The 72,089-nt window shown below is 33.7% G+C and overlaps 1 protein-coding gene across 1 annotated transcript; it reads left to right on the top strand.

The window, feature by feature from the left end:
- Window positions 1-36,492: 36,492 nt before the first annotated feature.
- On the top strand, window positions 36,493-53,592 carry LOC133091774 (CCR4-NOT transcription complex subunit 2-like). The gene is given in 2 exon segments (XM_061191000.1): window positions 36,493-36,544; window positions 52,589-53,592. Coding segments are annotated over 2 exon segments (1,056 nt in total).
- Window positions 53,593-72,089: the final 18,497 nt, after the last annotated feature.

Here is a 72,089-nt window from a genome sequence, read left to right as displayed (position 1 = left end):
GGATACCTATTAAATGTCAATATTGCTTTTTTGCCCTTGGAAAGGTAAGCACAGCAAAAACATTTGGCTTCAAGAGTAATATTCTGGGATCACTCACTGAGACCGTTAAATGGCAACAGAGAAAAATGAATATTTTGGGGTATTGCAGAGCAAGTGTTTAGATTTTTTTAAATGGTACGTTATAACCAAACCCTTTCTTGAAATGTCACCAATGATCACCCACCGCTTTAAATTTGTTTTCTCATTGTTGTGAACTTGTTATCCTCACCCAGCTGTACTGACAGATGGTTGGTGACTTCCTTATTATTATACCTTGAGTTACTGCCAAGTATAACTCCAAGGGATTTGGGGTATTCATAAATACCACTGTGATGTACTAGCATTAATGTAGCATTAGTGAGGTTTTTGAGTCCTTAGTGCATAGTATATTGAGCTTAATATCCTTATCGACATACTTGGAAAATATAGTTTAGATTATATAGCCATTATGTCAGCAGGCAACTGACTAAATTGTAATCAGAAAGCAATAAACAGGGGTCAGTCTGGAGGCAGGGGTTATAACAACTGGTGTCCTATAGGATTAATCTTAAATTCAGGGTTTTATGTTTTCATCACTGTCCAGAATGATGGACTGGAAAGTATAAAATTTCTGTCTTTAGATCTTGCCACATTAAGGAGGCTAGGTTTCACCTTGAATAAGATGATTAGAATTCAGCATCCATTATAAATAGAAGAAAAAAGGTATGACTAACAAAGTGAAGGCCAATATAATAACACTTGCAGGGAAGAAACAATTTACCAAATTCAAGAAGGACAATTGTTGGTTCTGTGATATTATAAAAGAAAAGAAACACATCATGAGTACAGTGAAAAGTCTATTATGGTTATTAAAGACACAAAAATTCTGAATAAAGCTGATAATATACTTGAAAGTAAAATTAGTCTTGTTTATTATTGAGTCTATTCTTTACAGAGGTCTTCTTTTGACCAGAAAACATATTAAAATAATGTTATTTTAAAGGATTAAAATGCAGATTTAAACAAAGAACAAATGAAATAGAGAAGGCACACTGAACACATATGGCTATCTCCCCCTTCCATTTTAAAACTCTAAAAATTCAGGAGAGATATATATTTTAAATATATACTAGATTATTACCTTATATATTATATAAATATAATATATAATCCGTCCCTGCTTGAATGAAAAACTATGGTTATTCCATGAAAGATGGCAATTGGAGGAAATCATGCTTAAGAAGAAATTGGAACCTAAAATGTGCATGGACATGGACTGAAGATTTTTTTAAAAAGTCATAATTCCAGAGTCACAGAGGTAGGTGATAGATACTGATGGCCAAAGGGAACATTTACAGGAACTTGTTGAGATAACATATCTACATATTACTTTACTTATTTTTACTTATCATATCTGTCTACCTGAGTGATGCATAGAAAACAGCTCGTTCTTTTCTCCAGGTAGGACCATGAATATGGTAGCTGAATCATAGAGAAAATAACCAAATGGCTGTATCCGAGGAGGGAGGAATGAGGAGCAACAGGAAACTAGGCAAGTGCCGAACACCAGTTCCAATGCCACCTCATAAGAGATACCATCCTTGAACACCCAATCTAATATAAACCACCACCTATAATTGTCTACTATATAACATAATTTTAACTTCATCTTAGCACTTATCAGCTGAAATCATCTAATTTATTTATTTACACCAGAAACACACACACTCACACACACACACTTGTTTTAAAAATATTTGGAAAGTAGTAAACATGGTACTTAGAGGGACTGTTGTAACTTTAAATGATTATGAAAGATCAAAAAACTAAAATTTAATGAGTTAATTATTCAAATTTAGAGGTTAAAAAATAATAATTATAACTCCACTGCTCCCAAAGCAGTAAATAGATAATAAAGACAATTATCAGGAGACAGAAACCACACAGCAAGTGTTATAAGTTATACTATAAAGAGTTATTAACTATTCACAAGGAATTCATTATACTCAGGGAGTAGAAAGAGAACTATGAGAATACGTAAGGGCTGTGGGAGCAAAGCCAAGGAAGGAACAAGCTTGAAAGAGGGTTCCTCTGCAAGGCTAGAATTCAGACTTGGCTGGAGAGGGTGTGGTTGGAGCCATCTCGGGATGGCAGGGAAGTTTGATGGTTTCCTCCTGGCTAGAATTGGCCCACAGGGTATGGGCCTATTCCTGGGGGTCAGGGTGCCAGGGGATAGGGCTGCCCAATGAAACTCATCAGGAAGCTGAAGGTGAAAGGGACCTTTTGAAATTGTTAGAAAGCCACCTGTGTAAATGGTGAAGTGGGGTGAGGTAGGGTAAGGGGTGTGCTGCTGAACTTACTGTTGAGAAGCCAGATGGAGCACTTATGGAACTTGCTTTGAAGCCACACACTTGTGGGTGTCTAGATTCACTGAGTGTCTCACACACCAACAAAGCACTGCAGGAGCCAGAAAAAAGAAAAGCAGAGAATTTGGGAAAGAGTCCTCTTCTACCTGAATTGTCCCCCCTGTGCCCTCTGCTCACACAGCTTAACATTGAGCAAGCTGGAAAGAGAGAGATAGTCCAGTATCACAAGCAGGGGGAGGAAGAGTGGACTTGGAGCTGAGAGGCGATAGATGGATAACTGGCACAAATAAGAACAAAAATCAATGGAATAGAGAACAAAGATAGAATAGAGAAAATAAACAGAACTAATAGCTGCGTGTCTGAAAAATGTTAACAAAATGATAAATTTCTGACAAGATTGAGTCAGACAAATGAGAAAAGACAAAGATAAATACAAATGAAAATATTTACAGAAATAGAAGTGATAAAAGCATGAAAGAACTTCATGGAAAAAGTTATGCCAATACATATGAAAGCATAGATGAAATGTTTAAATAATAAACAATAAAATGAAAAAAACTGACTCAAGAAGAAAGAAATTGAAGAAATTGAAGTACTAGTTTAAGAAATTCTAATAAATAAAATACTAGATATTAATAGATAGGCACATTCTACCAAAATCTCAAGAAATGAACAATGCTCTTGTTAAATCTTCTAGGCAACTGATAAATAGGGTGCATATTATCAAACTCATCTAATAAAGTGATTTTAAGCTCATAACAAACCAGTAGAACTTAGTGTAACTGTACAGTTTTGTTAAAATAAAACTGCAGCTCTACCCCAGTCATAAAAAATACAAACTTCATGATCCTTAAAATATTAATAATCAGAATCCAGAAATATTTTTAAAATAAATATTTAAAAATATTGAATATATCATGACTAAATTGAGATTATAAAAGAAATTCAAGAGTTCTATCACATGAGAAATGTATAAAAATGCATTTACCACATTAATAACCTAGGAGAAAAAGATATGATCATTTCATAGATATAAAGAAATTATTTGATAAAATTCAACACATTTCATGATAATAAAGTAAACCTTTATCAAATGTGATAAATAGTATCTACTAAAAACTAGTAGAGAACATCATTTTTGAGAATCTATGGGAATAATTCATTTAAAACAGGGAATATGACACAGGTAACTTTATCACACATTCTATTCTACATTGTAGTCAAGTCCTAGCCAAAGGACTATGACAAGGGAAAGAAAGCAAAGCAAAGAATCATAGAGAGGAAGAAATAAAGCTATCATTCTAAAACAAAATTCAAAAGACATATATGCTCATGATTTGAATGAGAATTTATCAATGTGACTAGTTATAAAATTGCATCTCAAAATGCACCACTTAAAAACAACTGCAGATACTATTAGAAATAAATACAAAAATAAGCATGACTACTAATATAATTAGTAAATAGCAATACAACTAGTAAAATGTTATTAAACATTAAAGATACTTATAGCATTAAAAATGAGAAACTTAATCCATATTCTTGGGAAAAGAGCATTTTAGCACTGTATATACAGCAATTCTTTTCAAATTGAGCAAAAGATTTAATGCAAATTTAATTAACATCCAAGAGGGTTTGTCGTGAAACTTGGGCAAACTGGTTTTCAAACTGGTTTCAAACTTTGAAAGACTAGTTTCCAAAACAGCTAAAATTCTTCCAAAAAGCAATTTGAGGACTCTTTATACAAAGGTATGATATGTAAAAGTGTGGTAATGAAACTGAGGTACACAAATTAACCAATCAGATGTAACATAAAACTAGGATATGATTTTACTGGATTCTTTCACTAAATCAAATTGGCAGAGAAAGTAAAGATTAGCATCCACTAAATGATGCTAGGACAATACATTACCTATTCCCTATTATAGCCCATATATACATATAAATTCCAGATGGATTAAGAACTTAAATTTTAAAGAAAACCTTAAAAACTTTGGAAGAAAATATAGGAGACGAGAAAATTTTCTGATATTGTGGTGGGGAAGCATTTCTTACACACGATAAAAAATGCTGAACCTATAAGAAAATACAGATAAATTTACGTTAAAATTAAAACTCTATTTAAACAGAAGATATTCTAATATCGTAAGATGTTAAAAATCAAAATGTAAATTAGAGATGAACGTCACAATGGAACTGACAAAGAGTTAGTATAAAATATAAAAACTACAAATCATTAAGAAAAGACAAACTTTAAATTAAAATGAGCAAATTCAGAAATATATTTTACCATGGAAGAAATACATATAACTGATACATTTTAAAAATATTATTTAGCCTCATTAATAATCAAGAAAACAAAAATGTGTATACCTAATCATAATACAGAGTAAATCAAAAACTCTGGACAGTGCCTACTGCTTATGTAGAAAAGGATGGAATAAAGGAAGAGTATATAGGGAGATGCAAATGATTTATAATGTGTAGTGGGTCCCAATATGTTTTTTGTACTTAATATATGTATATAAATATATGTTTAAATTATATATATTTTTAAATATATGTGTTTGAATTATGTATATTTATATGTGATTATATAACTATGTTAGAAATTGATATACAGTCGTCCCTTTGTATCCAGCATCCTAAAGGAATTGATTCCAAGACCCTCATGGATACCAAAATCCATGGATGCTCAAGTCCCATATATAAAATAGCATACTACTGTTGGCCCTCCATATCAGCACGTTCCACATCCATGGATTCAACCAACTGTGTATTCCATAGGAGTTTGATTGAATCTGTGAATGCAGAACCCACTGATTCAGAGGGCCAACTGTACTCTTTTGAAATATTCAAATATTACATATAATAAAGAACATTTAAAATTCTTGCTCGAATTACACAATAATATTGTGCTCACTGTTACAAATTAAACAACACAGAATTATCTATCCAAATAATTCATCCAAAAAAGTGTTTTTCCAATATTTTCTAAAACTACATCTGATGTTATCACTGTTACCACTCTTGCCTCCTTCAGTCTTTCTGTTGTTGTTGTTATTTAAACTCACATAGAAAAATATAAAATGTTTTGTAGTTTTTAAACAAAAAATGTAATCTTGCTTCACATATATAATGATTATTATACTATAATAATTATTGGTTCCTTTTGTTGTTTTTTCTCTTATTGTTATTTTTTTGTAAAACCCTATATATTCCACAATCCACTGTTTTCATTTTGTATTTAAATAGTCACTAGTTTTTCAAATAAATGTATAAATATATATGTGCACATGTATGTGTATTTGTATGTTCGTGTACGTGTTTGTGTGTATAAAAAATTTTAAAAGATATTTCCTTATATTTACCTACATTTGTATCCCTTCTAGGGTTTTCATCCCTTTTTTCCAGAATTGGATTTCATTTATGTTTTCATTTCTCTTAAGCCTAAAACGTTTCTTTTAGTATATTTTGTTTTAATAGTCTGCTGGAGACAAACTTCAGACTGTGGAAATATCTTTATTTCACCTTTCTCATGGAGAAGTATTTTGCTGGATATCAAATATTTTTCTTTCTATTGAGCATTTTAAAGATGTTATTTCACACTACCAAATGTAAAATAGATAGATAGTGGGAAGCAGCCACATAGCACAGGGAGATCAGCTCGGTGCTTTGTGGCCACCTAGAGGGGTAGGATAGGGAGGGTGGGAGGGACACGCAAGAGGGAGGAGATATGGGGATATATGTATATGTAGAGCTAATTCACTTTGTTATAAAGCAGAAACTAACACACCATTGTAAAGCAATTATACTCCAATAAAGATGTTAAAACAAAATAAAGATGTTATTTCATTTTATTCTGGTATTTATTGTTTCTAATATGAGATCAGCTATCCTTCTTAGCATCATTCCTTTGTCTATAATGTTTATCTCCCATCCCCCATCCTTGACTGCTTTCAGGGTCTTCACTGTTAGGTTTCAACATTTTGACTATGGTTTTTCTAGAGGTCATGTTCTTTTTCTTCATTCTTTCTGTTATATGTTGAGATTCTTGGATCTATGGTTTGATATCTTCTATCAATTTTGGAAAATGATTGGACATTACTTTTCCAAATATTTTTTTGTCCCATTCTCTTTCTCTACTCCTCATACACCAAATATACATATATCATATGTCAGACTATTTGCTATTGTTCCATAGAACAATGGATTATGTCTTGATCTTTTTTGTTTGTTTTGTTTTACTTTTTAAGATATTAATAATTTTTATTGCTCTGTCAAGTTCACTAATTCTTTCTTCTGATGGGTCTAATTGCTGATAAATTCATCACCGGAAATCTCCATTTTTATTTTTCATTTTAGCATTACCATTTGTGTCTCTTGATAGTTTTCATCTTTCTAATTTATTCCCATCTATCCCATTTGCTCACAGCTATTGTACATCTTTTTACTAGGTTCTTTATAGATTCTTTAACTGTTTTTTTAAATGAACATGTGTCAAGGTTTTATTGAACCCATTTATTTTTTTCTTCCAGTTTTATTGTGATATCATTGGCATACAGCACTGTATAAGTTTAAGGTGTACGGCATAATGATTTACCTTACATATATCATGAAATGATTACCACAATAAGTTTAGTGAACATCTACCATCTCATATAGTTATAAAATAAAAGAAAAAATGTTTAAAGATTTTTCCTTGTGATGAGAACTCTTAGGGTTTACCTCTAACAGCTTCCATATATAACATTCAGCAGTGTTAATTATATTAATCATGTTATACATTACATCCCTAGTATTTGTTTATCTTATAACTGGAAGTTGGTATCTTTTCACCACCTTCATCCAATTCCCCATTCCCTCACCTCCACCCCAACTCTGGTAACCCAAACTCTGTTCTCCTTTTCTATGAGTTTGTTTATTTGTTTTTTAAGTATAATTGACCTGCAACACTGTTAGTTCCTGGTACACAACACAGTGATTTGGTATTTCTATATATTACAAAAAGACAACCATGATAAGTCTAGTTACCATCTGTCACCATTCAAAGATATTACATTATTATTGACCATATTCTCCATATGGTATATCTCATCCCTGTGACTCATATATTTTGTAACTAGAAGTCTGTACCTCTCAGTTTCCCTTGCCTATTAACATCCCTTATCCTCATCCCTTTAATATTTTAATAGTAGCTTCATTAAAGATGCTGTCTAATAATTCCAATGTCTATGCCACATCTTGTTCTATTGACTAATTCTGTCTTGAAGATGGGTCTTATTGCCATACTTCTATGTGTATCTCATAATTTATAATTTAACATTAGATATTATGTGTAAAGCAATAGTAGAGAAGGAATAACTGATATTTATGCCCTGAAGAGGGCAGCTCCCTTCTTTTTTCAGGCTACCAGTGTTCATATATTCTGTAGATGAGCTGTATTTTGGCTTTGTTGTTACTCTAGTTAAATTCAGCTCATCACACATTTTAAATGAATTAAGTGTGGAATTAGAAACTATCCTTTAATTAGATTTGGGACCTGAGTGTCTACAGAGTTGCTCCATTCTCCTGTTCTGCTTTTGATCTTTATAGATAGTATATACCTGTGTCTCAGAAGGGCCTCTCTTTGCTTTTATGACTCTCCTAGTCACAGAAAGTTAGTTCCTAGAGGTTTTCTTTCAGTTTTCTCACTCCATCCTCAGATTTTAGCAGGCTTCATTACTTGTACCTCAATCTGGGGGTGAGGTTTCTTTCAGCAATGTGTCTGCAATCTCAACCCCAGACAGCTTCTGCTTCATGCTCATTGAAAGACCCTGCGACTCACTCAGTTCTTCTGCCCTTCCCCGGGTCAGATAGTTATTGCTTCAAGCTCAATGAGAAGTTTAGAATACCTGTAGGTTTCTTTGTTTTTCTAGCTTCCTGTCACACTCTAGGGGCAGGCAGTAAGCCTTCTTAGAGTTCCTGCTGGCTGCAGCAGCCCCTGTCTTACATCATGATGATCTGGACAGCCCAAAGTGTTCTCTCAGTTCTCCTGACCTGATATTGGGAACCTAGGTGCTCACACACACAATTAATACCCCATGGGAAATAATTAGTGGGTTAGTATCGACTCTCTTTGTATCTGGGCTTTGAGGTAATATAAACCATTATGCAAACTCACACTTGTCTTCAAAATTTGGATATGTGTTATCTTTTTGCCTTCATCTATAGCATCTTTCCTTTGCTCCTGCTGTTCTGTCAGAGATAAAAGGAGACCAAGGATTCTTTTCCCTCATGAGGGCCTCATCAATTTGGAATGCTTGGCTCTCTGAGAGGCTTAAAAACATGATTTTTGTAGGTATTATGACTCTGCTCATTCTTATGTCAGAATAAAGTCATCTTGAGACTTTCGATATCGAATGTAGAAGCAGCTGAAGTCCTGGTTTGTGGCCTCAGGCACACACTCGGCAAATTAACCTCATTAACTAGTTTTCTCTCATGATTTCCATTTCCCTGTATTATTATTTTATATTGTTCTACTGAGAAGAACAACTAGCAGCTTAAATTAGCCTATGGCCAAGTAGAGTCAGCATAATACAGTGTAAAACATAGAGAAAATTTATTATAGGTTATGACATCCATTTGTAACAATATTTCCAAACTGCAACAGTTAAACATTCATATATTCCACCTACCATGTAAACTCTGAGGTTAAGTATTGCTGGAAACAGTCCCCCTCCTGGCTTAATTTATTTTCTGGATGCACATTTGAAGTATATCGTATTGAAATAATATGTACACATGATTTTTTTCTTGCATCAGACTATAATCCCATCAAGATTAAGGGTTATTATTTTGTTCATCTCTCTGTGGTCATTGCCTATCATGAGAATTAGCATTGATGATGGAATGTAATTATAAGATAGTGGGCAAATATTGATACATGTATAAATCACTATGTCTAGAATTTTTCCCAAGATCATTTTAAATAACCTTTAAGAGTCCATGTATTAACATGGATATATATTTTTAAAGGACATTTTAAGTGAACTGGGTAATTCACTATTAAGAAAAAGCATACTGAAAAGGCTTTTACTACTTGAATAATCCATTTGTAAAATGAAAATACATTCCATAAATAAACACATATTGTGTTTAAACTTTTACACATAAATATATTTAAATGTGTTTATGCACATAATAGCATTTTAAAACAATTAAAAAAATTTTTCTTTTTGTTTGCAGAAAGCAAACTGTGTACTACCACCAATACCCTGACTTTAGAAAATAACAAAGTTGTTGTTATAGTTACTAACTGAAAGTGTCAGTCTTCTTCTCTTAAGCTCTTGGAATCTCTAAAGTCTCTGTCTTGATCACTATCTATCTCTCTATATATACATACGTATATATTCCTTCTCAAAGGCAACCTGCTTTCAAATGTATTAAAAGTTAGATACCTTTCTCTGAAAGAGAGAAAATACTTACTAGGACTAATAGAGAATTGAATTGAAAGGAATTGTCAGGAACTTTGAAGGGGTTTCTTCAGTTCAGCTGTCCATTCTTCTATTACTCTAAAATGTCTTGCTGAAAAGAGGTGCACTTATATTACTATTTGTGAAAGTTGTTGAGGGCTTTGGATTACAGGAAAGTTCTGGGTGAGATTGTAGCTGACCTGTTTAGTTTATTCCTACTCCAGGAAAAATCTTCATAGATTTGTCTTTCTAAATATTAGAGAAGAACACAAAACTTCTAAATGCCTCCATAGGTGAAAAAGGGACTACCAAACACCCCTACCATTATGTCTAGCCAATATAGAATTGTCTTGAAATTCAGGACAATAATATTACATGATTTAAAAGGTAGTGATTCTAGAAAGAATGGCTTTTTTGCTTTCTTCCTATTTTAAAACATAGAGTAACCAATCTTCCCTCTCTATTATCTCTGAATCCAAATGTATAATCTGAATGCATTATATTTATCATACATTCAATTAACCATCTCTTGAAATGCACATGAAAAGCTCCATAGAATCACAGGAGACAAAACCATCTCTTTGACCTATGTTCTGAGATAATTAGTTTAAAAAATTGAGGAATATATGGTTACATCTTTTATCCTACCACTGTACTCTGTTTAGATCTTTACCCAGCTTTACCGTACTTTATTAAAATTCTTTGCTTATATATATATTTCTCCTGCTAGACCATGAGCTCCTTCATTTTGAAAACAGTGTCTTACTCATCTTTGAAAGTATGCCATATGTATCAGGCATTGTGTGAGCCCTGGAGACAGAATGATGAAAGGAGCCTGACTTCAAGAAAATAACCCTGGGGAGATAAACCTTTTACCAAAAAAGTCCTGATCATTACTATATTCTGATTTCAAGCGTAATTTAAAAATAAACTTTGGATTGATTTTCCTTTTTAAATGCATATGAAGAATTGATACTCATTACTGGGGGAAAACAATATAATAAATACAAAGTCTACGTAAATTTAATCTTTACTGTAGCACTCAATTCTGAATTACTTATGTGAATGTTCAACATGTATGTACCATTTAAATTTTTTATTTATAAATTTGATTCCAACGATATGACCTATTTCATTTCAGACATATACGAATTCAACATCAGAGCTTACTCTAAATCTTATTTTTCAAATCTTTAAACTATTTTCAGATAGTCCCATATAAAGTCTTTTTAACTGTGGATATAACAAGTAGTGTGGGAAATATTGCCATGATTTCATGTCACCTCAGAAATGCCTTCTATCAGCTCTCAAATCTGAGTGACACTAAACATTAGTCTTTTGGTAATAAGAGTTATAGGCATGTCACTCACAAAAACGGAAAATAGTTTTATGCAGAAGGCCTAAGATTTATAAACAAACTTTTCCGGTTTATACTTGGGTATCTTCATTCACGGAAGTAATTAGGATTAATTAACTTGTATTACAAACAAAAACATAAACTTACCTATTTTCTCAAATGCAAAGGCTATGAGTTTTATTTTTAAAAATTAAAAATACAACAGAAACTAACACAGTATTGTGAAGCAATTATACTCCAATAAAGATCTATTTTAAAAAAAGCAAAAACAAAAACAAACACAAACAAAAAACAACAGAACAAAAAAAATATGTGGGAGTAAGCTATTGCATAAATACTTAAATTTGAGAAGAAGATTTCATCCACATTTTTAACTAAAAAATAGCATTTTCTTCAATAAATTCTGTAAATAAAATGTAGAGTTCCCTGTGCTATACAGTAGGTTCTTATTAGTTACATATAAGTCCCTTAGTCCACTCCATGTCTAAGACATATTTACCTTCTTTCTCACTGTGTTTGGATTTTCCTGTTTTCCTTTATGAACAGAATTCAATATGGTGCTGCTTACAAGGCCATTATGCACAAAATTCAATATAGTGCTGTTTACAAGGTCATTATGCCAATTCCTAATAACCTGATATTACAATAAATTTACGGTTCTTACTCTCGTCTTACTCTCAAATTTGCTTTTAGAACAACTTGTTCAAATAACAGAAGATTGAGAATATTAACTCAATGTATCTGGGTATTCTATAGACATAAACCTCTTTTAATGTCTCCACGTTTCCATACAATGAAACTGTTCTTATATTTAACAGTAGATACTACAGAATAAATACATACTATATAATTTCAACACTCAAACACTCTAATATCTGGGATCTCTTCAAATAATTGCTCACAGATCATGCAGTATATCCTATTGACTTACTCAAATGTCTTTTTTTCTACAAATTAACATATTTTGGGGGCCAGAAGGAATGATGCGTAATCTGCAGTCTATAATTTTATAACAGAGACCACTTGTCAGGTACGACACACACAGAATAAACTGACATGTGTGTAAATGTTTTTAAATTAATTTAAAATATATGCAGTGCTAACTTTTCATGATTTTAAAACGAATGATGCAAGTTGATTTTTTATTTTTTAAATTAATTTTTATTGGAGTATAGTTGATTTACAATGTTGTGTTAGTTTCTGCTGTACAGCAAAGTGAATCCATTATACATATACATATATCCACTGTTTTTTAGATTCTATTCCCATATAGGTCATTATAGAGTATTGAGTAGAGTTCCCTGTGCTATACAGTAGGTTCTTATTAGTTATCTATTTTATATATAGTAGTATGTATATGTCAATCCCAATCTCCCAATTTATCCCTCCCCCTGCCTTGGTAACCATAAGTTTGCTTTCTACATCTGTGACTCTATTTCTGTTTTGTAAATAGGTTCATTTGTACCATTTTTTAGATTCCACATATAAGCAGTATCATATGACATTTGTCTTTCTCTTTCTGACTTACTTCACTCAGTATGACAATCTCTAGGTCCATCCATGCAGGCAAATGGCATTATTTCATTCTTTTTTATGGCTGAGTAATATTCCATTATATATATATATACCACTTCTTCTTTATCCATTCCTCCATCAGTATACATTTAGGTTTCTTCCATGTCCATGTTCTATTGTAAATAGTGTTACAATGAACATTGTGGTACATGACTCTTTTTGAATTATGGTTTTCTCAGGGTATATGCCCAGTAGTGGGATTGCTGGGTCATATGGTAGTTCTATTTTTAGTTTTTTAAGGAACCTCCATACTGTTCTCCATAGTGGCTATACCAATTTACATTCCCACCAACAGTGTAAGAGGGTTTTATTTTCTCCACACCCTCTCCAGCATTTACTGTTTGTAGATTTTTTGATGGTGGCCATTCTGACTGGTGTGAGGTGATACCTCATTGTAGTTTTGATTTGCATTTCTCTAATAATTAGTGAAGTTGAGCATCTTCTGTCTCTTGGCCATCTGTATGTCTTTGGAGAAATGTCTATTTAGATCTTCCATCCATTTTTTTGATTGGGTTGTTTGTTGTTTTGATATTGAGCTGCATGAGCTGTTTGTATATTTTGGAGATGAATCCCTTGTTGGTCACTTCATTTGCAAATATTTTCCACCATTCTGTGGGTTGTCTTTTTATTTTGTTCACAATTTCCTTTGCTACGCAAAAGATTTTAAGTTTAATTAGGTCCCTTTTTTTTTTTTTTTTTAATTTTCATTTAGGAAGCGAATCAAAAAAGATCTTGCTGCGATTTGTCAGAGAGTGTTCTATGTTTTCCTCTAAGAGTTTAATAGTGTCCGGTCTTACGCTTAGGTCTTTAATCCATTTTGAGTTTATTTTTATGTATCATCTTAGAGGATGTTCTAATTTCATTCTTTTACATGTAGCTGTCCAGTTTTCCCAGTACCACTTATTGAAGAGACTGTCTTTTCTCCATTGTATATTCTTGCCTACTTTGTCATAGATTAGGTGACCACAGGTGTGTGGGTTTATCTCTGGACTTTCTATCCTGCTCCACTGATCAATATTTCTGTTTTTGTGCCAGTAACATACTGTTTTGATTACTGTAGCTTTGTAGTATAGTCTGAAGTCTAGTTGATTTAGAGCATACATGTAATAGTTGGTATCTTTATAGTCTTTCTTTAATAGGAAAGCCTTCTGGAAACATTGTAGAATGCCATTAATCCTTACTTATTAAAAAGGTTTGGGATTTAGATTTATTTATAATTAGCTAATGTAAACCTTAAATATAAATAAATCGAGATTAAAGTTGTTTTATCAAGTGATTCCAAAAAGTGAATTATAAATGTAACACAAAACATTTCAGTTTAGTTTCACAAAATTGGCTTTAAACCATTTTTAAAAATCAACCTAACATGTTTACAAGTAAATTTCAATAACTTATTTATTGATATTTTATCATATATTTTTATACTAGTCATATTACTTAATATCAGATAATTAAATGACAGAAACCAATAAATAAGTGGGCATATCACACAAATGGTTGATGCATGTCTAAAACTGAATTTTAAAACTGTATATAAAGAATAAGCATGAATTTGGTGTCAGGAATGGGTTGGAATACTGATTCCTGGAAAATACTGAAAATAATGTATAAAGTTCCTACACAATATTTAGCATAATAAATAAATGAACAAACAAATGAATAAATATATAATAAACATTTTTATATACTAGTGATAATAATGAAAAATACTATATGCAGAAACATTTTAAAACTCAGCCTCAATGGATTACAGTAAGTTGACAACAAACTATTACTCTAAATTATATAAAAACATTTACGTCTCAGAATCAAAATTACTCTAACTGTGCAGAGCCCAAGAAATTGAAAACCATGAGTCAACATGATCATTTGTTAATAACACAATAATGGAGAAAGAATAGATTTAATAAGGTAAATTAAACAAAAATTAATACTGTTAAAATAATCATAAAAATAACTGTACAAATGTGACTTTAGTTGGACCATTGTCTCTAATTTTTATAAACAAGCATTATTTTTTAATGTTTCTTGCCACCTGACTATGATTGTTGTAGCACAATTTCCCGAACCGAACCTCAGACCAGATCCACTTTCAGAATTAAGGAGCCTTGGAATATGAATTTTGACTAGCTTCCAAGACGAATGTTAAATTCACTAAAATATGAAAACATTTGCTTTATTTTTTTGCCCACTGACATGTGTGTATACATATATATATACACATATATATAATTTATATAGTGTACATATAATTTATATATATATATATATAATTTATTTTACCTATTTAACTTTATCTCAGCAAAAAATTATAGGGATCAAATAAAGGAAGAGTCTGCCACATAGGCAATGGTTATTTCAGGATCCGAAATATTGTCTATTGTCTCTCAAATCCCTATATCCTTTATCATTTTCTGAGATAGTTTTGCTTGGACAGCTCAAATTCCATTATCCTTACAACTTTTGAAACAAAAATTCCTGATTTTTGTAGTCTCTGTCCTTTTTAACTATGTCCTATCTTAACTTTCTTCTCATTACACTTCTATATTTTTGCTCTATCATGACCCAAAATATAGAATCTTGCCCCTTTTCTTTGATTCTCTATATGTACTCCCATAAGACTTGAGTGTGTGATGTGCTTCACTCACTCTCTAGAGTTTTTATGACCTAAACCTAAAGTCTATATATACTACATTAAGAATAGCATATAGTCTGTTCTTGAAATTCTTTTACTCAGCTTTCTCCTGGGTCTGATAACAAGTTCCAACTTCCAATGATGTTGTTTTGTGTCATTACTTGCTTAAGACTCTGCTCATTCTCCTTTCTAACCTCAGGCTCCCGGGCGATTCAATTGTTTGTATTATTATCTTTTATTATTATGCAGAGCAAATTAATTCCATTTCTATTCCACATCCTGGGTTCTATATGTGCATTATGAAATCCTAATTTGATTGTTACAGCTATGCAAAAAAAAAAAAAAAAAAAAAAAACGCACATAAAATACAGTCATAACAGACTTCCATCCTATAAAAGAAGAAATTAGCAGTGATTGACAATGACTTTAAAATTTCAGTTATTTTTTTCCATTCTAGTATCAGCAGAGGAAGCATTATGGAGATTTAGTTTTACACTTAAATATTTATGCCACCCTTCAGAAAAGCAGAACTAGCTATAGTCCAACTGGCTTTAATTTATTTTGACACACACACACACACACACACACACACACACAGAGTCAAACTGAAGAAACACAGTGTGTACTGGATTGACTGAAACATTTGAATGGAGTGAAAGATAAAATAATTCAATGTAATCTAGTGAAAATATAGCTCTCAATCTACAGACTGTTTGAAATTACCATTTACTTTTCTGAATTTCAGGTTCCTCATCTCACAAATGTAAGTAACACGTGCCTTGTATAATAAGTACTTAGCAGAGTTCCTGGAGTACAGCAACAGTCACCACAATGTAGCTATTGTATTACAGAATTCAGAATTAAAAGGGACCTTAAACCTCATCAGATATAAACCCATCTTTATATATATAAGGACATAGACCAAGATGTATTCATTTGATCAAAAACACTTATGAGAAGAATGAAGGGGAAGAGTATTCCAGACATTAAGAACTGAAAGTGGAAAAACCCTGGGTGAAGACAAAGCATAACACACTGAGAAAATGCATGCAGTTGAGATGGCTGTATTGTGATTGTGACACCACTGCACATAATCACTTCTGAGGCAAATGCACAACTAGAATGAATAAACCCAAAAACCACTCCGATTATCTGAACTCATTTAAACACTTCATTTATTTTCTCCTTTGAAACTAAACTAATCTGTAGTGAGGGAATTGAGAATTTGATGGTTTAAAAGGAAAGGGTAGTGACAGCTTAATAGGGAGACATTTCAGGAAAAGGTAGCCTTCAGTGGGATTCTGAATAGCTGATGGAATAAGTAGAAGAGGAATAGTCAGATATAGCCAAAGACAAAATATTTTGTTTTCTTAAAGTCTTAACTAAGTTTAATGCTCAGGATTTGATTTTGACTCAAAAATATAATTTATAGTTCAGTAAGTTGATTGTTTTTCTGTTCACCAAAATCTTTGTTGATTGAAAGTGGTCTTTCATTCAACTTGTTTTGTTATTCTGGAATCACTGAGAATTTTTAAGCACCTGTTGCAAATCTGACACTTGCAAGCACTAACAACTTAACAGTAGACATTCAAGAAACAACTTAAAATCAAGATAAGAAACTAAACTATAATACAAGGTAACAGGAAATCAGGTGGTAGATTGACTGGTATTGTTTCAAGATCTATAAGCATTCAGAAAAGGTAGATCACAGGGACTGATAATTTCAGAAACTACTCATAGGGAGGAAGAAATTAAGGTCCCCATAAAAAGTGTAGAATTTAGATTGATGTATGGAATAGGGCAGGGCTTTTCAGGAAGAGAAGTACTATAAAGTCAACACTGAGAAAGAAACACGAGTATAATACATGTCTTTTGTATAGAAATTGTTTTTAAATTTGTTTGCTTTGTTCAATTCCTTTCCACGATCTTCACTTCTTAGCCAAATTAATATTTTCCTTAGTTATTTGCTCTCTCGCTTTCTCTCTTTTTGGGTTAAGGACAGGTGATGATTTCAATTATCTGTAAAATATCTCATTGTTTTGTAGGAAGAATAAGTAGATTACAAGTAAACAAATAAATGTGCAAGTCATGTAAAAATAAAAAGTATATGGATACTCCTACATAAAAAAACTATATGAAAAAATATAGAATGAAAAATTGCAAGACAATTAAAGAAGCTAAAACAATTAGTTCCTTTATTCATTTTCATGATGGTGTTTTGTTAGTATAAAAAGATGATAAATGGACCCTGACACGGATATTACAGAGAAGAAAGGGGGGAAGATGTACAGATATAAAGATAATGAGGATTAATTTATGTAGACATCCTGTCTGTCTGGGTATTTTCCATATTTTAAAGTAAAATTTATTTTCCTTATTTTAAAATAATACAAGTTTATTTTAAAATTTTGTAAATTATCAGACAATTAGGGGAAAAAAGTCTCACTCCTTCTATTCAAGAACAACCATTATAAACATGACACTAACTTTTTCCAGCTTTGTGTATTTATGTTTTGTTTTACTCTTTTCCATTAATTGGAATCTTACTGCATATGTGATTATCTTCTCCTTTTCATAAACTGTCATATCATAAGAACACTTCACTTTTATATAAAATCAATAAAATTAGGTGGATGTGTCATCATTGTTATCATCACCACCATTTTCATTATCCTAATGGTATGTACTACATGCCTAGTCATAGACCAAAGATTTTTACTTCAAAAGAAAATTTGCTTAATTCTCCCAATAATAATGATTATTATGAAACCACAGAGGAAATAGAGGTAAAGAGGTTAAGTAACTTCCTTAAATCATGAAATAATTGAAATAGGATTAAAAGAAAGGTGTGTTGGACCAACTTTGATTTACCTAATAGTATATGTCAGGCCCTTCACCAGGATTTTGTGTAAATTGTCTTCCCTATTTTTAATATTATCTGTTTCTTAGTGAATTGTAATATATCACTTATATTTTCAACAAATGATATGAGTAAAATACATTCTATCAAACCTTCTCAAGCTTTGTAAAGCTTAAAATCTTTCACAAGAACTCCAGCTTAAATCAACAGAAACTATCGAATGCAAAACTTTCCTCTCTGAATCCCTCTAGATATTTATTAATACCTTTTATTGAATATTTCAGAGAAGACTGTAATTTCCATTGGAGTGTTTTATACTTTGAATAATTTTAGGGATTTAAAAAGTTTACTCATATAATTCAAATGCTTGAAAGTCTGTGAATGGGAGTCTTTTAATTGCCTTATGCCCGGAATAAAATTAAACATTTTGTTTTACATTTTGTTTGTTGGTACTATTTGGTACTATTTTTAATTTATAAAATTTATTTTTAGAATTTATCTAATATTGCTTTATTCCCTAGTTTGATGAACTTTGGTAAGAAGAAACTTTTTCATACATAATAATTATATTAATGCAATTGTATATTAATGCAATTGTGTATATATATTTAAATTTTCTTCACAATTTAAAGATTTAACAATATATTAAGCATATTTCCTATTAATTAATAAAATTTTATTGATGATTACCAGATTAAAAGTATTTACAGGAGATTGGGTGACATATTCAAAACTATAAATTTCATTTATTATTTGAAAATAATTCTCTAAATATATTTATGGAAGTATTTTATGATTATATCCTTGTTTCTTAATGCTAAATGTAAAGAAAATAGGAAAAAACTTTGAAAATGTAGCCAATGCTATACTGATTCCCCATTGTGTTACATACTTCTTCCTCTTTCTTTCATCTCTTTATTCAGTTTAACAGGGTTGTGAGTCAGAGATCAGGGTTTGGGACTGCCGTAGGGGCTTGTAGGACAGGAAATAAATCTCTTAAAGATACTATTCAAAGAAGAGTGAACCAGAAATTCTGCATTCATATTCCTCTCTAGCCTTTGCTGATTCCTAAAGGTTCATGCAAAAGGTGAGACTTGAAAAAAAATGATAGAAAGCAGTGATGGAAGCCTAAGGATTTATGTAGAAATTTCAATAAGTGTACATTGTTAGAGAGACAGAATTTGGAGTTTGAGACTTGCTTATTAAAGTCATAATATTTTCTGAATTCAAATATCTAAAAATTAAGGTGATTATCTAGTAACTTGCAAGTGATTAAAAACATATTATTCATCAAAAGAAGACAAGAGAATCCAGAATCAATTCAACTCATCATTTCTATTGTTACATCATGTGAAAAAAGAGAAACAATGAAGCAGGAAAATAAGAAAAAATAAACAATTTGAAAAAACATAGATAACCTATGTTGGAAAATGTTGGAATTGGCATACAGGTACTTAAATTAATAATTGTTATGAATAAGGTAATGAATCTAGAGCAAAATATGAAATTGATAGACATAGCACCCAGATCTTGATTTCTAATACCATTGTCCAATAAAACAAACCAAGGATCCTTGGAGAAACAGTTACTTCTAGGACTAGGCCTGGAAATCTGTAAGATCGGCCTGGAGCATCTTATAGTGTCAGAAAGTAAGGACGAGGTCAAAAAACAAAACAAAACAAATATGTACACACATACACATATAAACACACAAACAATTACAGGGTTAGGTCAAAGGGACCCTCACTGGGAGCTCAGTTAAAAGAGATCCCCATGGCCAAAGCTGGAACAATTTGAGGAACACAATAAAGAAAGCAGTATTAGATTATAATCAAAAGTATAAAATAAATATTCATAAATCCACATTGATATAAATAAATGCTTATAAAAATAGGAAAATAGGGGGAAAGAGACAAATCCTCTATGTAAATAGATTCCAAATAATTTATGTAAATATTCTGCCCTCAAGGAGGTGCAGCATAACTCACCAAACTGCATATAGTGATTGCCTTTCAATGAGTACAATATGTAAAGGAGAACAAAAAGAGTAATTTTATAATAAAAAAAATCTGACAAACATCATCTCAGCTAGGTGATTTAGGTTAACACCAACAGTGGTGTCACAGTGAAGTGTGCTTGAAATGATTAAACATATAATCAAGTAACTTATCTGCCTAACCAAACCACATCAAAGCAAACAAACAAAAAGTATTCAATACTCCAAAGGACACCAAAATCCAGAAATTTAAATATGCAATGGCCAGCATCCATCCAAATATTACTATACAGGTGAAAAAAGCATGAACATGTCATCCCTACTCAGAACAAAAATCAGACAGAAATAAAGAAATGAAAAAGATGATGCATTTAGAAGACAAGGATGTTGAAAGATCTTATAAATATATTCAAGAATTTAAATGAAAATATGTAGATGACATAAACAGGAAATCAACAGAACATCTAGAGCTGAACAATACTGTATCTGATATGAAAAATATCTTTGGATCAATTTAACAACCGATTAGGAATTACAGAGACAAGGATTAGTGAATTATAAAATTATATCAATAGAAACTATCCAAAATAAACCAAAGGATTTCTGATTTCATTGTATGGAATAATTGTTATTCGATTTGACCTGCTCCTCTAAACAATTACAAAATGGACAATAGTCAATACAGAATGATGATACTGGAAAGAAGAGTAGATGAATCCTACAATAGCCCCACTTTCTGCCTGGAGGCACTTTTTGGCTACGGTAGAGGAGGAGGAACCCAAGAACAGTATGGGGATATCAGTGATTACAGAGATAAATTACAGAATTTGAGGAGGTTTAGCTGATTAAACGTGTGGAGCATATTTATTAGAGAGCGACCTGTGCCAACAAAGATATTGCCTCTACTCTATCTGGGGTTATTATGTTTTGTTCTCTTTTACTTAAGTGCAATGTATGAGGGTAAATATATTGGGTGAGCCAAAAAGTGTCTTCAGTTTTTTAAGTAAATATAAAAGACACATTTTTCATTTTTACGAAGAACTTTATTGAACAATGTATTCACCCTTTTGTTCCACTACCTTCTGTCATTTTTCATTCAACTTCATAATGACATCTTCCCAAAACTTTTTATCTTTTTGACTAAAGAACTGTTCCAGGTGCATTTTACAATTTTCCAGGGAATGGAAATTTTTTCCATTAAGAAACTTTTGTAAAGACCGAAATAAATGGAAATCCAAAGGTGCAATGTCTGGTGAATACAGCGGATGAATCAGAACTTCCCAGCCAAGCTGTAACAGTTTTTGCCTGGTCATCAAAGAAACATGCAGTCTTGTGTTATCCTGATGGAAGATTATGCATTTTCCGATGACTAATTCTGGATGCTTTTCATTGAGGGCCGCTTTCACTTGGTCTAATTGGGAGCAGCACTTGTTGGAATTAATCGTTTGGTTTTCGGAAGGAGCTCATAATAGATGACTCCATTCCAAATCCCACTGTATACACAACATCATCTTCTTTGGATGAAGACCAGCCTATGGTGAGGTTGGTGGTGGTTCATTTCACTTGCCCCATGATCACTTCTCTTCCACATTATTGTACAGTATCCACTTTTCATCGACCATCACAATTTGTTTTCCTTTTCTTTTCTTTTTTTTTAACATCTTTATTGGAGTATAATTTCTTTACAAGGTTGTGTTAGTTTCTGCTGTAAAACAAAGTGAATAAACTATACGTATACATATATCCTCATATACCCTCCCTTTTGTGTCTCCCTCCCACCCTCCTTATCCCACCCCTATAGGTGGTCACAAAGCACGGAGTTGATCTCCCTGTGCTATGAGGCTGCTTCCTACTAGCTTCTATTTTACATATGGTAGTGTATATATGTCAATGCCACTCTCTCACTTTGTCCCAGCTTAACCCTCCCCCTCTTCGTGTCCTCAGATCCATTCTCTACATCTGCTTCTTTATTCCTGCCCTGCCCCTAGGTTCTTCAGAACCTTTTTCTTTCTTTTTTTTAAGACTCCATATATGTGTGTTAGCATACAGTATTTGTTTTTCTCTTTCTGACTTACTTCACTCTGCATGACAGAGTCTAGGTCCATCCACCTCAATGCAAATTACTCAATTTTGTTTCTTTTTATGGCTGAGTAATATTCCATTGTATATATGTGCCACATCTTCTTTATCCATTCATCTATCGATGGACACTTAGGTTGCTTCCAGGTCCTGGCTATTGTAAACAGTGCTGCAATGAACATTGTGGTACATGACTCTTTTTGAATTATGGTTTTCTCAGGGTATATTCCCAGTAGTCGGATTGCTGGGTCATATGATAGTTCTATCTTTAGTTTTTTAAGGGACCTCCATACTGTTCTCCATAGTGGCTCCATATCAATTTACATTCCCACCAACAGTGCAGGAGGGTTCCCTGATCTCCACACCATCTCCAGCATTTGTTGTTTGTAGACTTTTTCCTGATGGCCATTCTGACCAGTGTGAGGTGATACCTCATTGTGGTTTTGATTTGCATTTCTCTAATGATTAGTGATGTTGACCATCCTTTCATGTGTTTGTTGGCAATCTGTATGTCTTCTTTGGTGAAATGTCTATTTATATCTTCTGCCCATTTTTGGATTGGGTTGTTTGTTTTTTTGATATTGAGCTGCATGAGCTGCTTGTATATTTTGGAGATTAATCCTTTGTCAGTTGCTTTGCTTGCAAATATCTTCTCCCATTCTGAGGGTTGTCTTTTCACCTTGTTTATGGTTTCCTTGCTGTGCAAAGGCTTTTAAGTCCATTTGTTTATTTTTGTTTTCATTTCAATTTCTCTAGGAGGTGGGTCAAAAGGATTGTGCTTTGATTTATGTCATAGAGTGTTCTGCTTATGTTTTCCTCTAAGAGTTTTATAGTGTGTGGCCATATATCTAGGTCTTTAATCCATTTTGAGTTTATTTTTGTGTATGGTGTTAGGGAATGTTCTAATTTCTTTCTTTTACATGTTGCTGTCCTGTTTTCCTAGCACCACGTATTGAAGAGGTTGTTTTTCTCCATTGTATATTCTTGCCTCCTTTATCAAAGAAAAGGTGACCATATGTGTGTGGGTTTATCTCTGGGCTTTCTATCCTGTTCCATTGATCTATATTTCTGTTTTTGTGCCAGTACCATACTGCCAGATTACTGTAGCTTTGTAGTATAGTCTGAATTCAGGAAGCCTGATTCCTCCAGCTCCGTTTTTCTTTCTCAAGATTTCTTTAGCTATTTGGGTTCTTTTGTGTTTCCATAGAAATTGTGAAATTTTTTGTTCTAGTTCTGTGAAAAATGCCATTGGTAGTTTGATAGGGATTTCACTGAATCTGTAGATTGCTCTGGGTAGTACAGTCATTTTCACAATGTTCGTTCTTCCAATCCAAGAACATGGTATATCTCTCCATCTGCTTGTACTATCTTTAATTTCTTTCATCACTGTCTTATAGTTTTTTGCATACAAGTCTTTTGTCTCCTTAGCTACGTTTATTCCTAGGTATTTTATTCTTTTTGTTGCAATGGTAAATGGGAGTGTTTCCTTAATTTCTCTTTCAGATTTTTCAACATTAGTGTATAGGAATACAAGAGATTTCTGTGCATTAATTTTGAATCCTGCTACTTTACCAAATTCATTGATTAGCTCTAGTAGATTTCTGGTAGCATCTTTAGGATTTTCTATGTATAGTATCATGCCATCTGCAAACAGTGACAGTTTTACTTCTCCTTTTCCAATTTGGATTCCTTTATTTCTTTTTCTTCTCTGATTGCTGTGGCTCAAACTTCCAAAACTATGTTGAATAACAATGGTGAGAGTGGCAACCTTGTCTTGTTCCTGATCTTTGTGGAAATGGTTTCAGTTTTTTGCCATTGAGAACTATGTTGACTGTGGGTGTGTCATATATATCCTTTATTATGTTGAGGTAAGTTCCCTCTATGCCTACTTTCTGGAGAGTTTTTATCATACATTGGTGTTGAATTTTGTCAAAAGCTTTTGCTGCATCTATTGATATTATCATATGGTTTTTATCCTTCAATTTGTTAATATGATGTATCACATTAATTGATTTGCATATATTGAAGAATCCTTGCATTCCTGGGATAAACACCACCTGATCATGGTGTATAATCCTTTTAATGTGCTGTTGGATTCTGTTTGCTAGTATTTTGTTGAAGATTTGTGCATCTATGTTCATCAGTGATATTGGCCTGTAGTTTTCTTTTTTCATGACATCTTTGTCTGGTTGTGGTGTCAGGGTGATGGTTGTGCCATAAAACAAGTTTGGGAGTGTTCCTCCATCTGCTATATTTTGGAAGAGTTTGAGAAGGATAGGTGTTAGCTCTTCTCTAAATGTTTGATAGAATTCGCCTGTGAAGCCATCTGGTCCTGGGCTTTTGTGTGTTGGAAGATTTTTAATCACAGTTTCAATTTCAGTGCTTGTGATTGGTCTCTTTATATTTTCTATTTTTTCCTGGTTCAGTCTCGGAAGGTTGTGCTTTTCTAAGAATTTGTCTGTTTCTTCCAGGTTGTCCATTTTATTGGCATATAGTTGCTTGGAGTAAATCTCTCATGATCCTTTGAATTTCTTCAGTGTCAGATGTTCTTCTCCTTTTTCACTTCTAATTCTGTTGATTTGAGTCTTTTCCCTTTTTTCTTGATGAGTCTGGCTAATGTTTTATCAATTTGTTTATCTTTTCAAAGGACCAGCTTTTAGTTTTATTGATCTTTGCTGTCATTTACTTCTTTTCTTTTTCATTTATTTCTGATCTGATCTTTATGATTTCCTTCCTTCTGCTAACTTTGGGGGTTTTTTGTTCTTTCTCTAATTGCTTTAGGTGTAGGGTTAGGTTGTTTATTTGAGATTTTTCTTGCTTCTTGAGGTAGGATTGTATTGCTATAAACTTCCCTCTTAGAACTGCTTTTGCTGCATCCCGTTGGTGTATTGTCATTGTATTTTCATTGGCATTTGTTTCTAGGTATTTTTTGATTTCCTCTTTGATTTCTTCAGTGATCTCTTGGTTATTTCATAGCATATTGTTAAGCCTCCATGTATTTGTATTTTTTACATTTTTTCCCTGTAATTGATATCTAGTCTCATAGCATTGTTGCTGGAAAAGATACTTGATATGATTTCAATTTTCTTAAATTTACCAAGGCTTGATTTGTGACCCAAGATATGATCTATCCTAGAGAATGTTCCACTAGCACTTGAGAAGAAAGTGCATTCTGTTGTTTTTGGATGAAACGTCCTATAAATATCAATTAAGTCCATCTTGTTTAATGTGTCATTTAAAGCTTGTGTTTCCTTATTTATTTTCATCATGGTTCATCTGTCCATTGGTGAAGGTGTGGTGTTAAAGTCCCCTACTATGATTGTGTTACTATTGATTTCCCCTTTTATGGCTGTTAGCATTTGCCTTATGTATTGCAGTGCTCCTATGTTGGGTGCATAAATATTTACAATTGTTATATCTTCTTCTTGGATTGGTCCCTTGATCATTATGTAGCGTCCTTCTTTGTCTCTTGCAATAGTCTTTATTTTAAAGTCTATTTTGTCTGATATGAGAATTGCTACTCCAGCTTTCTTTTGATTTCCATTTTCATGGAATATCTTTTTCCATCCCCTCACTTTCAGTCTGTATGTGTCCCTAGGTCTGAAGTGAGTCTCTTGTAGACAGCATATACACAGGTCTTGTTTTTGTATCCATTCAGCCAGTCTATGTCTTCTGGTTGGAGCATTTAATCCATTTACATTTAAGGTAATTAGGTACCTTAAATTAAGACTTTGTAATAGGCAATGATCCTATTACCATTTTCTTAATTGTTTTAGGTTTTTTATTGTAGGTCTTTTCCTTCTCTTGTGTTTCCTTCCTAGAGAAGTTCCTTTAGAATTTGTTGTAAAGCTGGTTCAGTGGTGCTGAATTCTCTTAGCTTTTGCTTGTCTGTAAAGGTTTTAATTTCTCTGTCGAATCTGAATGAGATCCTTGCAGGGTAGAGTAATCTTGGTTGTAGGTTTTTCCCTTTCATTACTTTGAATATGTCCTTCCACTCCCATCTGGCTTGCAGAGTTTCTGCTGAAAGATCAGCTGTTAACCTCAAGGGGATTCCCTTGTTTGTTATTTGTTGCTTTTCCCTTGCTGCTTTTAATATTTTTTCTTTGTTTTTAATTTTTGATCATTTGATTAATGTGTCTTGGCATGTTTCTCCTTGTATTTATACTGTATGGGACTCTCTGCTCTTTCTGGTTTTGATTGACTCTTTCCTTCCCCATGTTAGGGAAATCTTCAGCTATAATCCTTCAAATATTTTCTGTCACTTTTTTTTCTCTTCTTCTTCTGGGACCCCTATCATTTGAATGTTGTTGTGTCTAATGCTGTCCCAGAGGTCTCTGAAACTGTCCTCAATTCTTTTCATTCTTTTTTCTTTATTCTGCTCTGTGGTAGTTATTTCCACTATTTTATCTTGCAAGTCACTTAACCGTTCTTCTTCCTCAGTTATTCTGCTATTGATTCCTTCTAGAGAATTTTTAATTTCATTTATTGTGTTGTTCATCATTGTTTGTTTGCTCTTTAGTTCTTCTAGTGTTAAACGTTTCTTGTATTTTCCCCATTCTATTTCCAAGATTTTGGATTATCTTTAGTATCAATTACTCTGAATTATTTTTCAGGTAGACTGCCTATTTCCTCATAATTTGTTTGGTCTGGTGGGTTTTTACCTTGCTCTTTCCTGTGCTGCATATTTCTCTGTCTTCTCATTTTGCTTAACTTACTGTGTTTGGGGTCTCCTTTTTGCAGGCTGCAGGTTCGTAGTTCCTGTTTTTTTTGGTGTCTGCCCCCAGTGCGTAAGGTTGGTTCAGTGGGTTGCATAGGCTTCCTGGTGGAGGGGACTGGTGCCTGTGTTCTGATGGATGAGGCTGGCTCTTTTCTTTCTGGTGGGCAGGACCACGTCTGGTGGTGTGTTTTGGGTGTCTGTGAACTTATTATGATTTTAGGCAGCCTCTCTGCTAATGGGTGGGGTTGTGTTCCTGTCTTCTAGTTGTTTGGCATGGGGTGTCCAGCACTGGAGCTTGCTGGTCATTGAGTGGAGCTAAGTGTTAGCACTGAGATGGAGATCTCTGGGAGAGCTCTCGCTGATTGATATTATGTGGGTCCGGGAGGTTTCTGGTGGTCCAATGTCCTGAACTTGGCTCTCCCATCTCAAAGGCTCAGGCCTGACACCCAGCTGGAGCACCAAGATCCTGTCAGCCACATGACTCACATGTAAATGGGTTAAATTCTCCAGTCCAATGACACAGGATAGCCCGCCTCGTGTGCTGCACTCAGTCCTCCAGCCAGGCACTGCCTCCTGGCCTGGTCAATATGGAGAGCCTGCTTTAGATCCAGGTCCAGTTCCATTCCCTAAAGTCTAGAAGAAGCAGCCAATGCCCCCATCCTCCCTTATCCCCCCTGCAACTCATCACGATCCTGGAGCCCACAATTTGTTTTAAGGACAGAACATTTTCATTACATTTCAGTAGAGAATCAGATGCAGAAATATGGTCAAGAAGGTTTTTTTTGCTTAACTTACGTGGAACCCAAACATCAAAGCGATTCACATAACCAAGCTGGTGCAAATGATTTTCAAAGCTTGATTTGGATATTTTGAGTATGTTGGCTATCCTCCGCGTGGTATAACGTTGATTGTTCTCAATTATTCATTCGATTTGATCGCTATCAACTTCAACTGGTCTACCCAACCATGGAACATCGTCCAGTGAGAAATCTCTAGCACGAAACTTTGCAAACCACTTTTGACATGTTCGATCAGTCACAGCACCTTCTCCATACACTGCACAAATCTTTTTTTGCGTCTCAGTTGCATTTTTACCTTTCTTGAAATAATAAAGCATAATATGCCAAAAATGTTGCTTTTTTCCTTCCATCTTCAATATTAAAATGGCTACACAAAAATTCACCAATTTTGATAAGTCTTTCTTTAAATGCATGATGATATGACAGCTGTCACATACAATCTAACAAAATTGTTTCAAATGAAGTTAAAGACAATTAAGTGCCACTCAAGCCATCTTATGGGAAAAAAACAAGGGAAACTTTTGGCCCACCCAATAATTCCTTCTCCTAAGAAAGTAAAAAATGAATTTAATTTGAAAAATTTTAATTAAAAATGAAGAAAGTTATTTTTTTCATAATGTAATTATTCCTCTTATTATAATAATGGTGTTCTACAATTACAGATTCAAATAAGATGGAAAACATTGGTACATGTTACATCAATGTTTCAAATTCTTATACTTTATAATTTTATAGACTTGAACAAAGTCTATTTTACAAACAGCAAAATGACATAAGTACATTTTCCCTGTTAACCCTCCATTTTTATCCACCAATTTTTACTTCATTGTTTGTTCTACTCTGTTCTCTGATCCGTCAAAACAAGCACAGAAATATATGGTACATAAAATGATACTAAAGATTTGAAACAATTGGTTAGCAATACACTAATGTACTCTTAAATAATAATGTAATTCTGAAAATATCTCAGAATATATACTATGATTTTCTTATGCATTTTCCAAGGAGCTAATCTACTCCTGTTTTTCATTTCTAACGTACTTATCACAAAATCAGCATAAAATACAATTGATATTGGCTAAATTTATGCAGAGTAATTTTTCAAAAATAAAAGAACAAAATGTAAAAATATTTCTCCTAACATTAAAGAGTGAAATAAATTGAACTGAAGAAAATTACACTTTCTAGAAATAATGAAGAATAAAACCAAATAATGAATGAATGAATACAATAAAAAGCAACAGTGTATGAAATTTACATAAAGATAAATATTTTAGATGAATTTAAAGCTAAAAGTTTTAACATGCAGAATTTTTTTTTTTTTTGAGTTTTACATATATTTATTTCATTCAATCCTAAGAACTACCCCAGGAGATAGGTACAATTATTATCCTCATTTTACAAATGAGAAAATAGAGGCACAGAACGTTTATGAATTAGCCCACTACTTATACATAATAAAACTTTACAGCGAGTCAAGGAAATTAATTTAAAATTGCTATAACTTTTATAGGTTTTACTAATGATATATGGATTTGATATGCCATGGTCCACCATACTTGTTTTTTTTTTTAACATCTTTATTGGAGTATAATTGCTTTACAGTGGTGTGTTAGTTTCTGCTTTATAACAAAGTGAATCAGCTATACATAAACATATATCCCCATATCTCCTCCCTCTTGCGTCTCCCTCTCACCCTCCCTATCCCACCCCTCTAGGTGGTCACAAAGCCCCGAGCTGATCTCCCTGTGCTATGTGGCTGCTTCCCACTAGCTATCTATTTTACGTTTGGTAGTGTATATATGTTCATGTCACTCTCTCACTTTGTCACAGCTTACCCTTCCCCCTCCCCATATCCTCAAGTCCATTCTCTAGTAAGTCTGTGTCTTTATTCCCGTCTTGCCCCTAGGTTCTTCATGACCATTTTTATTTATTTTTTCTTAGATTCCATATATATGTGTTAGCATACGGTATTTGTTTTTCTCTTTCTGACTTACTTCACTCTGTAGCCTGCAGAATTTTGACATGGTAGAAATGATAGTAACAAATACTAAATTGGCAGTTGCAGAACATAGAGTCAATAACATTTTCTATGGCCAAATGATAAATGATGAGTAAAATCACTGAACATTTTATTCCAAATCATTTGATCTAGATGAAAACACACTGTCAATATGTCATGACAATTTTAATAAACAGAAAGTATTTAATTGCATGTTGTAATACTTATCAAAAGTAAATTGGCTTAATGGAGTTTCACTGAAAAATACTTTATGAAAATTCAACAATAAAAATCATATAAGTGTTTGCATTTATGTGCAAAAGGTAAAGATTTAGATAAGGTGCCAGTATTACAGATAGCTCATTCTACTCATTCTTCCTAAGACTATTAAGGCATGTAACAGATTCCTCCAGAATATTTATTATCCCATTTTAATGCATTTTTTTAGGAAATATATTTTATGTTAGAAGTCATAGAAGTCAGGTAAAATTAATTATAAAATCATAATTACAATTTAGTTTAGATATTTCTTTTTAAAGAAAAGAAAAAAGAAAACTCTGTTGTAAGTAAAATCTTTGGCTAGAAGGTAAAGTAATGCACAGAATCCTCAAGAACATTGGCATTTTCCATAGATATCAGCTTGTCAGAAGAATGGAAAGAAGATCAGATCCTCTGAATTCCAGGCAGAATTACGAGAGATGACATTAAAAAAATAAGTTATTTAAATATCATAATTCTGTGAGAATTTTACACACTGTATGATTTTTTTAAATAAATTTATTTATTTTATTTATTTATTTTTGGCTGTGTTGGGTCTTCATTTCTGTGAGCAGGCTTTCTCTAGTTGCGGCGAGCTGGGGCTACTCTTCATTGCAGTGTGCAGGCTTCTCATTGTAGTGGCTTCTCTCGTTGTGGAGCATGGGCTCTAGGCACGCGGGCTTCAGTAGTTGCAGCACGCGGGCTCAGTAGGTGTGGCTCACGGGCTCTAGAGCACAGGCTCAGTAGTTGTGGCACACGGGCTTAGTTGCTCCGCGGCATGTGGGATCTTCCCAGACCAGGGATCGAACCCATGTCCCCTGCATTGGCAGGTGGATTCTCAACCCCTGCGCCACCAGAGAGGCCTGACACTGTATGATTAAAATACTACATTATAGCCTTTACATAATAGATAGCTTAATAAAATCACCTTCTTAGGAAATTTGTAACTTAATTTCCCAAAAGCACGGAATTGTGTAATTTGAATATAAATGAAAGAAAATAAAACATGAAAGAATAATAGAAAATATAAATAGAAGGAGTTAGGAGCATAACAAATTAATCAAATATTATTAGTCTTAAAATAGAGCATGACAATGATATTGTCGGTCTTTCTAGGTAGCTTTGAGCCCAAAAATATAATATTTGATATATTTTAATTTTTAAAATTAGGTAAAAGGAATTAATTTATTTTTGTAAGTTTAAAATCTGAGTATTAACATCAAAGTTAAATGATATAAATCTTTAGTTTTAATCATGGAATAGATAAATGAAGAAAATATTAAACATTTCAAAGTATTTCTATAAAATAATGTGAAAACTATTATATTAAAGATATTAACATTTGTTTGATGCTCTGGATAGCATTGGAAATTCCATAATTGGCATTCTAGTAATTACCTATTGTAAAGTTCTACATCAAATTCTGGACATTGAGCTTTTACATTGTTTAGAGCCAAAAGGAAAGACATTTTAATATTTTCCCCTCATATTTTCCATTTTTACTTTCCATTTTATTTTACATTTTTTTATTGACACAAATGGACAAAATACTATAATACATGGTTATACTGTTATTTATTCATAGCCAAATCTGTTGAGAGACCGATTTTTCTCTTTGCAATTATGTCAACATGTAAATTTCCCAAAAAATCTATAGTTCATTGTGCATATTAACATGGCTTAAACATTTTTAATAGAGCAAGTATTTATTTTTATTAGTGTGACCTAGGAAATTTAATCCTTAAGTATTTGGACCTGCATCTACCTCAAGCTTCAGTCCCATTTGTCTGTTCCTATTTCCAGCCAACTCTCAAACTTGTCAAACTTCAAAACTTGAACTTTAGTTCACTCTTGTTCATTTCCTTTGGCACTGAAAACAGTTAGGGCCTTGCCTGCCCCTACTCTGTTAAAATAAATGTTGAAAATGTCAACAGTGATCTCCACATTGCTAAATTCAATACCCAATTCCCATCATTCATCTTACCTGACTTATTAACATTTGACAAAGGAGCTGCTTCAGACTCTTTCACTTGGCTTCTATTCCTTCTCACACTCCTTTTCTGGTTCCTCAGTTCTTTAAATTCCAAATGTTGGAATACCCAACATCTCAGTATGTCTATCCATTTTCTTCACAATTACACTCATGCCACAGGTGGTTTTATTCACTGACAACTTTAGAAATCAACTGTTCCCTAATGATTCACAAATACTTATATTTGGCCTAACTTTACCTCTGAACTCCAGACTCTTATGACCAACTTTGCCAATTGACAACTCTCCTTAGATGTATAATGAGCATCTCAAATTTGTATGCACAAAATCATACTCCTAATTGTTCACTAACTCCTCATTTATTTTCCCCATGTAGATTTATTTCCTAAGACTGCCATAACAAGTTATCACAAACTTGGTGGCTAAAAATAACAGAAATTTATTCTCTCACAGTTCTGGAAGCTAGAAGTCTGAAATCAAGGTGTTGGCAGGATTAGTTCTTTTCAGAGGCTCCAAGGGTAAACCCACTCCATGTCTCTCCCCTAAGTTTGGTTGGTTGCCAGTGATCTTTGGTGTCCTTTGGCTTGTAGATACATCACTCTAATCTCTGCCTCCATCTTTACATTTCCTGCCTCTCTGTGTGTCTCTGTACTTTGTCTCTTGCAAGGACATTGTCATTGGATTTAGGACTCACCCTCATGTAGTATTATCTCATTTCAGTCCTTATCTTAAGAATCTGAAAAGACCTTTTTTCCAAATAAGTTCACAGTTTGAGCTTCTGGGTGGACATGAATTTGGGGGCAGTTCTGTTCAACAGACTATGCCCTCTTTTACCCATTTCATTAAATTATAATTTTATACTTTCAGTAGGAAAGGACAAAATCCTCAGAGTAATCATTCCTTCTTTTCTTTCTCTTGTATACACACGATCCATCAGATCACTTGTGGTTTTTATCTTCAAATTACCTCCAGGATCTAACCACTATGTATCATTACTATCACTTAACACTCTGGTCCAAATTACCATCATTTCAAACCTGAATTACTGCAACAGCCTCCTAAACTTGTCCACCTTGCCCCTGTACTCTATGCTGAACACACTCAGATAAAAGCCAACGTCTTTAAAATGGCCTATAGGGCCATTACTTTTACCTCTCAAGCATTTCTTCTTTCTTTACTCACTTTAATGCAGGAATGTCAGTCTCCCCACAGTTCCTCCAACACAGCAAGCATCCTTCTATCTCATGTATTTTGCACTTATTGTTTCATCGTTTGAAAAAAATTCTCCATATGTTCCACATTGCTCACTCTTCTACTTTTTTCATGTTTCTGTTCAAATAGCACCTTCTCAAATATAACATCTCTGATCACTTTAGGTAAACACTATTCTTTTCTCAACTATCTCTTTATTATTCTCTGTTCTTCACAGCTCTTATGCTATTTGACACTATATATTTATTTGTTTGGGTGTTTACTGTCTTCTCACCCAGTAAAATGTTAAGCCTCTTAAGATTAAAGACTTTGTTTTATTCCTAGATCCAAATCTATCACATGGTAGGTACTCAAATAATATTTGTTGGATTAATAAATGAATTAATTAATCCATCTTAAGTTCTGTCTTTACATATATGACTCCATTTGCAAATCACTTAGGCCTGTCAGAAATCCAAGAAGATTATTTCTGGCAACAGCCTCTATACCATGTTCACTTCTCAAACAGTGAATACATTCCTGAAATAAATATTGACTTAGAAATATTCTTAATGTTAAGAGATTAAAAAGGATAATTTTCAACTAGTACAATAGGTAACATTTTTTCAGAGATTAAAAAATGAATTGTTTGTTGTTCATGAATTTAAAATAGAATGTTTAATATTCTGTTTGATATCACTTTGCATTGTAATACACAACTTAATATATTTAATATATATTTTATTACTTGTCCAGTCCATAACATTTAAATAAAATGGAAAGAATGTTGTGACTGCAATAAGAAGAAAAATAGTTAAGCTCCATTTACAGAGCAAAAGCCAAGGTGTTTGATATGATGTCAAAGGCTGTTTAAATATATAATTCATCCCATCTGTTCTTCCCCCCACATAGCCAGCTGTAGAGGTTTGCAAGTGAAAAAAAGGAAAAACTTGGCAATTCCTATCTCTGTTTTGATTAGTATAACTTCTGCTTTCTTGCCAGGAAATTCCTCCCTATACGTTAAAATATCCTGGAAGTTGCCATGACTTTTCTTCTCTTATGATGTTTTACGATTAAGAAATTTAATATTAATTAAATTATATAATATTTCTTAATTATATATATATATAAGCAATATGCCATGTTTTGTCTGAACAGCATGTTTTATGAAAAGTCCAATGGTGCCTGTTGCCACAGTTTATTAGAGGGCAGAACAACTTAAATATAAAGATGTCATTCATCCCAAATTTCAAGCTGTGCTGAAGTTAAATTCCAAGGGAGAACAGATACAGGAGATTTGTGCCAGAACATTTCCCAATAGCAATATCAAAGAGAAATGAAGAATAATTTTCCTAATTGGAAATATGTGGGGAATATAAGGTAGGGAGGATTTAATTAATAGATTTGGAGTAAGGCCAGAACTGCAAGGTTAATACCTATGCTATTTCAAAGAGTGCCATGGGATCCTGAAATCCGAAGAGTGGTCAACAGGACTGGCAAATTTTACTCTGGATTAATTCTAATGCAGTTTTAAGCATTTCTTTGGTGTAAGTATTTTACGTAAACTGTTTCATGTGTTTTGTAATTCTTTTTTTTTTTTTCTACCAACATATTTTAAGCTCAGGTAATTAAATTTATTACTTAATATGTTTTATTTTTCAATTAATTTTTATTGGAGTATAGTTGCTTTACAATGTTGTGTTAGTTTCTACTGTACAGCAAAGTGAATCAGCCATACATATACATATATCCCCACTTTTTTGGATTTCCTTCGCATTTAGGTCACCACAGAGCACTGAGTAGAGTTCCCTGAGCTATACAGTAGGTTCTCATTAGTTATCTATTTTATACATAGTATCAATAATGTATATATGTCAATCCCAATCTCCCAATTCATCCCACCCCTCCTTTCCCCCTTGGTATCCATATGTTTGTTCTCTACGTCTGTGTCTCTGTTTCTGCTTTGCAAATAAGTTTATCTATACCATTTTCTAGATTCCACATATATGTGTTAATATATGATATTTGTTTTTCTCTTTTTCTCTTTCTGACTTACTTCACTCTATATGACAGACTCTAGGTCCATCCACGTCTCTACAAATGACCAAATTTCGTTCCTCTTTATGGCTGAGTAATATTCCATTGTATATATGTACCACATCTTCTTTATCCATTCCTCTGTTGATGGACATTTAGGTTGCTTCCATGTCCTGGCTATTGTAAATAGTGCTGTAATGAACATTGGGGTGCATGTGTCTTTTTGAATTACGGTTTTCTCTGGGTATTTACCCAGTAGTGGGATATCTGGGTCATACATTAGTTCTATTTTTAGTTTTTTAATAAGCCCTCCATTTGTTTTAATACTTCTGATTTTTAATATAGCTATCACAGAATGTCATTAGTTAACTATCAATCCCCCACTATACATAATAATATAATTCATTCATATTTAATATGATGCTCTTAAAAGAATAAGAACACATTAAAGAAATATAATAATAGGTAGCCTAGTATCTCAGGAAAACGGTCTATCTTGTTTTTGGAAGAAAAGCTACTTGAGTTATTATAGAAAATTTTCTAAGATAACATGACAATTACTGTGACCAACTATTGCCAGAAAAATTTTGATCATTGTTAATGGCAAAGTCTGATTCCAGATGTAATTTTTTATAAAAAGGCAACAATCTTCAGGACACAAAGTATAGAAATGAGCAAAAAAGTGCTTAGGTATTATGATTAAATGTCACATCAAATATTGTAGCTTATATTTGAAAGTATACTAGACTTTGGACAAGAGGAAGGAACAGATTGTTATCCCTGAGAGATGGAAACAAAGGAAACAAGCCCTCTGATTGCCCTGGCTTTATGCCTGAAGGCAATTTCAGAAATTCAAGGACAAGGAGCATGTATTCAAAAAGAGCCTGATAATCTCACTGAGTTAAAACAGATAATTGACATTTGGGGAGGCTGAAGTAGCTGGAAGTTATAAGGCAGAGTTCTAGCAAGGAAATACATAGAAAAAAGCCTCAGAGATATGCAGAGGATCTTTGCTTTATATTGAACTGCACAAGCATAAGGTGAAATTTCACACCTACACACACACACACACACACACACAATGGAAAATTGTAAACTGAACCATTCCCAGATCTCACACAGGTTGGAGAGACTTTCAAGTTCTGACCAGCCAGGATGGAGAATCCTTGGGCAGCAAATGGGATATTTAAAAACAAACCTCAAGAAGGTACGTTTCAGTATAAGGCTGAAATATACATGGAGTAACATCTATTTTAGTCCTGTGTTAACAAAGTTTAAAAACAGGTCTCAAAAGAATCAAAATGACCTGCAAATAATGTAACTGCCTTAAAATTAAAACTTCAGATCTCCTTATATAATGGAAAACATAAAATTTAAACATTTAAAATTATAATATTTTCAGTGTTTGGTATTAAAGAAAAGTTTCTAGGGACTTCCCTGGTGGCACAGTGGTTAAGAATCCGCCTGTCAATGCAGGGGACACGGATTCGATCCCTGGTCCGGGAGGTTCCCACATGCTGCAGAGCAACTAAGCCCATGTGCCACAACTACTGAGCCTGCACTCTAGAGCCTGCAAGCCACAACTACTGAGCCCACACGCCACAACTACTGAAGCCCACATGCCTAGAGACCGTGCTCTGCAACAAGAGTAGCCACCATAATGAGAAGCCCGTGCACCGCAATGAAAAGTAGCCTCTGCTTGCCGCAACCAGAGAAAGCCTGCAAGCAGCAACAAAGATCCAATGCAGCCAAAAAAAAAAAAAAAAGTTTCTAGACATGCCAAGAGGCAGAAATGTGTATATAGAAACTTCTAAGGAAACTACAAAATAAAACCTACCAGAATTAATTAGAAAGTTTAGTCAGTGAGTTAATCAGTAAAAAAGATCTCTGAACACAAGTTAAATATAAAATATCAGTTACATTTCTATATATTAGCAATAAACAATCAGAAATACAGATTTTAAAGGTGTCTCATAATACCATTAAAAATCAAATTCAGAAGAATTTAACAAACTTGTGCAAGATTCAAACTTGAAAATTATAAAACATTGCTGAGAGAAATAAAGGTTTAAATAAATTTATCAAAAATCCATATTTTTAAGATGAAAATTCTCCCTGAATTGAAGTGTAGATTCAATACAATCCCAGTCAAAATCACAAGGGTCTAACGAAGACAAGGATAAATGAATACTAAATTTATGTAGCAATGCAAAAACATTAAATAGTCAAAAACTCCTGACTTAAAAATATATTATTGTGCTATAGTAATCAATACTGTTTGCTGGATTAAGGATAGAAATATAAATTGATTGAACAGAGTAGAGTCTGAAATAGACCCATAAAGTGAACTGATATTTTACAAAAGGGCCCAGGCAATTTAAAGGCAAAAAGTTAGTATTTTCAACAAATAGTGCTGAAATCCCCAGATATTCCAACAAAAACTCAAAATGAAACATAAATGGTAAAAACTAAAACTATTAACTTTGTAGAAGAAAATATAGGAATAAATCTTCATAACCATGAAGTAGGCAAAATAATAAAAGAAAACCGTAAAACAAAGTCCAAACCCTAAAAGAAGAAATGTAAAATTGGAGTTCACAAATACTAAAATATTCTGATCTGAAAAATTATAAAGTTAAGAAATTTTTTAAATGAAGCTATAGAGTGGATGAAAATATCCACAATACAATAATACATGTGTCTGGAAAATTACTAGTATCTAAATTGCATAAAACTCTTAGAACTCAATAATGAAAAATAACCCAATAAAAATGTGCAAAATATCTGAACAGGTACTTCATGGAATAAGATACACAGTTGACTGATAAGGACTAGAAAACATGCTCAACAATGTTAGTCATTAGGCAAATGTTAACTAAAACCACAAAGAGATACCACTGTACACCCACTAATAATATAATGGCTGATATTAAAAACATTGACACTACCAAGTGTTGGCAAAGACATGGAGCAGGAGGAATGTTCCCAGTGAGAATGAATAGGGTTAAAACCACTTTGGAAAACCAGTGTGGCAGTTTCTTGCAAAGTTTGACATGTCTTTTATAAATGACTAAATAATTACACTCCTAAATATATGACTAAAAAAGATTATGACTAAATCCCAACAAGTTTATAAAGAGCAAAAAACCAAACATACAAGAGTTCATGCTGTATGATTCCATTTATAAGTAGCTCTAGGTAAAACAAATCTAATCTGTAGTGATAGCAGATCAGTGGTTGCTTAGATCTAGGTAGATGTGTATAGACATCTACACACATCATCTGCCGTGTGTAGACAGCAGATGAAGAAAAAGGTCACTAAGGAAATTTTCGTTGTTATGAATGCATTCTATACTTTGGTTGTAGTGCTGGTTACATAAGCATATACATTTGTCAACTCACTTTTAAAATGGGCATATTTTATTGCTTGAATTATATTGCATCAAAGCTTTGTTTAAAAAGTCTAGATTATAACCTTCTTTTAAAATAGAAATTTTTTTCTTTTTGGCTTGATGCCTTTTTGAGAAAAAGAGACAGAGACAGAGGGAGACAGAGTTTTTGGCTAAAATTTCAGATAAATATCATACAAAACTCATAACAGGTATATTTCTGTAATATATTTTGAAATTTTTTAATAGCACTTTATTATATGATACCCTGAAACTATTCAATCACATAATTTAAAAGATCGCAATTAAGATAATTATTTTTAGAAATAAAAAGTTCAGTTCATGTTCAGAAAGGGGAGAACACTTTTACAAATAAATAAATGAAATATATGACTAAAGCAATTGCTAGTTTTCATATAGAAATACTTAGTGGCATTAATTCCTGCTTTTAAAATATTTAAAAATATAAATGTTCATTCTATTTTCTCTTCTTAAGTTATAAGGTAAAAATAAATTTTATAGTCCTGATCATTTTGCTGATAAAAATGATTGACAAATATAATATACTTTGAGAAATTGTGTGACATTGTGTCACATCAGAATAAAGTCTAAAATAGATAGATATTCATGGAAATATACCAAATATATGACTATCTAGACATGTCTCAATTATAGAAGATATATCTTTTACTATTTCATTATCATCATCTACAAGCTAGTCAACGAAATTTCCCCCTTTCCAATTATTGATTGCTGCATAACAAACCCCTCCAAAATTTAGTGGATCAAAACAATGGCAATGTATATATTTGCTTGCAAATCTGCAATTTGGGCAGGTCAGTGGGGACTGCTCTTCTCTTCTTCACTTGGCATGAATCAGGGTGTCATGAAGGTTGGGAATTGGATTCATCTAAGGATTTTCTCACTCACATTTTGGGTGGCTGATGTGCACTTTAAAGTGAGATATCAACTAGAGTTGTATCTTAACTTTCTCAAAGTACGGTGGTGGGTTTTAAGGGTGAATATCCCAAGAAAGAGCAAAATGGAAACTGTATTGCCACTTTGGCAGAATTTGTTAATAGTGAAAATATGTATATATCATGACCCAGAAATTCTACTAATAGGTGTAGGACCAACATAAGTATATATTTATACCAAACACATGTACAAGAATTCCAATAGCATTTATGTCAAATAAGGAAAAATAAACAATAGAAACACCCCAAATATTCATCGACAATAGGATGGGTAAATTAAAATATATTTACTATACAAACTATTGCTATGTGCAACAATACGGATGGATTTGTAAGCGTACTCCTGAATGAATGTTTGCAAACGAAGCTAGACTTAAAAGAGTATAAAAAGTATAATTCAATTTGCATAAAATTTGAAACCTCTAAAGAAAAGCCTGTGGAGGTAAAAGTCATGAAAGGTATTAGCTTGGAAGGAGGTTACCAACTTGAGGGAGGCATTAGAGAAAGCTGGTTATATTTCTCATTTGGATGCTGATTACATTAGTGATTTTACTTAATAAAAAGGAATTGAGCTATGAACTTAACACAAACAATTTTCTGTGTAAATATTACTTTAATAAAATTTTACTGAAAATACATGCACAGATGAACATTTCATGTAATTTGTATATTCCTTGACTGTATGTTCCTTTGGGATTGTTTTAAGTCCATGCCAGTATGTTATTAAAATAAAATTATATATTAATTTTCGATGTTTTTTAAAACAAGACACAATAAAACTTTTAAAAAGCCAATTTTTAGATAAGAACTGTTAAAAAAATACAGACAGGAAAATGATTGCCTACTAACAAGGAGACAGCTCAAGAAAAGCATAAACTAAAGTCTCTTAAGGAACGAGCTTCAGAAACCTAGTTCAAGAACATATGGGTTGGACCCAGTACTGAAGGCCACAGGCTCTTTGGTGGGGCTAATGGTGGACTCCAGGAGGGCTCACGCCAAGGAGTACTTCCCAGAACTTCTGCTACCAGTGTCCTTGTCCTTGTGGTGAGCCACAGCCATGCCCCGTCTCTGCAGGATACCCTCCAACACTAGCAGCCATGTGGCTGACAGGGTCTTGGTGCTCTGGCTGGCTGTCAGGCCTGAGGCACTGAGGTAGGAGAACTGAGTTCAGGACACTGGACCACCAGAGACCTCCCAGACCCACGTAATATCAATCATCAAGAGCTCTCCCAGAGATCTCCATCTCAATGCTAAGACCCAGCTCCACTCAATGACAAGCAAGCTCCAGTGCTGGACACCCCACGCCAAACAACTAGCAAGACAGGAACACAACCCCACCCATTAAGAGAGAGGTTGCCTAAAATCATAATATTCACAGACACCCCAAAACACACCACTGGACGTGGTCCTGCCCACTAGAAAAACAAGATCCAGCCTCATCCGCCAGAACACAGGCACCAGTCACCTCAACCAGGAAACCTACACAACCCACTGAACAAACCTTACCCACTGGGGGCAAACTCCAAAAACAACAGGAACTACGAACCTGCAGCCTGCGAAAAGGACACCCCAAACACAGTAAGTTCAGCAAAATGAGAAAACAGAGAAATATGCAGCAGATGAAAGAGCAAGGTAAAAACCCACCAGGCCAAACAAATGCAGAGGAAATAGGCAGTCTACATGAAAAGAACTGAAAGTAATAATAGCAAAGGTGATTCAAAATCCTGGAAATAGAATGGGGAAAATACAAGAAACGTTTAATAAGGACCTACAAGAACTAAAGACCAAACAAACAATGATGAACAACACAATAAACGAAATTAAAAATTCTCTAGAAGGAATCAATAGCAGAATAACCAAGGCAGAAGAATGGAAAAATGACCTGCAAGATAAAATAGTGGAAATAACTACCGCAGAGCAGAAAAAAGAAAAAAGAATGAAAAGACTGGAGGACATTCTCAGAGACCTCTGGGACAATATTAAATGCGCCGACATTCGAATTATAGGGGTTCCAAAAGAAGAAGAGAAAAAAAAAGAGACTGAGAAAATATATGAAGAGATTATAGTTGAAATTTTCCTTAATATGGGAAAGGAAATAGTCAATAAACTCCAGGAAGCACAGAGAGTCCCAAACGATAAATCCAAGGAGAAACACGCCTAGACACATATTAATCAAACTATCAAAAATTAAATAAAAAGAAAACATATTAAAAGCAGCAAGGGAAAAGCAACAAATAACATACAAGGGAATCCCCATAAGGTTAACAGCTGCTCTTTCAGCAGAAACTCTGCAAGCTAGAAGAGAGTGGCAGGATATATTTAAAATGATGAAAGGGAAAAACCTACAACCAAGATTACTCTATCCAGCAAGGATCTCATTCAGATTTCATGGAGAAATTAAAGCCTTTACAGACAAGCAAAAGCTAAGAGAATTCAGAACCACCTAACCAGCTTTACAGCAAATGCTAAAGGAACTTCTCTAGGCAGGAAACACAAGAAAAGGAAAAGACTTACAATAACAAACCCAAAACAATTAAGAAAATGGTCATAGGAACATACATATCAATAATTACCTTAAATATAAATGGATTAAATGCTCCAACCAAAAGACATAGACTGGCTGAATGGATACAAAAACAAGACCCATATATATGCTGTCTACAAGAGACCCATTTCAGACCTAGGGACACACACAGACTGAAAATGAGGAGACGGAAAAAGATATTCCATGCAAATGGAAATCAAAAGAAAGCTGAAGTAGCAATTTTCATATCAGACAAAATAGACTTTAAAATAGACTATTACAAGAGACAAAGAAGGCCACTACATAATGATCAAGGGATCAATCCAAGAAGAAAATAGAACAATTGTAAATATTTATGCACCCAACATAGGAGCACCTCAATACATAAGGCAAATGCTAACAGTCATAAAAGGGGAAAGTGACAGTAACACAATTATAGTAGGGGACTTTAACACCACATTTTCACCAATGGAAAAATCAACAAAATGAAAATAAATAAGGAAACACAAGCTTTAAATGACCTATTAAACAAGATGGATTTAATTGATATGTATAAGACATTCCATCCAAAAACAACAGAATACACTTTCTTCTCAAGTGCTCACGGAACATTCTCCAGGATAGATCATATCTTGCATCACAAATCAAGCCTTGGTAAATTTAAGAAAACTGAAATCGTATCACGTATCTTTTCTGACCACAACACTATGAAACTAGATATAAATTACAGGAAAAAAATGTAAAAAATACAAACACATGGAGGCTAAATAATGTGCTACTAAATAACCAATAGATCACTGAAGAAATCAAAGAGGAAATCAAAAAATGCCTACAAACAAATGACAATGTAAACACGATGACCCAAAACCTATGGGATGCAGCAAAAGCAGTTCTAAGAGGGAAGTTTATAGCAATACAACCCTACCTCAAGAAACTAGATAAATCTCAAATAAACAACCTAATCTTACACCTAAATCAATTAGGGAAAGAAGAACAAAAAAAACCTAAGTTAGCAGAAAGAAAGAAATCATAAAGATCAGATCAGAAATGAAAAAGAAATGAGGGAAATGACAGCAAAAATCAATAAAACTAAAAGCTGTTCCTTTGAGAAGATAAAAAAAATTGATAAACATTAGCCAGACTCATCAAGAAAAATACGGAAAAGACGCAAATTAACAGAGTTAGAAATGAAAAAGGAGAGAAGCAACAACTGACGCTTCAGAAATACAAAGGATCATGAGAGATTAACTACAAGCAACTATATGCCACAAAATGGACATCCTGGAAGAAATGGACAAATTCTTAGAAAAGCACAACCTTCCAAGACTGAACCAGGAAGAAATAGAAAATATGAACTGACTAATCACAAGCAATGAAATTGAAACTGTGATTAAAAATCTTCCAACAAACAAAAGCCCAGGACCAGGTGGCTTCACAGATGAATTCTATCAAACATTTAGAGAAGAGCTAACACCCATCCTTCTCGAACTCTTCCAAAATATAGCAAGAGGGAGGAACACTCCCAAACTCATTCTACAAGGCCACCATCAACCTGATACCAAAACCAGACAAAGATGTCACAAAAAAAGAACACTACAGGCCAATATCACTGATGAATGTAGATGCAAAAATCCTCAACAAAATACTAGCAAACAGAATCCTACATCACATTAATAGGATCAAATGCCATGATCAAGTGGACTTTATCCCAGGAATGCAAGGATTCTTCAATATATGCAAATCAATCAATGTGATACACCATATTAACAAACTGAAGGATAAAACCATATGATAATCTCAATAGATGCAGAAAAACCTTTTGACAAAATTCAACACCCATATATGATAAAAACTCTCCAGAAAGTAGGCATAGAAGGAACGTACCTCAACATAATAAAGGCCATATATGACAAACCCACAGCTAACATCATTCTCAATGGTAAAAAACTGAAACCATTCCCACTAAGATCAGCAACAAGAAAAGGTTGTCCACTCTCACCACTATTATTCAACATAGTTTTGGAAGTTTTAACCATAGCAACCAAAGAAGAAAAAGAAATAAAGGAATCCAAATTGAAAAAGAAGAAGTAAAACTGTCACTGTTTGCAGATGACATGATACTATACATAGAGAATCCTAAAGATGCTACCAGAAAACTACTAGGGTTAATCAATGAAATTGATACAGTAGCAGGATACAAAATTAATGCACAGAAAGCGATTGCATTCCTATACACTAATGATGAAAAATCTGAAAGAGAAATTAAGGAAACACTCCCATTTACCATTGCAACAAAAAGAATAAAATACCTAGGGATAAACCGATATAAGGAGACAAAAGACCTGTATGCAGAAAACTATAAAACACTGATGAAAGAAATTAAAGACAATACAAAGAGATGGAGAGGTATACCATGTTCTTGGGCTGGAAGAATCAACATTGTGAAAATGACTATACTACCCAAAGCAATCTACAGGTTCAATGCAATCCCTATCAAATACCAATGGCATTTTTCACAGAACTAGAACAAAACATTTCACAATTTGTATGGAAACACAAAAGACCCTTAGGAGCTAAAGCCATCTTGAGAAAGAAAAATGGAGTTGGAAGAATCAGGCTTCCTGACTTCAGACTATACTACAAAGGTACAGTAATCAAGACAGTATGGTACTGGCACAAAAACAGAAATATAGATCAATAGAACAGGATACAAAGCCCAGAGATATACCCATGCACTTATCTTTGATAAAGCAGGCAAGAACATACAGTGGAGAAAAGACAGCCTCTTCAATCAGTGTTGCTGGGAAAACTGATAGTTACATGTAAAAGAAAGAAATCAGAACACTCCCTAACACCATACACAAAGGTAAACTCAAAATGGATTACAGACCTAAATGTAAGGCTAGACACTATAAAACTCTTAGAGGAAAACATAGGGAGAACACTCTATGACATAAGTCACAGCAAGATTCTTTTTGACCCACCTCCTAGAGAAATGGAAATAAAAACAAAAATAAACAAATGGGACCTAATGAAACTTAAACGCTTTTGTGCAGCAAAGGAAACTATAAACAAGATGAAAAGACAACATTCAGAAAGGGAGAAAATATTTGCAAATGAAGCAACTGTGAAAGGTTTAATCTCCAAAATATATAAGCAGCTCATGCAGCTCAATAACAAAAAGCAAACAATCCGATCCAAAAATGGGCAGAAGACCTAAATAGACATTTCTCCAAAGAAGATATACAGATTGCCAACAAGCACATGAAAGGATGCTCAACGTCACTAATCATTAGAGAAATGCAAATCAAAACTACAACGAGGTATCACCTCACACCAGTCATAATGGCCATCTTCAAAAAGTCTACAAACAATAAATGCTGGAGAGGGTTTGGGTAAAAGGGAACCCTCTTGCACTGTTGGTGGGAATGTAAATTGATACAGCCACTATGGAGAACAGTATGGAGGTTCCTTAAAACAAAAACTAGAACTATCATATGACCCAGCAATCCCACTACTGGGCATATACCTTGAGAAAACCATAATTCAAAAAGAGTTATGTACCATAATTTTCATTGTAGCACTATTTACAAAAGCCAGGACATGGAAGAAACCTAAGTGTCCATCGACAGGTAAATGGATAAAGAAGATGTGGCACATATATACAATGGAATATTACTCAGCCATAAAAAGAAACGAAATGGAGTTATTTGTAGTGAGGTGGATGGGACTAGAGTCTTGTCATACAGAGTGAAATAAGTCAGAAAGAGAAAAACAAATACCGTATGCTAACACATATATATGGAATTTTAAAAAAAAAGGTCCTTGAAGAACCAAGGGGCAGCACAGGAATAAAGATGCAGACATAGAGAATGGACTTGAGTACAGGGAGGGGGAAGCGTAAGCTGGGACGAAGTGAGAGAGTGGCACTGACATATATGCATTACCAAATGTAAAATAGATAGCTAAGCAACTATATAGCACAGGGAGATCATCTCCGTGCTTTGTGACTCCCTAGAGGGGTGGGAGAGGGAGGTTGGGAGGGAGATGCAAGAACGATGGGATATGGGGATATATGTATATGTATAGCTGATTCACTTTGTTATACAAAGTGAATCAGCAGAAACTAACACAACAATGTAAATCAGCAGAAACTTACACAACAATGTAAAGCAATTAAATTCCAATAAAGATGTTTTTTAAAAAAAGAACATATGGGTTGGCATAATCTAAGGACATTGAAATTTTTTTTTGCTTTGATGGTATTACTTTTAAAATCCATAAATAGAAAAATGAGAAATGACAGAATTGTCACCTTAGTGACATTAGTATTATACTTAGCTTCAAAATAACTATCATTGCCTTAGTTTGAGAATGCATTTCTACCTGATTTAAGCTGTTCAATTGCTTATAAATTGAGGCAGTCATTTTAATTTAGACTATATTGTAAATAAAAGCAGTCACAACTTCCATTTATGGGGCAATGGTCATTTATACATATTTCATTCATTCATTCAAAAACTACATAAAGGTATGGACAAGACAGGCATGTGCCACATCTTCATGAAGCCCATCAAATGGGGAATGTCATGGGCTGAAATGTGTTCCCCCCAGCATTCATATGTTGAAGTCCCAACCCCCAATATCTAAGAATGTAATCATATTTGGAGATAAAGTCTTTAAAGAGGTGACTAAGTTAAAATGAATCCATCAAGGTGGGGCCTTAATCAAATATAGCTGATGTACTTACAGGAAGAGACAGAGATATCAGGAATGTGTGCACTGAGGAAATGCAGTGTGAGGACAAAGGAGAAGTCAATTGGCTGGGAGCCAAGGAGATAAGCCTCAAGTGAAATCAAACATGGCAACATCTTGATCTTGGCTAGCCTCCAGAACTGTGAGAAAATACATTTCTGTGGTTTAAGCCATCTTGTTTGTGGTATTTTGTTTTGGCAGTCCTAGTAAACTAATATTAGAAGTCATATCTTTAGAAGATACTTATATAGATAAGTATAAAATTGCCATTTTAGTAAGTATTACAGAGGAAAAGTATTTTTATAACATTGATTATCGGTCCTTATCCAGCCAGTAAAAGACCTAAGAAATTGCTTTTTATTTTAGACTAGAAGAGTGGGTTGGACTTAACAAGGTGAAGTGGGGATTATTCAAGGAACATCAAACAGGACTGACGGGAAAGACACTGGCCAATTCTAAGATCAGTGTGCCAGAAGAGTAAGAAATAAAGAGCGCAGTTGCACAAGCTAAAGTTGTATTAGTCAGCAGGGGACAAATAACATACAATTAACCCTTCCTGGAACAATACTTTAGTGTCTTAATTATGTATGTTATTGTATATATACCATTTTATATATAATTATTAATTATGTAAGTAATAGTTATATATTATTGTAAAATATGTATAACATTGAATTAATATATGTACAAAATACACATATATATATTCTTTTTTTAACAAAGCTTGTGATTTATTATTCCATATAATTTTTATAACCAATTTTCAAATTCTGCCATAAATATTATATATAAATATATATATATATATATATATATATGTATTAAATTAAACTTCTTTTACTGATAAGATATTTCGGTAAAATTTTAATCTTTACAATTCTGAGACTACCCACTTGTGGATATGGTATTACTTTCTTTTGTTTGTAATTTTATGTTTAAATAATTTTAGGTTTACCAAAGTGTTAAGAAGATAGTGTAGAGTGCTCCATTTTACTTTTCATCTAGGTTTCTTTGGTATTATTATCAACATAAGCATGTTATATTCATCAAAACTAAGCAATTAACATTGGTATGCTATACTAAATACAGACTTTTTAAAATATTTCACCAGTTTTTCAATAATATCTTTATTATTTCAGGATTCAAACCAAGATATCACCTTGTAGTTCATCATCATGTTTCCTTAGTCTCCTCCAATCTGTGATAGTTTCTCAGTTTTTATTTGTTTTTTTACAGCCCCGATACTTCTGAAAGTCAGGTATTTGTGTCATGTATTTTGTAGAATGTTCCTCAATTTTTGGCTTGTCTGATTTTTTTTTTTCATGATTATATTGAAGTCATAGAGTTTGGGAAAGAAATACTACAGAGGTAGTGTGCATATATTATTGATATGACATCGCTGGTGATGTTAACTTGATCACTTGGCTAAGTGTCTGCCAGGTTTCTCCACTTCAAACTTGCCATTTTTCTCTTTTGATATGCTATTATTTGGAAGTGGCTTACTCAGTCTAGTCTATATTCAAAGTGTAGTGAACTAAGCTCCACCTTATAAAGGGAGGTATATTTTTTAAAATGGTGACGATTCTAAGAGTTCTAATCACAAGGAAAGTTTTCCATTTCTTCAATGAGATAATGGATGTTCATCAAATCTATTGTGGTAATCATTTCATGATGTGTGTAAGTCAAATCATTATGCTGTACATCTTAAACTTATACAGTGTTATATGTCAATTATATCTGAATAAAACTGGAAGAAAAAATGGTGAGAATATGTACCAACCACCAGTACAATCAGTAAATTTGAGCACAGATATTTTAAGATTAGGTAAAATTCTGTTCTCACATAAAGTAAAACAAAAAAACCAACCAAAAAAAAAAAAAAAAAGGAAGCAGTAACTATACTGGAATGTTTAAAGTTATCATCAAGTTTTTGGTCAGTGTTCAAGGAAAAGTAACACTGTAATATTTTGAAGAGTGAAAATCAGTGGTAGTCACAAGAGTGAAATAAAATTAGATAATTAAAGCATTTCAAACGAGCTAAATGAACATAAAGAAATCAGAGTAGGGAAGAGTAGAACTTCATTGAAGGACATAAATGTAGGAAGATAGAAAAGATTAATTGGAAAATCTTACTGAGCTGCCAGAAACACAGAAGTAAGTAAGAAATCAAGATTATATGAAAGAAACAACTATCATCAATTATACATCAACATACTGGATAACCTAGAATAAATAGATAAGTTTCCAGAAACATACAACCTATCAAGAATGAATCTTGAAAAAAATTGAAAATCTGAATAGAACAATAACAAATAAGAAGATTCAATCAGTAATCAAAAACTTTCCAAGTAAGAGAAGGCCAGGACCATATAGTTTCACTGGTGAATTCTACCAAACATTTAAAGATGAATTAATACCAATCATTCTCAAACTCTTACAGAAAATTGAATAGGAGGGAATAATATCAAATACATTTTATGAAACCAGCATTACTCTGATACAAAAACCATATAAGGACACTACAAAAAAGTATCTCTGAGGAATATAGACGCAAATATTCTCAACAAATTATTAGAAAAATGAGTTCAACAGCATATTAAAAGGATCATATACAGTGATCAAGTGGGAGTCATCTCTGTGATGCAGGCTGGTTCAACACATGAAAATCAATGAATGTAATACATCACAATAATAGAAATGAATATAAAAAGCACATGATTATCTCAATGGATGAAGAAAAAACATCTGACAAAATTCAACATCTATTCATGATAAAAACCCTCATAATAAATTGGGCATAGAAAAAACATACTTCAACATAATAAAAGCCATATATGACAAGCCCAGATCTTCCATCATACTCAATGATGAGAGGTTTCAAGCTTTTCCTCTAAGATCAGGAACAAGACTAGGATGCCCACTCTCATCACTTTTATTCACCATAGTATTAGAAGTCCCAGCCAGAACAAATGGCATCCAAATTGGAAAGGAAAAAGTAAAGCTGTCACTATTTGCAAATGACACAATTTTATATTTAGAAAGTCCTAATAACAACAAAAGCTGTTTGAATTAATAAAGAAATTCAGTAAATTTTCAGGATACAAATCAACATAAAAAATTCAGTTGCATATCTCTACCTTAATAATGAAATATCTGAAAGCGAGATTAACAAAACAATCTCGTTTACAATACAATCAAAAAGAATAGAATACTTAGGGATAAATTTAATGGAAAAGTATAAGACACTGATGGAAGAAACTGAAGATGCAAACAAATGGAAAAATATCCCATATTCTTGGATTGGAAGAAGTAATATTGTTAAAATGTCTATACTACCCAAAATAATCTATAGAGCCAATGCAATCCCTATCAAAACTCCAATGGCATCTTTTACAGATATAGAAAAAGCAATCCTAAAATTCACAGGGAACCACAAAAGACCCTGAATAGCCAATGCATTCCCTAGAAAGAAGAACAAAGCTGGAGGCATTACACTTCTTGATTTCAAAGTATATTACAAAGATACCATAATCAAAACCCTAGGGTACTGGCATAAAAACAGACACATATACGAATGGAACAGAATTGAGAGCCCAGAACTAAACCCATGCATTTATGGTCAACTAATATTTTATAAAGGGAGCCAAAAATACTCACACATATCTGATAAGTGATTGATATCCAAAATATATAAGGAACTCACAGAACTCAATAGCAAAAAAAAAAAAAAAAAAAAAAAAAAATCCAATTAAAAAATGGTCAAGGAACCTGAATGGATATTTTTCCAAAGAAGATATGTAGATGGCCAACAAATATGTGAAAAGGTGCTCAACATCACTAATCATTAGGGAAATGAAAATCAAAACCACAATGAGATATCATTTCACGCTTGCTAGGATGTTTAACATCAAAACATAAGAAATTATAAATGCTGGTGAAGATTAGGAGAAAAGAAATCCTGTACATTTGCACACTGTTGGTGGGAATGTAAACTGGTATAAACGCTCTGGAAAACAGTAAGATGTTCCTCAAAATATTAAAAATCGAACTACCATATGATCCAGAAATTCCACTTATGGGTATATATTCAAAGTAAATGAAATCACTATACCAAAGAGATTTCTTCATCTCTATGTTTATTGCAGCACTATTTATTAATTGCCAGGACATGGAAACAACTTAAGTGTCAATTGATGGATGAATGAATAAAGAATATATATATATGAATGTTATTCAGCCATGGGAAAAAAGAAACCCTGTCATTTGTGCCAACATGAATGAATCTTGAGGACATTATGGTAAGTGAAATATGTCAGACAGAGAAAGACAAATACTGTATGCTCCCACTTATTTGTGGAATATTAAAAAAACCTAACTCATAGAAGCAGAGAACAGATTAGTGGTTGCCAGGGGCATGGGGTGGATGATGGGATAGTTTGGTGAAGGTGATCAAGGGGTAAAAATTTCCAGCTATAAGGTGAATAAATTCAGGTAATGTAATGTATGGCACGGGGACTATAGTTAAGAATACTGTATTGTATATTTAAAAGTTGCTAAGAGAGTAGATTTTAAAAGTTCTTACAAAAAAAAATTGTAGCTATTGAGATGATGTATGTGTTTACTAACCTTATTGTGGTAATCATTTAACAATATATACATATATCAAATCATTATGTTGCACACCTTGAACTTACTTATCACAAAGTTACATGTCAATTTTACATCAAAAAAGCTGTGGGGGGGGGGGAACTAAAACTAGAAAAGGTAGGAGTAAATCTTTTTTTAGAATTTATTTATTTTAATTTATTTTTGGCTGCATTGGGTCTTCGTTGCTGTGCACAGGCTTTCCCTAGTTGCGGCGAGCAGGGGCTACTCTTTGTTGTGGTGGACGGGCTTCTCACTGCGGTGGCTTCTCTTGTTGCGGAGCATGGGCTCTAGGCACGCGGGCTTCAGTAGTTGTGGCTCACGGGCTCTAGAGTGCAGGTTCAGTAGTTGTGGCGCACGGGCTTAGTTGCTCCATGGCATGTGGGATCTTCCCAGACCAGGGCTCGAACCCGTGTCCCCTGCATTGGCAGCTGGATTCTTAACCACTGTGCTACCAGGGAAGCCAGAGGTAAATCTTCATTACTTAAATTGGGCACTGATTTCTTAGGTGTATTACAAAAAGCATACATGACACAAAATATTAGATAAATTAGACTTCATCAAAATTAAAAAATGTTTGTGATTGAATGACATCATAAAGAAAAGATCAGTTATGGATCAAGACAAAATATCTGAAATCCTACATCTGATAAGAATTTTATCAAGATTATATAAAGAACTCTTTCAATTCAAAAATAAAGAGAAATAACCCAATTTTAAAAATGGGCAAGGATGTGAATAGACATTTCTCCAAAGAAGACACAGAAATAACCAATCAGCACATAAAATAATGTTCAATGTCATCAGTAATTAGTAAGTGCAAAGCAAAACTATGAGATACTACTAGAATGGATAAAATTAAAAAGATAGATAATACCAAGTGTTAGAGATGAAGTGGAGAGAATGGATCCTTCATACGTTGCTGTTGGAAATATAAAATGTTTAGTTGTTGTGGGAAACAGCTTGGGGCTTCTTCAAAAAAATCGGACATAGGAATCAGGCATTTGGAATGAATAACTCCTTATCAAGTAACATTTTTAATGGAACAGATGGAAGTGAAAATGTGACAGGATTGGACCTTTCAGATTTTCCAGCATTAGCAGACCGAAATAGAAGGGAAGGAAGTGGTAACCCAACTCCATTAATAAACCCCTTGGCTGGAAGAGCTCCTTATGTTGGAATGGTAACAAAACCAGCAAATGAGCAATCCCAGGACTTCTCAATACACAACGAAGATTTTCTGGCGTTACCTGGTTCCAGTTATAAAGATCCAACATCAAGTAATGATGACAGTAAATCTAATTTGAATACATCTGGCAAGACAACTTCAAGTACAGATGGACCCAAATTCCCTGGAGATAAAAGTTCAACAACACAAAATAATAACCAGCAGAAAAAAGGGATCTAGGTGTTACCTGATGGTCGGGTTACTAACATTCCCCAAGGGGTGGTGACAGACCAGTTTGGAATGATTGGCCTGTTAACATTTATCAGGGCAGCAGAGACAGACCCAGGAATGGTACATCTTGCATTAGGAAGTGACTTAACAACATTAGGCCTCAATCTGAACTCTCCTGAAAATCTCTACCCCAAATTTGCATCACCCTGGGCATCTTCACCTTGTCGACCTCAAGACATAGACTTCCATGTTCCATCTGAGTGCTTAACGAACATTCACATTAGGGATAAGCTGGCTGCAATAAAACTTGGTCGATACGGAGAAGACCTTCTCTTCTATCTCTATTACATGAATGGAGGAGACGTATTACAACTTTTAGCTGCAGTAGAGCTTTTTAACTGTGATTGGAGATACCACAAAGAAGAACGAATATGGATTACCAGGGCACCAGGCATGGAGCCAACAATGAAAACCAATACATATGAGAGGGGAACATATTACTTCTTTGACTGTCTTAACTGGAGGAAAGTAGCTAAGGTATATTTTTTTCCATGTGCAAATGTGTAACTATAAATCTAGATTTTAAAAAGAAGTGTCCTCTTTTATCTGTTTATATGTATCAGTACATCCATTCCAATAACGTGCCAGATATTTGCTGAGTCTTTTAAAAGGTCTCCACCTCCTTGGCTTGATTTAAACTCTAGGAGAGTATCTGGAAACAGTTCATTTTACCTGTAGTTTAGGAAAATTTTGTAGTTAAGAAATTTTGTAATTTTTCACAAGCCTTGGTAACATTTGAAATATTTTTGTGTCTACTCAGTTGTAAAATAAAGATACCCTCTTGCAATCCCCCCAAAAAAAAAAATCAGACATAGAAATACCATGTTACTGAGCAATTATAATTCTAGTTACATACCTAAGATAAATAAAAACGTAGGTCCACACAAAAATCTGTACACTAATATTCATAATAACATTATTCATAACAGCCTAAGTGTAAATAACTAAAATGTCCATCAACCAATTAATGGATGAATAAAATGTGGTATTCTATATAATAAAATATTATTTAACAATAAAAATTAGCAAGTCCAGATATGTTTTAAAAATTGATTAATCTTAAAACATCACCCTAAATGAAATGACCTAATAACAAGAAGCTATGTATTGTATGATTTAATTTATATGAACTGTCCACAGTAGGCAAACCCACTGAAACAGAAAGTGGATTGGTATTTACTAGAGGATAGAGGAATGCAGAGTGCCTGCTAATAGGTATGGGGTTTCTTTTTGGGGTGATGAAACTATTCTGAAATTATATAGAGGTGATGGTTGTCCAACTTTGTGAATACACTAAAAATCACTAAATTGTACACTTTGAAAAAATGAATTACATGGTGTGTAAATTAAAATGATTCTTTGTTTCATACGTTAAGAATATTAATTAGTAGGAAATTTAGAGTAATAGTTTCAAAAAGTTTAAATTCTAAAAGTTTATATTTTAAGTGTAAGCATTTAAAATATGCTTTAAATGCTTAAATATGGGGATTGCTCAGTGGCAATACCCATATTGAAGTTATTTCTCATACTTGGCTGCATATTAGAATCACCTAAGGAGTGTTGACTAAACTCTGTCAGGCAACATGCAAGATCAATTAAAGAAAAATTCTGGGTGTATGAACCAGGCACTAAGATTTATTAAAGCTCAGCAATGATTCTATTACATAGCCAAGTTAGAGAACCACTATAATTGCATCATATATAAATTAATACAGACTATAATTTAAGAGGATTAAAGAGATTAGATGATCTGGTAACTATTTACAATAGTACTTAACTAATATTGAAGTGGGTATAATTGAAGGTTTAGATAAAGCAAGAACAAATATCATAGCAGTTATTATTTTTAATTTGGAATAATATATTATTTGTTTAAACAAATAAAAAATAATAGATTTGTCCAAATAATGGATTAAGACTCTTACATTCACACTGGATTTCACAAGAAATACTTGAACACTTTACATGTACATTGAAGTAAGTTGGACATCAGTGACTGTTACAAATTTTTCTTGTTCATTTGTAAGTAGTATTCAAATTTCAAATTTTTTCCAACTTCTGCCAAGAACTTCCACTGAAATTTTTAAATTTCTATCAAATAATTGTTTTTCCTCTACTTATTCTAAAAACTGATTTAAATTCATTTTTGATTTATTTGTTTCTCCTTACATATCTCACTGCATACAGCAAAACAATGAAAAAACTATTTTAAAGATGTTTAATAATTAGGAAAAAACCCATGTGTGCTTTCTGCCACCATTCCTGATAAGGTGGGGGCTCTATAGTTAAATTTTTTACCATGTGAATGAGGCAGCTCTGGTAAGAGCTGAAATATGAGTGGATAAATGAATCAACTTGACCAGGCAGATGTTCTCATCTGAGAATTTGGTTTGCTGATAGAGAATGTAGTCAATCTCTAAAAGTATTAAACTTGAGAGAAAGTACAAACGTGAATTTTATTGGAATAGATATTTCCTGATGAGATTATGGAGAAGAGAAATCCAGTTTGTTGACAGAATGTAGATGAGGTAAGACACTTCACAGAGAAGTCCTGAGAAATTTGGTGACAGGTTCCCGTGGCTTCCTACCTGTAGCATCTCAGGTGGCCCTATGGCATTTCAATCCATTTGCCTTTACTTTCTATGAGGTGGCGATGTATCTCTAATTCCCCCTCCACTTTGCCTGTGTGTGTGTGTGTGTGTGTGTGTGTGTGTGTGTGTGAGAGAGAGAGAGAGAGAGAGAGAGAGAGAGAGAAATCAATTTCTATTTCTTAAATCTAAAATGTTCTTGACTAAGACAAAAAGACTGCTTGTAATAGATCCATAATTCAAGCCAAAATTTAAGAAATAAATTAATCCTGCTAGTTAACATTTATAACATTTTGCATTTTAATACATTTTGTATTTATTTAAAATCTTTAGTTTACATTTTGTATTTATTTAAAATCTTCCAACTTAATATTGGAAGTTGTTTTTAAGAAAAATGTCTCATGAATATGAGATTGGATTTAAATTACAGTTTTTAAGTGAGATTACAAAGAAATAAATTGGCTTCCCAGAACTCCTTTAGATTTTCAAATAAAATCACAATAATTTGCAAATATTGGGTTGGCCAAAAAGTGTCTTTGGTTTTTAAATAAAAATTAAAGACACATTTTTCATTTTCACCGAGAACTTTATTGAACAATGTATTCACCCTTTTGTTCCACCACCTTCTGCCATTTTCCAGACAACTTCATAATGACATCTTCCCAAACCTTTTTATCTTTTTGAGCAAAGGACTCTTCCAAGAGCCTTTTACCGTCTTCCAGAGAATGGACATTTTTTCCATTAAGACACTTTTGTAAAGAATTTTCCAATAAATGGAAATCCGAAGGTGCAACGTCTGGTGAATACGGCGGATGAAACAGAACTTGCCAGCCAAGCTGTAACAGTTTTTGCCTGGTCATCAAAGAAACACGTGGTCTCGCGTTATCCTGACGGAAGATTATGCGTTTTCTGTTTACTAATTCTGGCCACTTTTCGTCAAGTGCTGCTTTCAGTTGGTCTAATTGGGAGCAGTACTTGTTGGAATTAATTGTTTGGTTTTCTGGAAGGAGCTCATAATAGAGGACTCCCTTTCAATCCCACCATAGACACATCATCTTCTTTGGATGAAGACCGGCCTTTGGTGTGGTTGGTTGTGGTTCATTTCACTTGCCCCACGATCTCTTCCATTCCACATTATTGTACAGTATCCACTTTTCATTGCCTGTCACAATTTGTTTTAAAAATGGAACGTTTTCATTACATTTCAGTAGAGAATCACATGTGGAAATGCAGCCAAGAAGGTTTTTTTCGCTTAACTTACGTGGAACCCAAACATCAAAGCGATTCACATAACCAAGCTGGTGCAAGTGATGTTCAACACTTGATTTGGATATTTTGGGTATGTCGGCTATCTCCCGTGTGGTATAACGTTGATTGTTCTCAATTAATGTCTCGATTTGATCGCTATCAACTTCAACTGGTCTACCCAACCGCGGAGCATCGTCCAGCGAGAAATCTCCAGCACGAAACTTCGCAAACCACTTTTGACATGTTCGATCAGTCACAGCACCTTTTCCATATACTGCACAAATCTTTTTTGCATTTCAGTTGCATTTTTACCTTTCTTGAAATAACAAAGCATAATATGCCAAAAATGTTGCTTTTTTTCTTCCATCTTCAATATTAAAATGGCTACACAAAAATTCACCAATTTTGATAAGTTTTTTTTATTAATGCACGCTGATATGACAGCTGTCACAATACCATCTAATAAACTTGTTTCGAATGAAGTTAAAGACAGCTAAGCACTACTAGAGCCATCTTACGGAAAAAAATAAACGAACTCTTTGGCCAGCCCATATAAAAATCTAGGTGCATTAGAATGTTGTTTAATGACCACTTCAAATCTGAGTCTGTGGCATAGTTGCTTAAAAAATCTAATTTAAAATCATTCCATTCTCTTAACATTCCCATAATGTCTCTTGACCCCATTCCACGTATGTGATATGTCTGTGTAGACACTTTTGGATTAAGAGTAAAGTCACTGTGTTATTTACTCAAAATGTAGAGTTGAATTTATATCTCAGAAATTCATCAACACAGTTGAAATATATGGAGATACATGTGTTTATTTATTCTTGCTGGTTGCCAAATTTCATTAATTAGAACGTCTTATTTAAGAGCTACTAAAAATAACAACAATTTAGAGTGTAATTTACCAGAGACAAAATTAGTCAAGTCATGAAGACAATTAAATGACAGTTTAATAAAAACTTCATAAATATTTTATTTAGCTCATTAGCGATTTCCTTCTTCTACCAAAATAATACCTCCTTTCTGTCTTAAGGTGCATTTAATTAACCTAACATAATGTACAATTTAATTAAAGGATTTCCCTAGTTATTTCTTCCACATTACCATATAAGAAGTAATATCGTATGATTTTGAATAATATCGTATCTGTGAATGTATCATGGCAGAAGATTGAATACTTTGTTTCCTCTGGTTAGGAGCTAGTGCAAGACAAGATAGCATGGCAGTTAAGAAAATGGATGCTCGATATTGACGATGTAAATTTGAATTCCAAATATGCAGTTTACCAGCTGTGTGCTGTGGGCAAGCTGATTCACCTTTCTGTATCTCAGTTTTCCCATCCGGAAAATTGAAATGATAGTAACTGCCTAACTGATAGAGTTATTCTAAATATTAAGTGAGGTAATATTTTTAAAACACTTATAACAGGATGTGGTGCAATTTGCATAGAGTATTTGTTATTATTATTTGTATGAGCTTATGTTTCTATCTATGATTATATAGGCATGGAGAAAACTATGGGAAAGTATAAATTATGTTGAAAGTACAGTTAATTAGTGAGGAAAAAGTGATATGAATAGAAAGATTGGGTAGAAGCAAGAAAATAAGGGGGTAAAAACCACCCTAAAATATATATGATATGATCACTTATAGGCATTTATGTAAAATGATATATACTTATATACCCTTTCTGAAGTGTAATGGTAGCTCATTTACTAAAACAATTGTAAACATTTTTACCTTTATTTTTTCTCCTTATCTCCCAGAGGTCAAAGATATAATACCCTGCAACTATATAGAGCAAATTAATTGTAGCTATTGTTTCATTTAACTCACAAACTGGTTATTAGAAATTCCTAGAGACAAGTAACTACATGTTTCTGCATCTTGCCCTATTTATTCAGAAGTACTTTATGTAATTTTCTCTAATCTCCCAGTAAAACCTAATTCATTTTTTAAAATGGTTTAATATATGTTCATATGTTTTTAGCCTTAAATATGCTCTGAAGACAAAATAATTGTTACTCTTTTTGATTCAAACAGTTTTTCAGAGAAATTAAAAAAGAAGGAAATTTAAGAAATTTATTTTACTTTTATTTATTCTGCATCCAAAATTCATCTTCTTTTTTTTTTGGTAGATTTAAGTTTGTGCCTTATATCATATTCCTTCTAACTAAAGATCTTCCTTTAATATTTCTTTTAGAGTAGGTCTGCTAGCAAAGTCTTCCCTATTTTAGTTGTTCTGAGAAATTATTTCTTCTTCATTTTGTAGAATATTTACATGGGTGTAATTTTGTGAATTTACATTTTATTGTTTTTCTTCTACGACTTTAAAGAATTCTCTCCTTAATCTTCTTGCTTGGAAGGTTTCTAATGAGAAATCTGCTATAATTCTTACCCTTCTTCCACTATATGCAATGTGTTTGTTTAATCTGGCTGTCTTCAAGACTTTATCTTTGCCTTTGGTTTTCAGCATTTGAATATGATGTGCCTATGTATAGTCTTTTTTGGTCTTTACACTGTTCATTGTTCTCTGTGCTTCTTTTGACTCTATTTTGGTATCTATTACTGATTTTAGAAAAAAATTCAGACATAATTTCAAATATTTCTCATTCTTTCTTCACCTTCTTAGATTCCAATTATATGTATCTTAAAGTGTCTGATATTGACTCACAACGCTTGAATTCTTCCTCTCTGTATTTCGGTATGGGTAATTTATCTTCACCTTTCTTCAAGTTTACTAATTATTTGCTCAAATGTGTTGAGTCTAATGACAAGCCCATTAAAGACATTCTTCATTTTGATCTCTCCTTTTAATTTCTAGTTTTTCTATTTGATTCTTAATTACATTTTTAACCTTTCTGCTTAAATTACCTATGTGATCTGCATGTTGTTTTACTTTTCCATTAGAGGCTTTAACATTTTAATCACATTTATTAAAATTCCCTGTCTGATAATACCAATATCTGTATCATATCTGAGTCTGGTTTGATCTTCAGACTGTTGTTTACCTTGAGGACACAAAATGTGTCTTGTGTGGCATACACTTTTTTTGTTTAAAACCACAGTTGTTGTTTTGGAGAGTAGAAACAAGTTTCTGCCTCTTTCTGGGAGGCTTGTACTGTGTGTATTAATAGAGTCAAGAGTTGGACTGGATTTGAAATTTGTTTATCTGCAGTGCACCTTAAACTTGAAATTCTTAAGAATTAAGATCTTGTTTTTTAGATTGTGGGTTAGTTTGTCAGAGGGTTTTTCTCAAGTTCTGCTCCTAGCTTGATTTTGATCCCTCCTCCTATGTAGCTGCTCAGCACATAGTATCTCTCTCTTGCGGTTCTCCCTGGTGCTTTTCATGGTTAGTTTTACCTGAGTTTTGTTAGCATAGGAGTGGTGTGTGGGAGTGGAGCATTCTACTATGTTCCGATTAAGTCCAGGCTTAGACACTGCAAATCTGGGTCCTGGGGATGTTGCTGTCACCCCCTTTCCATTAGTGCTGGACTTAGCACATATTCCTGCTCTTTCACCCAGGGGTAGAACTTAAGTGCTATTTGAAGCGTTGCTCTTATAATGTTAGACTTTTTGTTATGCAAGAAAAAATACACTGAAAAGAAATAGAATTAGCCTGTACTAATATGGTCCAAACATCAGGTTAGTAAATATGATTTTCCCTGTCAATACTCTTTTAGTTCTTTACAAACAACTTTTATTTTTATTTTTTATTATTTTTTTTACAGCAGGCATCCAATAAGGATTTATTGATGAATGAATGTTAAGCAGTTCCAAACTTACATAGCCACAGATCTTTTTTATTCTTTTTTTTTTTTCTTTTGTCATTTATTTATTTGTTTTAATTTCAGGTTGTCTGCTTTTTTTTTTTAACATCTTCATTTGAGTATAATTGCTTTACAGTGATGTGTTAGTTTCTGCTTTATAACAAAGTGGATAAAGTGAATCAGTTATACATACATATGCATATACATATACCCCCATATCTCCTCCCTCTTGAGTCTCCCACCCAACCTCCCTATCCCACCCCTCTAGGTGGTCACAAAGCAGTGAGCTCATCTCCCAGTGCTATGCAGCTGCTTCCCACTAGCTATCTATTTTACATTTGGTAGTATTTATAAGCAATCCCACTACTGGGCATATACCCTGAGAAAACCATAATTCAAAAAGAGTCATGTACCACAGTTTTCACTGCAGCTCTGTTTACAATAGCCAGGACATGGAAGAAACCTAAGTGTCCATCGACAGATGAATGGATAAAGAAGATGTGGTACATACATACAATGGAATATTACTCAGCCATAAAAAGAAATGAAACTGAGTTATTTGTAGTGAGGTGGATGGACCTAGAGTCTGTCATACAGAGTGAAGTAAGTCAGAAAGAGAAAAAACAAATACCGTATACTAACACATATACATGGAATCTAAAAAAGAAAAGGGGGGGGGTGTTCTGAAGAACATAGGGGCAGGACAGGAATGAAGACGCAGAAGTAGAAAATGGACTTGAGGACACAGGGAGGGGGAAGGGTAAGCTGGGACGAAGTGAGACAGTGGCATGGACTTATAAATACAAACAACTTTTAGATAACTCCTGTCTGATTTTGTAGAATAAGTAAATTTGGGGATCTTTAATTTATTCTAACTGCCTTCATAAGTTAAGATGAATGTCTATGTACCTTATATAGAGTAAGAGGGAGCATAACTCCTTTTCTGGAACAACGAATGACAGCCTAATACGTATTGAAATAAAATTATAATTTTTCTTGAAGTAATTCTAAGAACTACTCAGAAGGTATTGAAATAGTCAAGGAAAGTTACAAATATTTCCTGGATGAAAAATATTGTGACACGATGCATAAAAATGATTGGCCATTTAAAAACTCGTAACATAGATGAATGTCTTTAAAATATAAAAGGAGAATATGCACTAAGACGCTGATGTTTTTTATTGCTCTGCTACTGTAGCACTAAAATCTGTTCTTTCCAGCATTTGCATTTTATTATCTAAGAAGAATATATTGAAAATCTAAGTCACATTGTTTTTTTTTTAACATCTTTATTAGAGTATAATTGCTTTACATTCTTATGTTAGTTTCTGCTGTATAACAAAGTGAATCAGCTATACGTATACTTATATCCCCATATACACTCCCTCTTGCGTCTCCCTCCAACCCTCCTTATCCCACTCCTCTAGGTGGTCACAAAGCACGGAGCTGATCTCCCTGTGCTAAGCAGCTGCTTCCCACTAGGTACCTATTTTACATTTGGTAGTGTATATATGTCACTGTCACTCTCTCACTACGTACCAGCTTACTTTCCCTTTCCCTGTGTCCTTAAGCCCACTCTCTACATTTGCGACTTTATTCCTGTCCTGCCCCTAGGTTCTTCAGAAACTTTTTTTTTTTTTTTTTAGATTCCGTATATATGTGTTAGCATATGGTATTTGCTTTTCTCTTTCTGACTTCATTCTGTATGACAGACTCTAGGCCCATCCACCTCACTATAAATAACTCAATTTCTTTTCTTTTTATGGCTGAGTAAAATCCCATTGTATATATGTGCGACATCTTCTTTATCCATTCATCTGCCGATAGACACTTAGGTTGCTTCCATGCCCTGTCTACTGTAAATAGTGCTGCAATGAACATTGTGGTACATGACTCTATTTGAATTATGGTTTTCTCAGGGTATATCCCAGTAGTGGGATTGCTGGGTCATATGGTAGTTCTACTTTTAGTTTTCTAAGGAACCTCCATACTGTTATCCATAGTGGCTGTATCAATTTACATTCCCACCAACAGTGCAGGAGGGTTTCCTTTTCTCCACACTCATTCCAGCATTTACTGTTTGTAGATTTTTTGATGATGGCCATTCTGACCAATGTGAGGTGATACCTCATTGTGGTTTTGATTTGCATTTCTGTAATGATTAGTGATGTTGAGCATCTTTTCATGTGTTTGTGGGCAATCTGTATGTCTTCTTTGGAGAAATGTCTGTTTAGGTCTTCTGCCCATTTTTGGATTGGGTTGTTTGTCTTTTTGATATTGAGCTGCATGAGCTGCTTGTATATTTTGGAGATTAATCCTTTGTCAGTTGCTTTATTTGCAAATATTTTCTCCCATTCTGAGGATTGTCTTTTCGTCTTGTTTATGGTTTCCTTTGCTGTGCAAAAGCTTTTAAGTTTCATTAGGTCCCATTTGTTTACTTTTGTTTTTTCCATTTCTCTAGGAGGTGGGTCAAAAAGGATCTTGCTGTGATTTATGCCATAGAGTGTTCTGCCTATGTTTTCCTCTAAGAGTTTTATAGTGTCTGGGCTTACACTTAGGTCTTTAATCAATTTTGAGTTTATTTTTGTGTATGGTGCTAGGGAGTGTTCTAATTTCATTCTTTTACATGTAGCTGTCCAGTTTTCCCAGCACCACTTATTGAAGAGGCTGTTTTTCTCCATTGTACATTCTTGCCTCCTTTGTCAAAGATAAGGTGACCGTATGTTTGTGGGTTTATCTCTGGGCTTTCTATCCTGTTCCATTGATCTGTATTTCTGTTTTTGTGCCAGTATCATACTGTCTTGATTACTGTAGCTTTGCAGTATAGTCTGAAGTCAGGAAGCCTGATTCCTCCAGCTCCGTTTTTCTTTTTCAAGATTGCTTTAGCTCTTCAGGGTCCTTTGTGTTTCCATAGAAATTGTGACATTTTTTGTTCTAGTTCTGTGAAAAATTCTATTGGTAGTTTGATAGGGATTGTACTGAATCTGTAGATTGCTTTGGGTAGTATACTCATTTTCACAATGTTGATTCTTCCAGCCCAAAACACGGTATACCTCTCAATCTGTTTGTATTGTCTTTAATTTCTTTCAACAGTGTTTTATAGTTTTCAGCACCAAGGTCTTTTTTCTCCTTAGAGATGTTTATTCCTAGGTATTTTATTCTTTTTGTTGCAGTGGTAATTGGGAGTGTTTCCTTAATTTCTCTTCAGATTTTTCATCATTAGTGTATAGGAATGCAAGAGATTTCTGTGCCTTAATTTTGTATCCTGCTACTTTACCAAATTCATTGGTTAGCTCTAGTAGTTTTCTGGTAGCATCTTTAGGATTCTCTTCATATAGTATCATGTCAACTGCAAACAGTGACAGTTTTACTTCTTCTTTTCTAATTTGGATTCCTGTTATTTCTTTTTCTTCCTTGATTGCTGTGGCTAAAACTTCCAAAACTATGTTGAGTAATAGTGGTGAAAGTGGGCAACCTTATTTTATTCCTGATCTTAGTGGAAATGCTTTCATTTTTTCACCATTGAGAATGATGTTGGTAGTGGGTGTGACATATACGGGCTTTATTATGTTGAGGTAAGTTCCCTCTATGCCCACTTTCTGGAGAGTTTTTAATCATAAATGGGTGTTGAATTTTGTGGAAAGATTTTTCTGCATCTATTGAGATGATCATAGGGTTTTTATCCTTCAGTTTGTCAATATGGTGTATCACATTGATTGATTTGCATATATTGAAGAATCCTTGCACTCCTGGGATAAACCCCACTTGATCATGGTGTCTGGTCCTTTTAATGTGCTGTGGGATTCTGTTTGCTAGTATTTTGTTGAGGATTTTTGCATCTATGTTCATCAGTGATATTGGCCTGTAGTTTTCTTTTTTTGTGACATCTTTGTCTGGTTTTGGTATCAGGGTGATGGTGGCCTCATAGAATGAGTTTGGGAGTGTTCCTCCGTCTGCTATATTTTGGAAGAGTTTGAGAAGGATAGGTTTTAGCTCTTCTCTAAATGTTTGATAGAATTCTCCTGTGAAGCCATCTGGTCCTGGGCTTTTGTTTGTTGGAAGATTTTTAATCACAGTTTAAATTTCAGTCCCTTAATTTGTCTGTTCATATTTTCTCTTTCTTCCTGGTTCAGGCTTGGAAGGTTGTGCTTTTCTAAGAATTTGTCCATTTCTTCCAGGTCCATTTTATTGGCATAGAATTGCTTGTAGTTAATCTCCCATGATCCTTTGTATTTTTGCAGTGTCAGTTGTTATTTCTCCTTTTCCATTTCTAATTCTGTTGATTTGAATCTTCTCCCTATTTTTCTTGATGACTCTGGGTAGTGGTTTATCAATTTTGTTTATCTTCTCAAAGAATCAACTTTTACTTTTATTGATCTTTGCTGTCATTTACTTCATTTCTTTATCATTTACTTCTGATCTGATCTTTATGGTTTCTTTCCTTCTGCTAAATTTGGGGTTTTTTTGTTCTTCTTCCTCTAATTGCTTTAGGTGTAAACTTAGGTTGTTTGAGATTTTTCTTGTTTTCTTGAGGTAGGATTGTATTGCTATAAACTTCCCTCTTAGAACTGCTTTTGCTGCATCCCATAGGTTTTGGGTCATCATGATTTCATTGTCATTGTTTCTAGGTATTTTTTGATTTCCTCTTTGATTTCTTCAGTGACCTCTTGGTTATTTAGTAGTATATTGCTTACTCTCCATGTGTTTGTATTTTTTACAGATTTTTTCCTGTAATTGATGTCTAGTCTCATAGCGTTGTGGTCAGAAAAGATACTTGATATGATTTCAATTTTCTTAAATTTACCAATGCTTGATTTGTGACCCAGGATATGATCTATCCTGGAGAATATTCCATTAGCACTTGAGAAGAAAGTGTATTCTGTTGTTTTTGGATGGAATGTCCTATAAATATCAATTAAATCCATCTTGTTTAATAGGTCATTTAAAGCTTGTGTTTCCTTATTTATTTTCATTTTGTTGATTTGTCCATTGGTGAAAGTGGGGTGTTAAAGTCCCCTACTATAATTGTGTCACTGTTGAGTTCCTCTTTTATGGCTGTTAGCATTTGCCTTATATACTGAGGTCCTCCTATGTTGGGTGCATAAATATTTACAATTGTTATATCTTCTTCTTGGATTGATCTCTTGATCATTATGCAGTGTCCTTCTTTGTCTCTCATAATAGTCTTTATTTTAAAGTCTATTTTGTCTGAGATGAGAATTGCTACTCCAGTTTTCTTTTGTTTTCCAATGGCATGGAATATCTTTTTCTAACCCCTCACTTTCAGTCTGTATGTGTCCCTAGGTCTGAAGTGGGTCTCTTGTAGACAGCATACATATGGGTCTTGTTTTTGTATCCATTCAGCCAGTCTTTGTCTTTTGGTTGGAGCATTTAATCCATTTACGTTTAAGGTAATTATTGATATGTATGTTCCTATTACCATTTTCTTAATTGTTTTGGGTTTGTTATTGTAGGTCTTTTCCTTCCTCTTGCGTTTCCTGCCTAGAGAAGTTCCTTTAACATTTGTTGTAAAGCTGGTTAGGTGGTTCTGAATTCTCTTAGGTTTTGCTTGTCTGTAAAGGTTTTCATTTCTCCGTCAAATCTGAATGAGATCCTTGCTGGGTAGAGTAATCTTGGTTGTAGGTTTTTCCCTTTCATCACTTTAAATATGTTCTGCCACTCCCTTCTGGCTTGCAGAGTTTCTGCCGAAAGATCAGCTGTTAACCTTATGGGGATTCCCTTGTATGTTATTTGTTGTTTCTCCCTTGCTGCTTTTAATATTCTTTCTTTGTATTTAATTTTTGATAGTTTGATTAATATGTGTCTTGGCGTTTTTCTCCTTAGATTTATCCTTCATGGGACTCTCTGTGCTTCCTGGAGTTGATTAACTATTTCCTTTCCCATATTAGGGAAGTTTTCAACTATAATCTCTTCAAATATTTTCTCAGTCCCTTTCTTTTTCTCTTCTTCTTCTGGGATCCCTATACTTTGAATGTTGCTGTGTTTAATGTTGTCCCAGAGGACTCTGAGACTGTCCTCAATTCTTTTCATTCTTTTATCTTTATTCTGCTCTGTGGTGGTTATTTCCACTATTTTATCTTCCAGGTCACTTATCCGTTCTTCTGCCTCAGTTATTCTGCTATTGATTCCTTCTAGAAAATTTTTAATTTCATTTATTGTGTTGTTCATCATTGTTTGCTCTTTAGTTCTTCTAGGTCCTTCTTAAACGTTTCTTGTATTTTCTCCATTCTATTTCCAAGATTTTGTATTATCTTTACTCTCATTACTCTGAATTATTTTTCAGGTAGACTGCCTATTTCCTCTTTATTTTTTTGCCTGGCGGATTTTTACCTTGCTCCTTCATCTACTGTGTGTTTCTCTGTCTTCTCATTTTGCTTAACTTACTGTGTTTGGGGTCTCCTTTTTGCAGGCTGCAGGTTTGTAGTTCCTGTTGTTTTTGATGTCTGCCCCCAGTGGGTAAGGTTGGTTCAGTGGGTTGTGTAGGCTTCCTGGTGGAGGGGACTGGTGCCTGTGTTCTGGCAGATGAGGCTGCATCTTGTCTTTCTGGTGGGCAGGTCCACGTCTGGTGGTGTGTTTTGGGGTGTCTGTGAACTTATTATGATTTTAGGCACCCTCTCTTGTAATGGGTGGGTTTGCGTTCCTGTCTTCCTAGTTTTTTGGCATTGGGTGTACAGCATTGGAGCTTGCTGGTCTTTGAGTAGAGCTGGGTCTTAGCGTTGAGATGGAGATCTCTGGGAGAGCTCTCGCCGATTGATATTACATTGGGCCAGGAGGTCTCTGATGGTCCAATGTCCTGAACTTGGCTCTCTCACCTCAGAGGCTCAGGCCTGACAACTGGCCAGAGCACCAAGACCCTGTCAGCCACACAACCTTTGGGAAGTCTGAGGTCTTCTGCCAGCATGCAGCAGGTGTTCTGTAGGAGTTGTTCCCCATGTAAGTGTATTTTTCATGTATTTGTGGGGAAGAAGGTGATCTCCACGTCTTACTCCTCTGCCATCTTGAAAGTCCTCTCTATTCACACCTCCTGTTGCTAGAGGATCCACATTTCATCTGGAAAGGACATAGATCTGGCAATCTCACTTCAGGTCTAGCCCATCCACCTTTTTACCCTTTGTGCTTAGTCTGTTTCACTTGCTCATAGAGGACCCCATGCAGAGGCCTTTCCCCCGGCCCTTCAGACCAGAGTTCTTTATGAAACGGCTGAGCCAACACCTCAGATCAGGACAAGTCATATTGTTTTTTAAAAACCTACAAAAAAGATATTGATGTCTGTGTATTTAAAGTTGTAAAATATACAAAATATCACTGTTCATAGTTCTCCACTGTAGGCTAAATAAAACAAATTAATATACCTGAAAGTGACCTCACAATATTTTACTACCTTTCAATATTATATCTGTACCATCTTAAACACATTCTTGCCATTTTGACCTTACATTTTTACATCTACAAGGCCCAAAATCTCTATTTGATTACTATTTGCTAAGACCTCCTATTGTTCTATCATCCCTGGAAACAACAGGCACCATCCTTCTTATTAAGATATTCTTCATATTTTTATTCCAGTGACAAAAATGCAAATTCCTTTTATCTGATATAAGGTGTCTTGCAAACTATTTCCTGATGTTCTCAAATTTTGGCTAAGTCACACTGAATTGGCTGATGGACCATATAAGCCAACTCAGAATTCTGAGTTAGAGTCTCAGGTATTATGAATTATAAGATGATTAACCTCTCTGATCCTCAAATTCCTCATTTTTCAAAGTGCATTCTGTAGTAGACTGACCCTAAGAGATGACCTGTGGAAACATACTCCATGGTCAAAAAAGCTTAGGAAATTTTTTTTTTTTTTTTTTTTTAGATATGTCTTATTACATCCCATTCAGAGTCATAATTCAACGGACACCTTTGATAAGTATTGCAATAAAGAAACTTGTATATTTAAAAAAAAACAATCTTTCCCATTGTTCTTTGATCAATAATTCTCTCTCTTACCAGCAAAACATATTGATATCCTGTGGAACCAGTATTCTGGAGAACAACTTTCAGGAAATGCTGTCCTACTCTAAATTAATCACCTGAGTATTTCCTTGTAGTTGGAAACTAGAAGCTCTAGAATCATCCCAGTATGTGTACACACACACACACACACACACACACACAGTGCACACATCTCCCGCTACACACATACATGTATATATATAGAAAAATAATCTTTTATTGAAATTTAGTTTTTCTTGATAAGTTCAATATAAATTAAGGTGTTTATTTTTCCCCAAAGAGGCATAATGAAAAATAACAGAAAATACAATTAGTTATAGAAACAAAAGAAACAAACAAAAGAGGCGTAAAACCGAAAATTAGGTTGGTTTACATATATTTTCATAGAAGTTCATGTAAATATATACATATATTGAGACAGAAAACCTTCAGAGCCAAGGAAAATAAAATTTGAGAGCTAAATTAAAGAAGTGTCTCTCATGTGTTTGTCTAAAATACAGTAATTATTTTTGTAAACTCTTTTAATATTTATACCAAGATATTAGGATGTATAATAGGAACACACAAGAGAAGTGCTGATATTCAGTGGCAAAATTTCTGCTTCTCAAGACCTACTGACTCGTATCCCTGCACCCTGATAACATGTATGAAAATACCTAGGGTTTAAAAACTATTTTATTCTAAGACTCCTATATACTGGCAGTTAAAGTGGCCAGCCCTTAATCTTACTCATTATGACATAGCTGAAAGGATGTGTTCAGTGAAGTATAACAGAATATTTAGTACCTAAAGAATTAGCAGATCAAAACTACAATGAGGTATCACCTCACACCAGTCAGAATGGTCAGCATCAAAAAATCTACAAACAATAAATGCTGGAGAGCGTATAAGAAAAGGGAACCCTCTTGCACTGTTGGTGGGAATGTAAATTGATACAGCCACCATGGAGAACAGTATGGAGGTTCCTTAAAAAACAAATAGAACTACTATATGACCCAGCAATCCCACTACTGGACATATACCCTGAGAAAACCATAATTCAAAAAGAGTCATGTACCACAATGTTCATTGCAGCTCTATTTACAATAGCCAGGACATAGAAGCAACCTAAGTGTCCATCAACAGATGAATAGATTAAGAAGATGTGGCACATATATACAATGGAATATTACTCAGCCATAAAAAGAAATGAAGTTGAGTTATTTGTAGTGAGGTGGATGGACCCAGAGTCTGTCATACAGAGTGAAGTAAGTCAGGAAGAGAAAAACAAATACCATATGCTAACACATATATATGGAATCTAAGAAAAAAAAAAAATGGCTCTGAAAAACCTAGGGGCAGGACAGGAATAAAGATGCAGACGTAGAGAATGGACTTGAGGACATGGGGAGAGGGAAGGGTAAGCTCGGACGAAGTGAAAGAGTGGCATGCACATATATACACTACCAAATGTAAAATAACTAGTGGGAAGCAGCCACATAGCACAGGGAGATCAGTTCGGTGCTTTGTGACCACCTAGAGGGGTGGGATAGGGAGGGTGGGAGGGAGACACAAGAGGGAGCAGCTATGGGGATATATGTATATGTATAGCTGATTCACTTTGTTATAAAGCAGAAACTAACACACCATTGTAAAGCAATTATACTCCAATAAAGATGTTAAAAAAAAAAAGAATCAGCAGAAGATTATATAATCTACAAGCTGAAGAAAGCTGGGTCCTCTCTCCATTTAATTTTTGAGCTTTCCCTGTTGTGTAGGTTGTATATAACCTGGGATTTCTTTCGTGAGCAAACGTTTTAAGTGTTTTTGAATGTCAGGGATGAATTTCCTTTCAAAGATAATTTTTCAGAGGCAAAATTTCAAGACACCAAGAGACTTAGAGACCAGTCAAAGAAGAGGAAATTGTTTTCTCATTATTCTCTATGGAAAATAGTATTACACAATATTCAAACCTTGTGAGATTTGTGTCCCATTTTTCATATGACTTTTCAGATATGAATTCCTCTCTATCTTTATGGATGGGTGTCTGGTTTGTTTTTTCCATAATAGGTAATCTACCTCAAAGCATGGAGGAGATCTGTTTCTTTTCATCAATTTCTGGGGCAGAATAGATTGGCAGTGTTGATATCCAGTCATAATTTCAGGATCTCATTTGAAGAGCCTTCAACGTACAGACATCCCGTTTCATATAATAACATTAAATAGAAAGCTGGGGAAAGCATCTTAAAGAGGATTACAAACACTTTTTATTACTTTTGCTGAAGTAAAATGATATTTATTGTAATGTAAAATATACATACAGGGATGGGTGCAACATATTTAATAAATAATACTACGCACAATTAGTTATTTTCTGGTTCCTTCATAAACCAAGAAAAATTTCTGCTTCTTGTAAACATATGTTGAACTATGTCAAACTATGGAGTGGTGGGTAAGGTATTTTCTGACCTCTAAAGGAACTAACAGAACATCAAAATTAGAACATGAATTTTTCTTTATTACATGTTATTATTAACTGGACAAATCTGGCACTATTACAATAATATTGTTAAGTTGATATCAAAGATTCTGATACTCGATTTCTTTACTCTTGAAGAAATCAGGTGTATAACTGCTTTCCTATTAAAGTAAGTGTACCTGAAATATGTTATAAGGAAGTAGTGATAAACAAAGATGCATTTTAGGTTACTCATTTTAAATGATTTATTAATTTAGAATCTGAGATGATTTATCTGTCTACAAAGAGAAAATAGCATGCCCATGATTATCATAAATAACAATTATTTAAAATCTACACATTATTGTGAATCTGAAAAATACTGTAAAATATTGAGTAGTAGTATTATCTTTCAGCTTACTTATGAATGGCTTCCCACCTGTGATCCTTTGAAAATCAATAAGATACATATTTAGTACTATATCCAGCATGAGGTCTCTTGAAGAGGATACAGTTTATCAGACAAAAAGATTGTAAGAGCACAAACATGTAAGAAGTGCTAATTTTGAGGGGGAAAGACCTGAGAAAGGGTCTTTTAAAGACATATGCTTAAAATCATCCAGTCAATTAAATTTGGTTAATGGGCATTATGATAAAGGGAAAATAATTTAGCATTGTTCAACTCTCTAATATATAACTTATAAAAAATATTTACACATATTATTTTTAAAACTTAAAATGTATAATTAAAGATGTTAAATTTAATGAGGTAATATTTACAAATTATATTTTTGTCTTAATCTGTAAGTTATATATTGTATGAGACCATTTAAGCCATCTTAATATAACATCATACATCAACATAACAATTTAATTTACCATTTTTATAAAGACCAGTTATTTTCCTAGAGGCAAAACAAGTGGCTGCTTAGT

This window comes from Eubalaena glacialis, chromosome 1 (assembly GCF_028564815.1).
Source record: "Eubalaena glacialis isolate mEubGla1 chromosome 1, mEubGla1.1.hap2.+ XY, whole genome shotgun sequence".
Classification (NCBI taxonomy): Eukaryota; Metazoa; Chordata; class Mammalia; order Artiodactyla; family Balaenidae; genus Eubalaena; species Eubalaena glacialis.
Note: the sequence above shows the minus strand (reverse complement) of the source record. Positions and strands in the feature narration are given on the sequence as shown.